Source organism: Camellia sinensis, chromosome 4, assembly GCF_055761805.1.
Source record: "Camellia sinensis isolate YWXY chromosome 4, ASM5576180v1, whole genome shotgun sequence".
In the NCBI taxonomy this organism is placed as follows: domain Eukaryota; kingdom Viridiplantae; phylum Streptophyta; class Magnoliopsida; order Ericales; family Theaceae; genus Camellia; species Camellia sinensis.
The window spans coordinates 155,308,025-155,364,761 of NC_138964.1; the positions used below are offsets into that span (position 1 = coordinate 155,308,025).

Below are 56,737 nucleotides of genomic sequence, written 5' to 3' on the forward strand. Positions count from 1 at the left end.
GGAGCACCGGCCCTCTTTGCTAAAAAGAAATATGGTGCCTTGAGACTTTGTATCGATTACCGGAAGTTGAATCGGGCTACGGTTAAGAATAAGTACCCTATGCCCCGTATAGATGACTTGTTTGACCAGTTAAAAGGGTCCCGTTGCTTCTCCAAGATAGACTTGAGATCGGGTTACCATCAGTTGAGAGTCAGGGAGGACGATATTCCTAAGACGGCATTCCGTACGCGGTATGGCCACTATGAGTTTCTGGTGATGCCATTTGGGCTCACCAATGCCCCAGCAGCCTTTATGGACTTAATGAACCGGATATTCCCGGAATTCTTAGATTGCTTTGTGGTCATTTTCGTGGACGAGATTCTCATCTATTCACCTTCAGAGGATGAGCACGAGAAACATTTGAGAGTGGTGCTTGAATTGCTTAGAGCCCATAGGCTGTATGCCAAGTTTGGGAAGTGTGAGTTCTGGCTAGGGGAAGTCAAATTCTTAGGCCATGTAGTTTCCGGGGAAGGAGTGTCTGTTGATACATCCAAGATTGAGGCAGTGCAAGATTGGGCACAGCCTAAGAGTGTTTTTGAGATCCGCAGTTTTCTGGGATTGGCTGGGTATTACAGCCGGTTTGTGAAAGATTTCTCCAGGCTAGCTTCGCCGTTGACTAGATTGACGTGGAACGGGGTCAAATTTGTATGGAGTGAGACTTGTAAAAAGTCGTACCAAAAGTTGAAGGTTAAATTGACCACCGCTCCGGTTTTGATTATTCTGGATAGAGGTTTGGGTTATGCGGTTTATTGTGATGCCTCACGAGAGGGTTTGGGTTGTGTGTTAATGCAAGAGGGGAAAGTGGTTGCCTATGGCTCACGTCAGTTGAAAATACACGAGAGAAATTACCCTACACATGACCTAGAGTTAGCTGCAGTGATCTTCGCCTTGAAGATTTGGAGGCACTACCTTTATGGTGAGAGATTCGAGGTATTCTCGGATCATAAGAGTTTGAAGTACCTATTTACACAGAGGGACTTGATTTTGAGGCAGAGGAGGTGGATGGAGTTCATTGAGGATTATGACTTTGAGTTGCACTATCACCTAGGAAAGGCCAATGTTGTGGCTGATGCCCTTAGTAGGAAATCCATTAGTGATGTTGCCTGTATAGCCATCCAGGAGTGGGAGATGTTAGGTGCACTGGGCGAGTTCGATTTGCTTCTGGGGGAATCCATTGTGGCTACAACCTTGTTTTCTGTTGTTGCACAGCCTACACTTGTGAATCGAGTGTTGTAGGCACAGAGAGGTGACCTTGAGGTAGAATCCCTTCGAGATAAGATCTTCTGGGGGAAGGCTGAGAAGGGTTTGACTATGTATCCCGACCAGAGTGTGAGATACCGAGACCGTCTGTTTGTGCCAGAGTCTTGCCGAGAGGACGTACTCCGAGAGTTTCATCATTCACGCCTTGCGGTACATCCGGGAGGTACCAAGATGTATCGTGATTTGGGTCCCCAGTTTTGGTGGCGGGGTATGAAGAAGGATGTGGCAGTTTTCGTGTCTAAGTGCCTTACTTGTTAGCAAGTGAAGGTCGAGCATCAGAGCCCAGCGGGTTTGTTGCAACCCTTGCCTATTGCCAAGTGGAAGTGGGAGCATGTTACTATAGACTTCGTCGTAGGTCTTCCGAGGACTCAGCGGGGTAGTGATGCTATTTGGGTGGTTGTAGACCGGTTGACTAAGTTAGCAACTTTATTCCTCTGCGCGTGAGAGATTCGGTAGATCATCTTGCTGACATGTGTATTTGGGACACAGTGAGGTTGCACGGAGTCCCAGTGTCGATCGTCTCTGATAGAGATCCTCGTTTTACTGCTAGGTTGTGGCAGAGTTTGCAGAGTGCCTTGGGCACTAAACTGACCTTTAGTACAGCTTACCATCCTCAGACTGACGGACAGTCCGAGTGTACTATTCAGATCCTTGAGGATATGCTTCGAGGTTGTGTCATTGACTTTAGTGGGACGTGGGAGAGGCATTTGCCCTTGATGGAGTTTGCCTACAACAACAACTTTCAGTCTAGTATCAGTATGGCGCCATTTGAGGCCTTGTTTGGCCGACCTTGTAGGTCTCCGGTTTGTTGGGCCGAGGTGGGTGATGCACCTTTGTTGGGCCCGAAGTTGGTGAGGGAAACGACGGAGAAAGTTGAGCTTATCCGTAAGAGGGTTGTTGCAGCCAAGAGTCGCCAAAAGAGTTATGCCGACCGTAGGAGGAGGCCTTTGGCATTTGAGACGGGTGATCACGTTTTCTTAAAAATATCACCTAGGCAGGGTTTGATGAGGTTTGGGAAGAGTGGGAAGTTATCCCCTCAGTTTATCGGTCCCTTTGAGATCCTTGAGAGGATTGGGGAGGTTACTTATCATTTGGCCTTGCTGCCGCAGTTACCCGGAGTACATGACGTGTTTCATGTTAGTATGCTTCGGAAGTACGAGCCGGACCCATCGCACTTGTTGGATTGGACCGACTTAGAGGTAGATGAGGATGCCTCGTATGAGAAGAGACCGGTTCGGGTCTTGGATAGGCGGGAGCATGTCTTGCGAGGCAAGACGATTCCCTTAGTAAAGGTTTTGTGGAAACATCACGGAGTGGAGGAAGCCACTTGGGAACGTGAGTTGGAGGTCCGTGACAAATATCCGGACTTATTGGTTCATGTGTAATCATGTTTTGAAAATTTTTTAATATTGATAAACTTTAAGAGCATTGATTGTGTCTTAAGTTGTAAAACATAGTGTTTGTTTTGGGTTTATGGAAGTTTAATGTAACACTGCAAATGTTGGATGCATTGTAGAAATGGAAATATATCATGAGCATTGAATATGATATATAGTTGTTGAATATGGAAAATGTTGTGGAATTTCAGGGAATGCATATTTATAATGCATGTTGTGGAAAATGTTGTAAAATGTCTCTTGAAAAGAGATGAGAAGGCCTAAATTTTGCATTGTAAAAATGTGGTAATTGAGAAAACTTGTTTTTGAAAAACTTGTATTTAATTTCGGGGACGAAATTCTTTAAGGGGTGAAGGTTATAGCGATCCCAGTTTCCCTTTCTTTATTTGTTGTATCCGGACTTAGGCTCCATGAAGTTGGTTGTTGTATGTGTCTCATTTACATCCTTTACTCTTTGTATTTGAGTCTTGGGTTGTGTTGGGCAAGTTTGAAACAGGTTGGTTGAGCTTAGAAACCAAAAGTAGTTGCCCAGAATTTAGCATTCACGCTCGAGCGGAGATTTTGACGCTCAACCTAGGCCTTCTTTGTTCCTTCTACGCTCGAGCGGGGGTTTTGGCGCTCGCGCGGAAATATCCATCTCCCAGTATTTTCCTCTGCAGTGTTGACGCTCGAGCGGGCGTTTCGACGCTTGAGCGTCAGTTTGTGTGTGACGCTCGAGCGGGGAGTTTTACGCTCGAGCGGGGACCTGGTTCTGTAAAAGTTCTGGAAACGTGTATCCGGCGCTCGAGCGCGTGTTTGGACGCTCGAGCGTAAGTCTGTGTCTAACGCTCGAGTGGGAAGACGTGTATATCACTCTGAAATTTAGCTTTTTGGATCACTTTTTCAATTCCATTTCTTTCTCTTACTTTTCAAAACAGCCATTGGAGAGCTTTTCTCACTAAAACCTCCACTTCTCTCTAGGGTTTGATCTAGTTAGAGTAATCTCTCAACCTTTGGCCTTTGTAAAAAGTGTGTTGATCGTCGAGGGCTACATTTTGATCCAAGAATTTTGGGATTTGGAGCTTCTTCGTTTTCTTCATGTCCTTCGTTGGGTTTCATCTTTTAAGGTAGGGATTCCTACTCACTTTTATGGGCTTTGACCTAGATTTTTAGTATGTTGTTTAAATGGTTTAGTTTTAGGACTTAGGGTTTCAAAAGGTATAAAATGGGGTTTTGTTATTTTGATTCTTAAAAATGCATTTTGGGTCTCAAAATGATGTTATTGTTGTTGGTTGTTGATATTTGAACCATTGGGTTAATATTGAGAGATGGGGGGGAGAAAGCACTACTTTGTGTATAAATTAATTAGTATAATTAATTTGAGAAGGTTATGTGTTTATGAAATTCAGTCGAATATAATGAAATTTGCTAATTATGAAATAGAATGGTAGAGTTGGATTTATAAATCGCTCATTTTTGAAAATGTCAATTATATATCTGTTAAGGCATTTATTATCTGTTTATAAAAAACTATTTTGGGCTATCAGTGAAGGATAGTCTTGATTGTTGTAGACACTGCATGATGATTAGGTAAATTGAAACTAATCAAGTTGTGTATTTGAATACATGGATGCCGAATCCCGCGGATGAAATTTTCGTAAAATGGCCATCTGTATTTGAGACAGACGCAGAGTTCGCAGCCAGCACAGTCTGTTCAGGCCTCGAGGGCCAATCAGGGGGCTTCATCGTCTTAGTCTGTGCATCAGTCCTTTGCTCCAAGAGGTGAGCAGGTAGATCTGGGGCCTACAGGGCACGTGTATGCTGTTACCGCGCAGGATCTTGTACCGGCTCCATCTGTTGTGAGAGGTACCTTTTTGTTTTGTAACTCGGTTGCCAATGTGTTGATTGATACGGGTGCATCTCATTCCTTTATATCTGCTACATTCGCATCTATTTTGGGATTGGAGTTAGCACAGTTAGCATCTCCTATTTGTGTCATATTGCCTGTTGGGGGCGAATTGATTTTGAAACACGGATGTAGAGGTTGTGACATAGAGGTCGCCGACCGCCAACTTCCATTTCCTTTTGTAGTTATGCCCATGTTGGGTTTTGATGTTATTTTGGGTATGGACTGATTATCGTCATACCGGGCAGTTATCGATTGCTACCACCAGAGGGTCACAGTATGTACCTTGAGCAGGGAGTGTTTCCATTTCTTGGGGGATCGGGTTGGTAGTGTGTTGCCACCGATGTATGATCCGCGAGGGCGGAGTGAGCTTAGTGGTCTACTTGCTAGCTTTATGAACAGTGAGTGTGATGAGACCCAGATTGTATTGTCGATGGTGGTTTGTGAGTATTCGGATGTTTTTTTCGAGGATCTCGTTAGTTTGCCACCTCACCGAGAGATAGAGTTCTCTATTGATTTAGTGCCCGGCACGACACCGATTTCTATGGCACCTTATCGTTTTGCTCCAGCCGAGTTGAGTGATTTGAAGATTCAGCTCCAGGAGTTGTTAGATAAGGGTTGTGTTCGCCCTAGTGTTTCACCGTGGGGAGCACCGACCCTCTTTGCTAAAAAGAAAGATGGTGCCTTGAGACTTTGTATCGATTACCAGAAGTTGAATTGGGCTACGGTTAAGAATAAGTACCCTATGCCCCGTATAGATGACTTGTTTAACCAGTTAAAAGGGTCCCGTTGTTTCTCTAAGATAGACTTGAGATCGGGTTATCATCAGTTGAGAGTCAAGGAGGAGGATATTCCTAAGACGGCATTCCGTACGCGGTATGACCACTATGAGTTTCTGGTGATGCCATTTGGGCTCACCAACGCACCGGCAGCCTTTATGGACTTGATGAACCGGATATTCCGGGAATTCTTAGATCGCTTTGTGGTCATTTTCGTGGATGACATTCTCATCTATTCACCTTCAGAGGAGGAGCACGAGGAACATTTGAGAGTGGTGCTTGAATTGCTTATAGCCCATAGGCTGTATGCCATGTTTGGGAAGTGTGAGTTCTGGCTAGGGGAAGTCAAATTCTTAGGCCATGTAGTTTCCGGGGAAGGGGTGTCTGTTGATACATCCAAGATTGAGGCAGTGCAAGATTGGGCACAGCCTAAGAGTGTTTTTGAGATCCGTAGTTTTCTGAGATTAGCTGGGTATTACAGCCGGTTTGTGAAAGATTTCTGCAGGCTACCTTCGCCATTGACTAGGTTGACGCGGAAAGGGGTCAAATTTGTATGGAGTGAGACTTGTGAAAAGTCGTTCCAAGAGTTGAAGGTTAGATTGACCACCGCTCCGGTTTTGGTTATTCTGGAGAGAGGTTTGGGTTATGCGGTTTATTGTGATGCCTCACGAGAGGGTTTGGGTTGTGTATTAATGCAAGAGGGGAAAGTGGTTGCCTATGGCTCACGTCAGTTGAAAATACACGAGAGAAATTACCCTACACATGACCTAGAGTTAGCTGCAGTGATCTTCGCCTTGAAGATTTGAAGGCACTACCTTTATGGTGAGAGATTCGAGGTATTCTCGGATCATAAGAGTTTGAAGTACCTGTTTACACAGAGGGACTTGAATTTGAGGCAGAGAAGGTGGATGGAGTTCATTGAGGATTATGACTTCGAGTTGCACTATCACCCGGGAAAGGCCAATGTTGTGGCCGATGCCCTTAGTAGGAAATCCATTAGTGATGTTGCCTGTATAGCCATCCGGGAGTGGGAGATGTTAAGTGCACTGGGCGAGTTCGATTTGCTTCTGCGCGAATCCATTGAGGCTACAACCTTGTTTTCTGTTGTTGCACAGCCTACACTTGTGAATCGAGTGTTGGAGGCACAGAGAGGTGACCTTGAGGTAGAATCCCTTCGAGATAAGATCTCCAGGGGGAAGGCTGAGAAGGGTTTGACTGTGTATCCCGACCAGAGTGTGAGATACCGAGACCGTCCGTTTGTGCCGGAGTCTTGCCGAGAGGACATACTCCGAGAGTTTCATTATTCACGCCTTGTGGTACATCCGGGAGGTACCATGATGTATCGTGATTTGGGTCCCCAGTTTTGGTGGCGGGGTATGAAGAAGGATGTGGCAGTTTTCGTGTCTAAGTGCCTTACTTGTCAGCAAGTGAAGGCCGAGCATCAGAGGCCAGCGGGTTTGTTGCAACCCTTGCCTATTGCCGAATGGAAGTGGGAGCATGTTACTATGGACTTCGTCGTAGGTCTTCCGAGGACTCAGCGGGGTAGTGATGCTATTTGGGTAGTTGTAGACCGGTTGACAGCGTACTTTATTCCTATGCGCGTGAGAGATTCGGTAGATCATCTTGCCGACTTGTATATTCGGGACATAGTGAGGTTGCACAGAGTCCTAGTGTCGACCGTCTCTGATAGAGATCCTCGTTTTACTGCTAGGTTATGACAGAGTTTGCAGAGTGCCTTGGGCACTAAACTGACCTTTAGTACAGCTTACCATCCTCAGACTGACGGACAGTCCGAGTGTACTATTCAGATCCTTGAGGATATGCTTCGAGGTTGTGTCCTTGACTTTAGTGGGACGCGGGAGAGGCACTTGCCCTTGGTGGAGTTTGCCTACAACAACAGCTTTCAGTCTAGTATCGGTATGGCGCCGTTTGAGGCCTTGTATGGCCGGCCTTGTAGGTCTCTGGTTTGTTGGGCCGAGGTGGGTGATGCACCTTTGTTGGGCCCAGAGTTGGTGAGAGAAACGACGGAGAAAGTTGAGCTTATCCGTAAGAGGCTTGTTACAGCCCAGAGTCGCCAAAAGAGCTATACCGACCATAGGAGGAGGCCTTTGGCATTTGAGACGGGTGATCACGTTTTCTTAACATTGTGCATATCAATTACTTTTCATATTTTAACATTCTATACTATCTAAAAAATATATATTTTTTAACATTTTATAAGTATTACCCCTCTCTTTGACAATATTATATATAGACTATGAAAATATGTATTATAAAATTGGATAAATTACACTTTAACTTTACTTAAAAAACATGAAACCCCTCTATAGTTTCATTTGTAACACTTAAACCCTTTGAACTTCATACCAAAATGCAATTTCGGATGGAATCGTTTGTTTCAATAGAGCATGTGTTGCGTAACCATAAAACCAAAATTTTCCCCCCTCAACCACACTGGATAATTCCTGAGCTTCTTCTTCTTTCCAATTTTTTTGAAAACTAGAAAACTTTGTTCTCTCTCTAAAATGCTTCCCTCTCTCTTCAGCTTATCTCTCTCATTTCTCTATCTTTCCTTTTTATTTCATTATTCTTTTTAAAATTTATGCCTATCATTCTCTTAACTCAAATAAACTTAATCTAGAAATTAAAGTTAAACTAGCCAAGCTCAACCTCTCCTGCTTCTACTCCTCCATCCACCATCTCACTGTTCCCTTCATTGTTTGTTTGGGTATAAAATACAGATATATATATATATATATATATAAGTGTTTGTTGCCATCACAACCAGAACCAAATATTTCACCTTTTTTTATTTAATTTTTTTCTTTTTCTTTATTCTTTTCTCCTTTCTCTTTCATTAGCTCACAGCCAGTACCTCTTCTTTCAGCTAAAAGAATCGACCCAAAAAGGTTTTTCAATTTCAAAGCACATAACTACTGCCTCTATCTTGTAGATCATAATCAAAATGTTTTTTCAAATTAAAGCCATGCACACACATACATATATATACTATGTATATGTAAATATGTATTATATATATCATATATATCATATATGTATAATTGAAACTACCCATCAATTCTTTCTTTGGCTACATTAGCAATGGTTTCTATCTTTCCCTTCCCTTCCCTTCCCTTCTTTTCTTTTCTTTTTTTTCCTCCTTTTTTTTTCCTTCTTTTTTTGGCATAGAAACTACCATGACTGTCCTAGCCAAATTAGGCAAGAAAAAGACCCCACACAGCCCACGAATATATAAATACATACATATATATTCAACAGTCATGGCAAAAAAGAAAGAAAGAAAAATAGAGAAATGAGATAGTGGGACAGTGGCAAGAAGAAAATGGGTAGTGGTGGGTATTGGTTGAATGGAGGAGATGAGATGAGCTTGGTAGGTGTTTGTAGCTATGGACAGTTTGTTTAGGTCTAAATTTGGGTGAGAGAGAGAGAGAGAGATGCATGTTTGTTTGGGTCTAAATTCTAGAGAGAGAGCTATGTATTTGATGATGGTATGATAGGGATGTGTGTTGCCATGGGATGAAAAAGAAATGAGAGAAGAAGAAGAAGAGGTTATAAATACGAAAAGATTAAAGAAAAATGAGAGAGAATGTTTTGGTTTGTAATGGCATTAAGAAGAAAATTAGAGAAAGAAATAAGTCTAATTTAGACTTTTTACAACTTCTATTACGTTTGTTCGAAATTGCACTCTAGTATGAAGTTCAGGGGTTTAAGTGTTACAAATAAAATTACAAAAGGACTCCGTGTTTTATGGGTAAATCACAAGGGGTTAAAGTGTAATTTGTCATACTCCCTCTGTCCCAAAATAATAGTCTTTTTGAAGAATCTAATTTTTTTCGATAGTACAATTATTACACTTTAAAAATATTAGTTTTCTAAAATTATCCTTTGATAGTATATTTTTTTTGAAAATATTAATTGTCATAATTATACTTTTTGTATTGTTAATGGATTTAAAAGAAGGATAAAATAGAAAATTTATATTATTTTAATTATTAATTTTAAAAAGGGTATATCAGTGTGTTTGGTTTGAGTTTTTTGAATTAAGTTTTTTGAAAATTAAGGCTCTGTTTGGTTGTGAATTCAAAATGTAATTCCACAGGTGTATTTCAGTATGATGTTTGGTTGTGTGTTTGGAATCAACTTTCCAAACTTCTGCAGAGAGCTCTGTATTACAGCCGCGTTTTTTGTGAAAATTTTGGCCAGGGAAAGACCACCCGAACGTCCTTAGGGACTACCGCCCGGATGTCCTCTGCTGTACAGGAATTTTTTTTTTTTTTTTTTTTTTTGCAATTGATTTATATAATTGGAAAAAAAAATTTCTGAAATTTTTTTAATTTTTAATGTGCTTTAAAATAATTTTGAATTGTATATTTAGTTACGAGTTGTAAATTTTTGTATCACATATCAAATATCACATCAACAATTCCCCACTCAAATCAAACCTCTTTTCCAAAACTATTTTCAAAACTCTTTACCAAACAAATTTTCTACACTCAAATCATAATTCTACAACACACAAACTCAAAATACAATTCATACTCTCAAATCACATTTACAAAACATAACCAAACGCAGCCTAAGTTTTTTGATTTTCATGTTTTTTTGTTTTTAGTGAATATTTTTTAAATTTTAAACATTTTTTTTTACTTTTTAGATGCACCTTACTTAGATATATCTAAAAAGTAAAAAATTTGTGAAAAAATGTTTTAAAAATTTAATAAATACATAAAAATGCAAAAAATGTACTGAATTCTCGTATTTTTTTTGTATTTTGGGTATTTAGTGAATTTTTAAAAGGTTTTCTTCACAAATTTTTTACTTTTTAGATACATCTAAGTTAGGTATGTCTAAAAGTTTTAAAAAATTGCTTAAAATATTTTTAAAAATTAGTAAAAACAAAAAAAATATGAAAAATAAGAAAGTAGAATTTTCTAAAAAGTGTTTTTTGAAAAGTGAAACCAAGCATAATATCTTGAAATGATTAAAAATAAAATAAAAAATTAATCATTTAAGATGGAGGGAGCATAAAATTTTGTGATCTATGCCTCTGAAGATAGATTTTTCACAAAAACCTAATTATTGCAGGCACAAAAACCACCTAGGCCCCAAACATATTTTTTATTGAGTGCCATTTTGAGAACATAGCAAAAAGTCATATTTTTAGACAAAATGTCTAAAAATGCAAGTGCCAAAAACGCCAAAAAATTGGTTTGGCAAGTGCTAAAAATGCAGGTGTAAAATTACAAATTAGGGCCTATGAAAAAAAAATAAAAAAAAATAAATTTCTTATGTTGGGTAAGGGTATTTTGGTCATTTTAATTTGATTTGACACCATAAATAAATATTAAATTAAAAAGCAAAAAGTCAATTTTTTACCAACTTTCCAAATCACTTTCTAAAAAACTAAAAAACTTGATAAAAAACTAAAAACTAGCTTTTTACCAACTCTCCAAAACACCCTGAGTACCGTGTTTTCTTATGAACCCTCCTAGGCATTCGTAAGGCTCGAATTGATTGTGAAAATTCAATTTTAATAATTTGAATTATTTATTTTTAAAATTTTTCTTTGTACAATCATTCATGAATTTTTTTTTATTTTATTAAATTTTGAAAAAAATAAACAAGTGTTCTTAAAAATAGATCATTCGTTTTTTTAAACACAAATGTAATGAAAAAAAAAAAAGTTATACATGAAGTATTTTATAAAATGAACCATTTGAATCATTAAAATAAAATTAGTAATAAGCTTCACAAGTCTGAACATAACTGTTAAATTCAAATTTAAATTTAAGAAAAATTTAAACTTTTTTAATCAATAATATTATAAAAATGTTATGATGTGCACCCCTAAAAGATGGGCATACGATATACATTCTATCACAAAAATATGTAATTTTATCACAAAATTTTATAACATTAATTACAAAATACATAATTTCGTTAGAAATTACTGTAATAAAAAATGTCATAACAAAGTTACAAACTTTTGCAATCAATCACAAAATTTATAATATTTTTATTACATTAATTTATGATGATATTACACATTTTATAATTAATATTAAAAAAATTATGATAAAATTATATATTTTGTGATAGACGTAGGCCAAGTTTGGCATCTCCCGAAAAAAATAAAAAGTCAAAAAGTTACTCAAAAAGTTAAAAAATTATCACTACTCACCAAAAAATAATTAAAAAATTAATTTTTCACACAAAAGTACAACTCACCAATCATGTATGTTCAGCGCTGTGCAGCATTTGTTAAGAAAAATTGCACAGTTTGGGTGTAATTTTCAGACACTGCTGTTCGGCCCATGGGGGCCCATCACGAGTCCCGTTTTGATAATCTGAACCATTCAATGTATAGAATTCGCCGAGTACTATATGTCTATAAAAATCATATTGATCGGATATCGATAACTACATAATCAAATCAGTTTTGTAAAAAAAAAAAAGATGGTGTTATAATTAATGATTAAAAAAAAACAAATCTAATCAGATAGCTATCGATATCCGATCAACGTGATTTTTTTATAGATATATAGCACTCGACGAGTTCTACACATTGAACGGTTCAGATTATCAAAATGAGACCCGTGATGGCCCCCACGGGCCGAACAAAACCATCTAGTGCAATGTCCAGAAAGTAGCCAATAATTTCTTACTATCAATTCTGTTGTACAGATTGTACAGTTGTACAATACACATCTCTAATCTTCTTCTACACACTTCTTTATACAATTTTTTAATACACATTTTTCTATAAGAAATTAAAAAGTTAACATAAATATCTATATTTTTTTCTCAATTTTTTAGTCTAAAAAAACAAAAAAAAATAGTTATTTAGGACACTCCAAACTAGGGGTGTGTATAATACCGCTGAAACCGTTGAAACCGCCGAAACCGCCAAAACCGCACCGAACCGCACCGCCAAGGCATATTCGTTATTATTTGCCAATCGAACCACCGGTTTTTGGTAAGAAAAATGGCAAATTCTAATGACACTTTTATCAATCCGTCGATTTTTATTTTTCTTCCAAACCGCACCGACCCACACCGCTATTAAATCATGTTTTATAAGATTCTAAAAATTCTTTTTTACTTAAGTTTGCTTGTTATTCTATACCTTAGAATATAATATTTCATTACTGCTCGAGGAGAATTCAAGATGTCAGTAATCCAAAATAAAGTTGAATTTCAATTCACTTTTCAATCTTATTTTTTTCTGGCCATGTTGCAAACTTGCATCAGCTCACTTTTCAATCTAACTATTTTTCAACAGTAAACATTTTCAAAATATTGTAAACCCTGAATGATATGTATTGTATTTGATCATTGTAACTTCCACAGATGCTTGTAATGAACTGATGGCATAGTCATTGATATTATCATGTTGTTGCTACACTTGTTGCATCAGAAAAAAGCTTCGCAAGATGCTTAATATCACAGTATCTCTCTTCTTTTTTTTACTCTTTGATTTAAGTTTTGTAATTTGAATTATATTTTTTATAAACCGCCAATTCGCCCGAACCGCCAAGGCAAATCCGTCATTATTTGCCAATCAAATCGTCGATTTTTTATAAGAAAAATGACAAATTCTAGTGACACTTTTATCAATCCGCCACCCGTCATACAATTTCCATTTTTCTCTTAAACCACACCGACATACACCACGCACACCCCTACTCCAAACAACCCGCGCCACACCATAAGATTTATACGATGTGCACACCGTAGGGTTTATATAATAATGTTTGATAGTATAGTGGAGAGGCGCTAGGTGATTTCCGAGATTTACGCGTTAAAGACATTACAGCCCTGTTTGGTAGAGCTGTGGGAAAGTGCTTATAGCTTATGCCTAAACAGCTTATAGCTTATAACTTTCAGCTTAAGCTGATTTCCAGCTTATTCTTAAAGCATCTCCTGCCCCACTCAAAGAATAAGCTGTTTTCTGACTTCCACAAAGCTATAAGCTATAAGCTATAAGCTAAACCAAACACATCAAAATAGCTTAAATTAAGCTGAAAGCTGAAATAAGCTGAAATTAAGCTGTACCAAACAGGGCCTACGTGCAAAGAGTTGTCCCCGTAGACAGCGGGATCGAACTCAAATAAACTAATATCCCTTTTAGGTATTGTTTGGTTGAATTTAGTTTTGACTTGTTTTTGTATGCATATTTTCATTCACTTCGTTTATTTGCACATAAATCAAAGCAATCCTTTTATTTTTCATGCAAGTTTAAGGTCTCATTTAGCAACTTGAAATTTTAATTAAAAAATTAAAAAATTATTATAAATTATTATATCATTTTTTTTATTTTTCTGCACATATTTTTTCAAAGAGTAAAAAATTACTAAAATAGTCTCAAACCAAGCCTAAGACATAAAAATGAAAATTTTTATGTAAAAAAATTGTAAATAATTTATGTCTTTATAGACTTTTCTATTTTTATTTTGGGATTTTAAATTTGGATGCTCGGATGATAAATCCAATTTCGAAACTCCTTTGCCTATATGTCCAAATGTTCAAACACTTTATAAATAAGGACAAACTCGTGTAAAATGACTAAATTACCCCTGTATATGTATGTTATACGATTTATCCTCATTTCAAAACTCTAATTCTCAGGCCTCTCTTCTTATTCTCTTTCTTCCCCCCTACTCTCTCTCTCTCTACCTCTCCGTTTATACGCCTTTCTTCAAACCAAACCCTACTCTCTCTCTTTGTCGACGGACTCCATCGTTGTTGTCCTCTTCGATCCGCCATCGTCAACAACCTTCCCAACTGCCGCAACTCCTCTATCCATCGCAGCCCTCTTTTTCCTCATCTCCTCTTCTCTACTGTTCACGATGGTATCCACTGTTCCTCTCGAGATCCAAAACCCTCCTTTGCCACCATTCGTTGCATTTGCCGCGTTCACATCACGATCGAGATCCAGTCTGATCACGATCTACACAGATCTTCCATCATCATCTCCAGATCTACACAAATCTCTCTCTCTCGACGAGCCACTACATCGTTGTCGTCTCTTATTTTCTCTCTCTCTCTCTCTCTCGCTCATCTCGTCTTCTCTTTCGAACTAGAGCACCGACTTCAACAGCGGCTTAGCTAATAGTAGAGGATTGAGCTCTATTAGGGTTTTCATGATGTCCACAATATCCATCTCCTTCTAGATCGACAACGATGACAGTAGTAGGATCTTCGCTATGTCGATTGTGTCACCGCTATTACGAATCTGTTGAGATCCGTTACAATATACTCTGGATCCGTTGAGATCTAAACAAATGCACTCTCACTCTCTCTCTCTCTCTCCTTTCTTTCTTTCTATCTATGTGTGTGTCAATGGCATCTCCATCAAACAGATAAAAAAAAATTTGGTGTTAATTGTTTCAGATTTGAGTTCTCTCAATAGAGATTTGTGAAGAAATGATTGAAATTGCTTTAAAAACAAATATTGTTTCTCACTTTACTCTTTTCTCTCTTTACCATTGCAGTTTTGATGGTGTCCATTGTTGAGAAATGTTAGAACATAGAGAGAGAAAGAAAGAGAGAGAAGAACAAAGATTTCAACAGATAGTGGATAATAAAAATTGAACAGATATTTTCAACAGATAAAACATGTAAAAAGAAAAAAAAAATTTGAACAAATAGAAGTAAAAAATTTGAACAAATAGGAATTTTAACAGATAAAAAATTTCAACAGATAGAAAATAATTTCAACAGATTGTCGACAAAAAGTCAAATAGATAAAAAAAAGTCAAAGGATAAAATTGAAAATAAAATGTTCTTCAGAACTTCTCGCCAAATTATTTCACAAAACGTGGACCTCTCATCAATAAAAAATATCTCTTGGACCTAATGTCTTATACCCTCCTTATATTAGATTTATCACCAACTAACCCTTTAAATTTTCCATTTTCTTTGCTTCAATAGGAGTGTTAGTTTTTTTTTACAAAATTGTAAGTACTTTTTATTTTTGTGTATTTTTTTTAGGGTAAATTGTACTGACACCCCATGAGGTTTCTATTTGATACAGATCGCCCCTCAAATTTGAAAATTTACCTTTCCCTTTCTAAGGTTTGTAATTTCATTACAAATTGCCCCTAGATTGCTAACGCCATGCCTTAAAATTTTCTAAATTACCATATTGCCATTTTTTCTTCCTATCATGATTACATTTTACGACTTCTAATAATTAAATTCTAGGGGTACTTATGTATAAGTCCTAATAAATGAACTTATTGTCTAATAGGTCCTATAAAAAAATTTGTCTTAAAAAAAAGGTCATTAATTGTAAGTTTTAGTGACAATTTATAAAAAATTATGACAAAAAAGTCACTAATTATCAATTTTTAACGACGCATGTAAAAAATTGTCACAAAAAAATTATTTTGAACGACAATTTTATCAAAAATTATTTTCAATAGGACTTGATGAGAATTAAGTCTAATTATTATGACCTATTGGTAGTTTACCCTAAATTCTACCTAAACATATTTTTATTGAGTGATGATATACAAATATAAATTTTATATAGAATTTTCAAACACAGTATTATAGCTTAATGGTGACCTTTCACTTTAAAACAAAACACTCATAAATATAATTTATATTTATAACAATATTACTATGACAACATTTTTATGATATTTTTTGTATAAATTTTTATATATAAATATAATTTTTTTTTCACCATTATATCTAGATTAGATCAATTTAATTTAAATATATTTAAAAACTATAAAATTTGTACAAAAATCTTTAAAAAAAATTTTTTGAATATAACAAAATAAGATAATGTATTGAATTTTTTTTAATTGTTTTGTATTTGGTGAATTTAAAAAAAAATACAAAATATTATACTTTTTAAGTATATCTAAATTAGGTGTATATAAAAAATAAGAAAATTGATTAAAATATTAAAAAAATAATTAAAAAAACACACATACAAAAAAAAAAAAAAAAAACTCAATATTTTGTGTGAGTTATGCCAAAGAAGATGATTATTATTTCTCTTAAAAGATAAATATGTCATTTTAATCTGATAGAAAAATTAATGTAATTTTTTAAATGTGAAAAAAAAATTATATTAAATAAAAATTTCAAGGTGGCAATGTAACTTACTTTTTTTAAAATTTTAAAAATAACTTTTCGAGATGAATAACGACATGAGAAAAAAACAATGGCGGTAGTGGAAATTGGGGAGAGGTGGGAATGCAAGGGAATGAGCTATTAGCAATAAAGTATCATTTGGCAATGACTTTTTTAATTAAATTTTCGATTTTTTTAATTTTTTTAACTTGAGATTTTTTGTTTATTTGATTTTTTTGGTTGATGTTTTGACCTTGGAACAAGTATTTTTTTGTCTTTTAGTAATTTTTGACTTTCTAATTTTTTTTTTTATTCTTTTGTAATTTTTTAACTTAGCCTCCGTTTGGGAAGTGGGTTGGCTTTTTGGCTTTTTGAATTTTTTGGCTATTTTAGCCTGGGCTAAAAAGCTTGGTTTGGGAAGGGCTTTTTGGCTTTTTGGCTTTTTTGACTTTTTTTGTGAGAGAAGAGTGTAATGATTATGGGTTGGATGTGATGTTTTGTTTTTTGTGGCTAAAATAGCCTATTTTGTCTTTTGTGGCTAAAATAGCCAAAAAAGCCCCCAACCCAACTTGCCAAACGGAGGCTTAGAAGAAAAACCAAACCGGGCCTGAATGTGGCCATAGAGGAGGTTGCCGGCGAGGATGGGTGTAGTAAGGAATACTAGAGAAGGGTGGCAGTGACGGAGGTGTGGAAGGGTATATTTGGTAATTGACAAAAATAGTTAAAAAATGAAGCAGTCAATACAAAGTTTTGTTTTTTGTTTTTTTTTTTTCTTTGACGTTTTTTTTTGTAAATTTTTCTTAAAAATGCTAAAAAAAAGTCAATTTCCATCGAAAGAGTATAAACTAGTACTATGGTGAATAGTCTTAATGTAAATTTTTGTTGATAAAAATACTAAAGAAAGTCATTATAAAAAATTTATATTAAGATTTTTTAAATTATTGAAAAATATCACTTTAACTTTTTAAATTTTAAAAATATATAAATGAATCTCTTAAATTATTGAGAAATATCACTTTGTCTCCATAAATTATAAAAAAGCGTAAAGTGAGCCCCTAAACTATTAGCGTGTTTCATTTTGACTCATTCTGTTAACAATTCAATTTGTATGTTTTTATAATTTATGAACATTTATAAGTTTTTATAATTAAAAGGATAAAATGATATTTCTCAATAATTTAAAAATTTTAATATAAATAACACAAAAAAAAAAATGGTTGTAAGCAATTTTGGTGAATAAGAATGCAAAGATGCACGGTGTTCAAAGTAAAAATAAAAAATAAAGGGTATGTTTGATTTGTATTTGGGAAATGAGTTTTAGAAAAAAATTTCTAAAAAATTGTTTGACTTGAGTTTTTCTCAAAAAAATTTCAAAATCACTTTCTCTCTCTTACACATCAATCAATCACTTTTTCTCTCTCCTCTCTCTTTCTCAATCACTTTTTCTCTTACACACATCTACTCAAATTCTCCCAAAATATTTAATCATTCTAAACTCTCAAAAAAATAACTCTCTCAAAATATACAACTAAATAAATCAAAAAAAATTTTAAACTCTCTCTTCAAAACTTTTTTAAAAAATAACTCTCCCAAACATAAACCAAACAAGTCCAAAAATTTGGGAAGTAGGACACTCATTTTAATATGATTCAAAAACAGTGGGAGTTAAATTAAGACAATCTCCTATATATACTCGTTTACAATCATCAAAATAAAAATTAAAAAAATAATTAATTAATTAATTAAGACACAGAAAATCCAGTGAGGATTAGACTGTGTTAGTCCCCCTCAAATTCGGTCGGCGCTCTTCACTCCTTTCTCCGTATCTTCCCCCCCTCTCTCTCTCTCTCTCTCTCTCTCTCTCATACATACAACTGCAACTCTCCCCCCACCACCACCATCATCAACATCCCCAGCTAGGGTTTTACACTTCCCTCATTCTGTCTCCTAACCCACTTCTAGAGAGAGAAAATAGTTAAACAGTGAGACGACAGAGTGCTTGTTTGTGTTAGAGAGAGAGAGAGAGAGAGAGAGAGAGAGATGGGTCAAGACACTGCGACCCCTCTGAAGCGCGGCGGCGGCGGAGCAACACTTCCAACCACCACCGCCAACGGCGGAGGCGGCAGAACCAGAGTCTCCTCTCTGATCCCTCCCCGCCGCCAGATCCACCGAACCTTCAACAACATCAAGATCACTATCCTCTGTGGCTTCGTCACAATCCTCGTCCTCCGCGGTTACATCGGCGTCAACCTCGGCACCTCCGACGCCGACGCCGTCAACCAACACCTCATCGAAGAGACCAATCGGATCCTCTCCGAGATCCGCTCCGACAACGACCCGGATGACCTCTCGGACCCCGAGATCAACCTTAATGTCACCTACACTCTCGGCCCTAAGATCACCAACTGGGACGAGGAGCGAAAGATCTGGCTCGATCGAAACCCTGATTTCCCCAACTATGTTAACGGTAAAGCTCGAATCTTGCTTGTTACTGGTTCGCCTCCTAACCCTTGTGATAATGCAATTGGAGATCACTACTTGTTGAAATCGATTAAGAACAAAATTGACTATTGTAGATTACATGGGATTGAAATTGTGTATAACATGGCTCATTTGGATAAAGAGCTTGCTGGGTATTGGGCTAAATTGCCTTTGATTAGGAGGTTGATGTTGTCTCACCCTGAAGTTGAGTGGATTTGGTGGATGGATAGTGATGCTTTGTTTACTGATATGGTGTTTCAACTTCCACTTTCTAAGTATGATGGCTATAATTTGGTTATTCATGGATACCCTGATTTGTTGTTCGATCAGAAATCGTGGATTGCGTTGAACACCGGGAGTTTTCTGTTTAGGAATTGTCAGTGGTCTTTGGATTTGCTTGATGTTTGGGCACCAATGGGTCCGAAGGGTCCTGTTCGTGATGAGGCTGGGAAGATTTTAACTGCTAACTTGAAGGGTAGGCCGGCTTTTGAGGCGGATGATCAGTCAGCATTGATATATTTGTTGATATCTCAGAAGGATCAGTGGATGAACAAGGTGTTTGTTGAGAATTCTTACTATTTACATGGGTATTGGGCTGGATTGGTGGATCGGTACGAAGAGATGATTGAGAAGTACCATCCGGGATTGGGCGATGAGAGGTGGCCATTCGTGACCCATTTTGTGGGCTGCAAGCCTTGTGGGAGCTATGGGGATTACCCGGTTGAGAGGTGCTTGAGCAGTATGGAGCGGGCATTCAATTTTGCAGATAATCAAGTTATTAAGCTATATGGGTTTGGGCATAGAGGCTTATTGAGCCCCAAGATCAAGCGAATCAGGAATGAAACAGTGACTCCTTTGGAATTTGTAGATCAATATGATATTCGGCATCCAGTACATGGAAGCAGTGGATCACGGAGCTAGCGAGTTTGTCATGTTTAATGGGTGATAATCTTTAGGTAATATATTTTTTCAGTTGAATTGCAGATTTAAACTTGATAACAGTTCAAAGTTAAAGTTAGTTTTGCTGTCATATTGCCTTGCCTTTTGTATTGTACTTGAGAACGCGAGCAGAATTCTTTTGTTGACTTGCAATTTGCAATGTTGAGTAATCTCAAAAAGAAAATAATATTTCTCAACCTGTTGTATTATTTTTCTTTTCCATTGTAAAGCTGTCATTAATTGCAAATCATAATTTACAACTTTTTACTTGGTAAGTCAATGATGTGCATGTTTTGAATCCAAGATCTGTTGCATTAGACAAGTAGAGCTAGTTGCTTGAACTAATAGATCTGTTTGCTGATTCATGTTGGGAAGTACATTTCGTTTTCAAGTTTATGGTGATTGGCCTTGGAATTGTCCTCATAACGCTTTCATGATAATGTAGATTTTGCAACACTTGATGCTTAATAGAAATCTGAAGGTTAGGCTGTTTTATTTCAATGAGTGTGGTGCTTTTGTATCACATGTAGTCTCCACTAAAAATAGATTCAGGAAGATCGTATATACTCATTCAAGTGAAAAAGGTCGTATTTAACTTGTGTTTGTGGTAATATGTCTCTTAAGATTGTGAAACACGAAGACACGGATTAGGACAAATTTTCTAGGTGTATTTTGATTCACATCTTAACCCTCACGGCTTAATAGTTTTCAAATTAATGTATGTTTCATTCGCAAAGTTGTCCGTATCAAGAGCTTTCAAAACATTACAATTTTAACCATATGGATGGTTCTTGTAGATTATGCCAACTGTTTCCACAAATTAAGCAAATTCTACCAGTTCTTCAGGATTTTAATGGTTGTTGGTGCTAGCAAGGACCTTGGATTACAAACCATTCTTTGTCAATCTACAAGCTTGTTGATAATAGTTCCTTTGTTTGTTTGGCAAATTTATATGAAGTGTGTTGGGTTTTACCACTTTCTACCAAATTTGCTCACCTCAAAGGAGATGACACAGAATTGTGAGCTGTACCCATAAAGGAGTAGAGGTTGGGTGGGCAAAGAAACTTACGGAATCCTAATTTTCTACCTATTTTCTTAGTAGAATATTAGACTAGTAAGCAAAATGTGCAATATAGTCAATAGTCTTGCAGCCTCAAAACCCTCCAAATGTAAACATATGGATCTGCAACAGTAATTATGTGGTTTTTTTATTCGTTTATTATTCTTAGAATTTTGGAGTGTGGACAACTGGAATTTGGCTGGAGTTCAATCTTCTAGCATTGATAATTTTTTAAGTTTGGCATGATGTGACATCATACCTTCTTCATTATTCAACATTAAACAAGGTTTGTATGAATTTCCTTTGAATATTGAATGGCTTCATTTTTATTATACAGCCTACTATGTACATATAGGTCAATTCCTCCTGGTCAGGTGGTTCTGGGTCTGGTGCCAGAGGAGGAGGGTGCGATAGAAGTATAGGTTCAGAGTTCGAGATGTCCGAGCTTCACTTGTCTAATGTTATAATAAAGTTGCCCACAGGAGTAGTGGGATTAAATATTCTCAGAGTATTGTGTGTGCGCTCTCTAACTAATCATCATTCAATAAGTCCCTCATTTTCTCCAATCACCTAACGTAATACCTCACTTACTCACCTTTCTCCACCAATCATAATACTATGGGATACTACGTGTGTATGTTTCAAGATTACTGAATAATTACTCAGTAATAGTAAACTCTGCAATGAAAGCAAGATCATTTTTCTTTTTCTTTTTCTTTTTCTTTTTTGGTGGAATTTAACGAGTAAGCGAGATCGAAGGTAAATACACGTAATTTGGGCAACTTTCTCCTGCCCGATGTGAGGAGCAGTCGGTAGGTGTGTTAAAAAAAACCCGTCAAACTGGAGTCTACCCGTGTGGTTTGAGAAGATGAGGGCTTAAGTGGGTTGGATGATAAAATTGACAGATTGGTTGGTCCGTGAATTAAAATTTGTCAACTTACCTACAAATTGATCAAACTCACTAGTATTTATATGCAAAATTACTGTCCACACATATTATCTCCCTAACCTTAATATCATTAATTGGATGATACCGGCCCTTTAATTTCATTGCATGTTTTCTCTTAATATGATTATTTTGTGAAATATGATTTTCGATAGCATCATACATTCAATTGATTTATGAGTTTTGTGTCAAAATTTGAGATAATATTAACTTTTTTATTTGCAATTGTGGGGGGAAAAAAAAAGGTTGTATGTTCACTAATGGTTTATTTATTTATTTTATTATTGTATTTCTAACTCATCCATCTTGCTTAAACCGTTAAAATATTCAACTAACTAACTGGTTTTGAGAATCGATGAATTGGCAGTGGATTAAAAAATTCTTAATTCATCAAAGGTGATTTATTACTTGTTAATTTTTCCTCAAAACCTAGGTAGACAGAACATAAGAATGCAAGTCAATGGCAAGTTAGGCACTATATTTTACTAAGAAATAAAATGAGTTGACGTCATGAAGTCATTTAGTCGACGTAAACTGATTGTCTACAAAATGATCACAATAAATTGGGCTTTTCTATGTAGAAGCTAATCATTTTAGCTGTATTTAAATCTTAAATATTTTTAGGCAATAAATTTGATTTTTTTATTAATGATTTTGATGAATTATAAGCAATCAACTCAGTAAAAATAAATCTAGGGCCTTCAATTCAATCATAATTGATCAAAAATATGAATAATATAATTTTCAATAATGTGATAGCTCTAAACTACCAAATATGGTTTTGACAACTGGACCGTCAACCGGTCTAAGGTCCAAACTGGGTTAACTCTCAAACCCGTTATGTGTTGAAAACCGACTTATTTGCATTAAACCGGTTAGAACTGTGGGTGCCGGTTTCTTTGAACTGGCCGAGCGCTCATTTTGCTAAATGCCAAGCAAATTTACAAAACTAAATTACCTAGGAGAGTTAAATGTAAAACCACATGAACCAGTATGACAAATAAATAAACACCATGTCACATTCAACTTTTATTTATATTTGGTAAATATATATATTTATTACATTTTCTTTCAAACATTATATATAATTAATATATTTTATAAATAATAAATATAAATATATTCATATAATTATAAATTTATTTTTAAATTTAAAATAATTTAAATAAATATTTTTTAATTCTCATATTATTATTAATTAATTTTTAATATATTTATAAAATAATTCTAACACCACAATTCGATTTCAATTTGATTGGACGATTAAACCAGTGATTCGTGTCACTTTGCTTGGTTTGAGTTTTTTAAAAACACTTTTTAGAAAATTTTACTTTCTTATTTTTCATATTTTTTTGTTTTTACTAATTTTTTTAATATTTTAAGCAATTTTTTTAAATTTTTAGACACACCTAACATAAGTATACTTAAAAAGTATAATTTTTGTGAAAAAAAATCTTTAAAAAATTTACTGCATACCAAAAATATGAAAAAATACAAAAAATCAGTATATTTTTCATATTTTTATATATTTATTATTTTTTTAATATTTTTTCACAAATATTTTACTTTTTAGACACATCTAAAACAGATGCATCTAAAAAAGTAAAAAAAATATTTATTAAAAAAATCACAAAAAATAAAAATCTTAATTTTTAAAAAACTTAATTCAAAAGCTCAAACCAAACAGTGATTCGCGCAAGCTTGCTTGGTTACACTTTTTAAAAAACACTTTTCAAAAAATTCTGCTTTCTTATTTTTCGTATTTTTTTGTTTTTACTGAATTTTTTTAATATTTTAAGCAATTTTTTTTACTTTTAGACATACCTAACATAAATATACCCTAAAAGTAAAAAAATTGTGGAAAAAAACTTTTTAAAAATTTGCTAAATACCAAAAATATAAAAAAAAAATGACAATTCAGTATATTTTTTATATTTTTATGTATTTATTAATTTTTTAAAATATTTGTTTACAAATTTTTTATTTTTAAGATACATCTAAGTAAGGTGCATTTAAAAATATAAAAAAAAAATGTTTAAAATTTTAATAATATTCACTAAAAACACAAAAACAAAAAAATTTAATTTTTAAAAAATTTAATCCAAAAAACTCAAACCAAAGGCATTTTGTTTTTCAAAACATTGCTACCAAATATCTTGTGCCAGCTCTGCTGGTTTCAATTGACTGATTCAACTCGTGACTCGTGGGCCAGACAAGTGGGCCCCATGATTGATTGGATGTGTTGTGTAGGCCTCATCAGGGGACCTGAGTGATCAGGTCCAATTCATCATGGGCTTTGCTGGCCTGGGCTGGGCTCCAGGGCAATTGTTGTAGGCTGTATTTCAGAACTAACTAACCTCCAAAAATGGGAGTTGGGTTCCTGCTATACCTTAGCAGGCTTCTGTGAGGTCCATTACGGGCACGTCTCTAGTTTGTTTCGATGATTCGAACTGTTTATATTACAAGGTTCGTTGAGTAGATCGTCCATGCAAAAAAATCAAATAAATTAGACACATTTAGCCTCATAATACTATCACATTTGTTTTTTAAAAAATAAATGGTTAACATAATTTTAATAATTTTTTTAAAAAATAATTAGTTCTTGATTATGGGATTACCGATGTCCGACTAACTTGATTTTTTATATGAATTATTTACTCTACAAACTTTATAATATAAACAGTTTAAACTACCAAAATAGGTTCAGGAAATACCCTTAAAAGCCCTCATGGCCGGGTGGATGTGCCATAACCCTCTATCTCCATAAATGAGGTGCACAAAATGAGAAAATGATTAATAAGCAATTAGCCATTGGTAATTAAGGGAAAATTTGGGACCTTTGATAGTAATAGGAAAAATTAGTGAAAAATCTAATTTTTTGGGTGAGTACGTGGTGGTGATATAGACAAATAAGTAAATTAGGTAAACAGATAGGTAACGTGAACAAATAAGGAATGATACGTAAACAGATAAATGATACATAAGTAGATTTGTGACATGGATAGTTAGACAGATAGGTAAAGATAATGTGATATTTTATAGTGTTATTATTCTTTTGGATGGTCTCAAAAATTTTGAAATTAAACTTATCATCCAAGCATCCTACACAAAATATAAGCTTAATTTGATTTAAGCAATTCAAGTAATATCCACTAAACTTTTATAAGATATGTTTTATTTATTTTTATTTAAAAGAGAGAGAATCAAACCTATAATCTCATAGGCTGTATTTAGTTGGGAGATGTGGAAGAGAGATTTAAAAAAGAAAATAAAAAATGTATGTGAAATTAAGTAAAAAGTATATATATTTTATTTACATTTTACTTATATTTTATCTTTCTAAATCATTTTTAAAATCTTCCAACCAAATACAGTATTACTAAAATATTGGAATTCGAATCACCAGACTATCTCGTGTAGCTAGCTTTTAAGAATGTTTTAAACCAAGAAAAATTGTACACTAAACCAATTGGCCAAATCTCCCAAAATCAAATCAAATTTTTAGAAGGTTCGTTTGAGTTGTGAGTTGGCTTTTTAATTATTTTAACTTATGACTGAAAAGTTTCGTTTGGAATAAGCTTTTTGGCTATTTTGATTTTTGTAAGAGAAAAAATATAATGATTATGACTTAGATGTGACATTTTGTCTTATTAACTTTTTACTCTATTTTATTTTTTTGTAACTATTTTAATTAAAAAGCCTCAAATGTTTTCTTTCCAAAGGAACCCAGAACTAGACAGTCAAAAAGATTGTACTACCACCAAATCCAACTTCGAAACAATCCAAATTTCTAATCTACTAATAAATATAAAATAAAAACATATTAGTGACTTTGGACTGCTCTTTTAAATACGGTTGGTTCCAAAATGTCATACACTAAAAGTTACATTATTTTTAAATGAATAAATGAGTAGTATTAGTGAGATTCTTATCCGGCAATTTGTTACTATAACGAATTCAAATACTATATTAATTAAGCCGCCAAAGATACTAATCACAATCACATTACCTTGTGTTCATAACATGTTAAGCAAAAGCATAATGGCTAATCCTAGTTAGTTGAGACAATTAATAATGGAAATTTGTTTGGCTTTGTTACATATTTTTGTAATAAATGTTACGTAACGTACTGATATAGTTACAATAATTTGTGATTTATAAATAAAAGTCATAAAAATTTTTACTACATTTTTTAACCATAAAAATTATGTAATTTCATTTTTGATTTACAATTTAAATCTCTAAATTCACTTATAATAAAGTAAAAAATGAGTCTGGTTTATATGATTGAGTTTGTGAGTTAATATGTCACGTTATTGTGAATAAAATTAAATGAAGTTTTTAGGGATCAAATTACGGGAGGCTTTAAATTCCATTCAAATTTTGTTTTATTTACTTGATGTTGTATAAGTAAACAAGACTCCTATCCAGTCCAAGTGCCCCCAAATTCTGTTTGTTTTCATGATTGAAATTTGAGTGGATAAGTGTTTGAGTAACTTGATTGTGAAACCAAAATTATTATAATTTTTTTTCACCATAATTCCTATAATTATTATTCAATACAAAAATAATAGAAATATCAAAAAAAAATTATCAAATATTCTGCACACGTGTTCAAATACAATTGATGTAATTGTCTCCAAAGATTTGTTAGGTTGAGTGAAACGGAATCCACATCTTTGTATATTTAAATATATTATTTTAAATACATAGCAATTTTAAAATGAAATATATCTTCGCATGTTTTTTTAATTAGGCCTCGTTTGGAAAGAGATTATTTTAATAATTTTTTGACTTTTTAATTAAAATATGAGGTAATAAAAATTAGTATGTTTGGGATTATTTTGTTAGTTTTTACGAAAAAATGTGCAAAAAGTAGAGAGAAAATTGAATCTTTAACTTTTTTGTATGAGTTATAAATTTTTTAATTTTTTAAATAATTTTTTGACTTTTAAACTAAAATAACTACTTGTCGAACGAGGCCAAATATAACGTATCACAGATGAACCACTTGGCCCAACAAGAAAAATCTCTTTCTCTAAAATTATTTAAACTTAGGAAAATGCATTTTACCCGGGGTGACACCCAGTGAGGTGTCAGCTGGGGATTGATCCGAAAAAAACAATTTTTTTTTTTTTTTTTAATTTTCGATCAGTGGGGGCGCGCCACGTCACTGGGTGTATGAAGCAAAACCCTTAAACTTAATAATACTATAACAAATATATGGAGTTTATAATTTGATGCTCGTACCCCGAAGATGTCATACACAAGATGACTACCCCACTAGAGATGCGGCCGCCATCGAGTTCGGATCCTCTCCTTGAGGAGGGTCCTTGAGTTCATGCGGGCAACGGCTCAGATCAGCCGTTGGTCATCCAACGGCTGAGATTATTAAAAAAAAAAAAAAAAAAATTAAATTTTTTTGAGTTCCCGCCCAAACAAAACAACAACACAGCCTTACTGTCTCACTCTCTCACTCTCTCGGTTTCAATGAGCCTTACAGTCGATCGTGGTCGTCCACCGAACCTACCCTCACCGGCGAACCGGCGACCAGTCCCAACGGCGACCCCACGACGACCACAGCTCCACCGCTTCAGCCTCTACGCTGCGTGAACTCCACCGCGACGACCACCATCAGTTCAGCATAGATCACGAACCAGGTTGGTCTTCAAACGTCTGAAATTAAGAAGTTAGGAGTCTGAAAAATGTAGGGCTTTAGAGTTGGAATTTCTGAACAAATTTAGGGATTTTCAGATTTGGAATTTCAAAATTAGGGCTTTGATTTGGGATTTTGAAACTTCTGAAAAAATTTAGGGCTTTTAGATTTGGAATTTCAAAATTAGGGCTGTCATTTGGGATTGGTACGGCTACAAATTTAGGGCTTTGATTTGGTTTCCTCTTCTTCTTCTTCTTCTTCTTCTTCTTTTTTCCATCTCTGTCCATATGCATCACATTGGTCAACTAGTGGGCTGTTTATCAAGCAAGACAGATTCATGAAATCAATTCAGCATTCCTCTTTGATCTGAAAATGCGCAAAAGAACCAACTTATCAGATCTTTTAATGTCCTAAATCTGTCTAGAATGAGGATTTGATTTTCACAGCTTGTATGAATCTTGATATTGTTTACAATCAGAAATAGGTATAACAAGAACACACAACTGGGTTTAATGCCAACCTTCCATTGTATGTTTTGTTAAGTAATAGATTGTGAGAATATACATGATTTCGAATAGATTGTGAGAAAAATTAGAAATAGGTATACCATGATTTATATACTCCAAACATTGCTAATTTTTATATACCATGGTATTGTATGATATCAATGGTAAGACCTTCCATTGTATACTATGTGATTTATATACCATGAAATAGGTATACCATGATTTATATACTCCAAACCCAGCATTGCTAATATGTCTTACTAATTTATATACCATGATATACCATGATTTCGAATAGATTGTGAGAAAAATTAGCAATGTCATATCATGGTATACCTATTTCTGATTGTAAACAATATCATAACAAAACACACAACTGGGTTTAATTCCAAATTTGAGATCATTTGTTTATATACATTTTCTACATATTTCACTACAAATATGTTGAACTAACAATCTGCAATCTGCAAGTCATGTTGAACTAACAATCTGCAAATATGTTGAACTAACAATCTGCAAGGTGCAAGTCATGTTGAGAGCTGCAAGCTGCAATTTGGATTTTTGACAATCCTTATGTCCATATTTTCTTTTATTATGTGTGGAACTAACAATCTCAAATAAGAGTATTAGAATTATGATTTTACAATAAAAAATAGGCACATGATAAATTCATTATTTCCAAATAAAGAGTACTAGAATCTAGATTTTAAAAGTATATAGAGTCAATACACTCAACTCCACTCTAGAAGGTTAGAATAAAGATTTTGTCAAGTCTCTCATAGAGCACATTTTGATTAAGGGCCAAAATTTGTTTTTAATGATAAATATATTGACAATAACCTCCAATAATCCACTAACCAATTGATTGATAAGAAATGTAGTTTGACAAATAACTAAGAGCCCAATACCAGAAAAGCATTGCATAAGACACATAATTAATGAAAAATCAAAACAAATGTGAAATTGTTTTTTTTTATTGAAATAGTGAATTTCAACTAAATATGAACATGGAGTTAGTGTCACCACTATCAACGGTGATTTATATTCACAGCCACTCACTTTGTATTGCCATTTATTTTTGGCTAATGTATCGATGGCTAAATTTTTTTGATTACTCTGCTCCATGTCTTAATGTAATTTTTTTAATCAAATTTATTTATTTATTTAAATTTAATCATCAACGTAGTAAGGATTACATTAGAAAGCTCAATGGTTGACTCAAAAACTGAAGTTCCCACTTGCTCCTAATGCACACCCATGTCTTCAAAAGTAGCAACCACCATTGATGGCAATCCTTGCAAGCGTATTTTGTTTGGCAACAATTGAAAGTAGTTTTTATTTTTTTTGGGTTCATATTTGTGTCTCTGCATAGTGCACCACAGCCTTACCAAGGTTAAAAGGTATCCATTCAAATGCCTCCCAAGAAAGTGTTAAGTTTGTGTCACAAATTTTGGTTCACTCCATATGAAAGTTAAAATTGAAACCTGGGCTGTTCTGACCCTAGAAAAGGAGGTCAGGGCAAAACCATAACAAAGCATATTTATAAGATTATGAGAGATTGTCCAAATTTTATCAATTTTGTAATTTACCTATTAGTTTGAACTTCTCTTTAATTTCATTTTTATATGTTTATTAGATCATGTAAGAATCTTAAAAGACAAAAATCTAGTTATAAAAGACAAGAATCTTAAAAGACAAAAAAAAAACACATAATTATATGTTTATTAGATCATGAGAAGGGCAGTAGCATTGTTTTCCTGAATTCAGTGCAACTAAACACTTTGAGACCTAATCAATTTGTATGTAGAACTAGAATGCTGAATAACAGATAGAATAGGTTTTTATGAGCCCACTACAATGTTGGTTTCGAAACTAAATTGGTTTCTCGAGGGCTGACTGTTTGTGTTGTATTGTCTATGTAGATTTAGAAATGGCTTCTTCTTCTAATGACAACAGCAACATAAGATTAAAACCGAGAATGTGCAATTGTGGAAGAACAGCTGCCATACATATCGTAAAAACTAATGAGAATGGAAATAAAGGGCGTTTGTTCTTTGTTTGCCCATCAAAATATGTAAGTATTGTATTGGAAATATTAAATATGTAAGTAGTTACAATTTAATTTGTTTTAATAGACTAACTAATTGTTGGTTGCATTGTAGACTGAAAATCCCAATTGCAATTACTTCAAGTTCGTGGCTGAAGATGACGAAGATGTGACTTCCACAATCCGTTCCAACACTAGAGCTTCTGATGGTGTTACAGTAGAAGACTTTAACGAGCTGAGGAGGAGGCTGTATGACGTGGAAAATGAACATGGCGACTATGGTCGAAGGCTTCGAATGGTGGAAATTATTTTGAAGGCGATGGTGTATTTGATTGTATTTGCTTTACTTTTGTACTTTATGATGTAATGTTATTATGGATTTATGGATTTAAAGTTATTATGGATTTATGGATGTAATCTACTTTATGATGTAATGTTAGTATCCGAAAAATTTGACTAATGTTATTATGGATTTATGATGTTTGTACTTTATGATGTTTTTATGAATGGAATTTGGGAAGTTGGGAATGATTTGAGATGGTTTTTATATGGTTTATTGTCCTAGTGGATTTAATGAACTTGGGAATGACTTGGATTTTATGAACTTGGGAATGTTTTCATTTACAGGACAATCTGTGACATGGTTTTTTGTAGGCTGGTTCTGCATGTATGTTGGTTGTGAAATCTGCTACTGTTTATTTTGCATAGGCACATTTCACATGTTCTGTTGCATATGAACCAAATTATAATTGTTCACTTTTAGTAATTTATCAACAGTTCTTCAGTGTTAATACCTTTGAGTGATCTAATTGTGAAGTAGCAGAAAATATTATATTAAGAAACAAATCAAAAGTGAAGACAAATTTAACACATCACAATAACCAATTTAAAGTTCAAATAAAAAATACTGTTGTTTGATGCCTCAAACAATCATCTACAATTCTCAAGCATGCATACCCATACCAAGAAATATGAAGACAAATTTAACACATCACAATAACCAATTTTTCAGCTGCAAGTCAGAACAAAAGGAGATTAATAACAAGAAGGCTAGGGATTACAAGGGCAACAGCATAAATAAGGACTAAAATAACGTGTTACCTTATGGATCAGCAAGTCTTGTGGTGTTGTCTGTTGCTGCACAAATACGTTTTTCTATTCTCTCTGAAAAAGTGACTGTGGCTAGGGGTGTTCGCGGATCGGTTTTGTGCGGTTTGCGGTTCAGTTTTGACCCGCCCGCATCTATGCGGTTTAGGAAAAAGTCAACCCGCAACCGCCCGCAGTGCGGTTTGCGGTTTGTGCGGATAGGGTTTGTAAATGTGCGGGCGGTTGCGGGCGGTTTGCGGTTTACACTTTTTTCTTTAAAAATTAATTTTTAAGTTTTTTTTTCCCACCGAATTTAGGCATTAGATTCATTTTATATATTTGTGATCAATTGATAACAATTTTCTGATGAGTTTACAAATAAAAATTGAATATCACTAGTATTTTTGTCATGAAAAAAATGTATATCAATGCATTAAAGGTTGTACTCAATTAGAATTGTCAATTCAGTAATCAATAATCAAACTAGAAGCTTCATCGATCACCAGAAGAAAATTTTTATTAGAAAAAAGTGGATGAGACATCAATGAAAATCATATAAGAAACCAAGTTTAAGACTTGATAATTCTACGACATTAAGAAAGTTGAGAAATACTTAAAAATAAGGATCCTAGTGTCATAGAGAATATAATGGTGCTCCTGTTAAAGTTACAAAGTTGGTATATAAAAAATAATATTAATAATACTAATTAAAGTGTGGGCGGTTTTTGCGGGTTGCGGTTTTAACCCGCGACCCGCCCGCAACCCGCAAATTTTTCATATTTCAAACCGCATCCGCCCGCATTATATTTGCGAAACCGCCCATTTATATGCGGGTTGGGCGGGTTGGGCGGTTTGAGCGGTTCGGATAAACCGTTGCCCACCCCTAACTGTGGCTGTTACAAAGACTAGACAAACCAAGACTTGCTGATATGAATGTCAATAAGGACTAAAACCAAGACTAATGTTTGCAATAAGGACTAAAACAGAATCAGAATCCAGAACCAGCATACATATATTGAACAGAACCAGCATACATATATTGAACAGAACCAGCATACATATATTGAACAGAATCCAGAATCCAGAACCAGCAATAAGGACTAAAACAGAATCAAGCTAGACAAACCAATAAACTCAAAATCAAACTTAAATATGAATGTCAACTATGTAATTATAATTTGATAGGTCCATGGCCACAATCCAGTAACTTATATTGAACAGAACCAGCATACATTGTTCAAAACAGAATCAGAATCCAGAACCAGCATACATGTTCAAACTAATGTTTATTTTGCATGTTATTTTGCTACTGTTTATAACTTTTTAGTGCTCAAACCAGCATACCAGAACCAGCATTCAGTGTTCAAAACATAACCTGCATAACAGGGTTAAAAAACCATTTTCTGCTACTGTTAATAACCATTTCAGAATCTGAACATGAACCATAAGAACCAGCAGAGTATACCAGCAGACCTGGTGAATTCTCCTACTGGTAATAACCATTTCAGAATCTGCATAACAGTGTTCAAGGGTCCTAAATGAACATCAACCAACACCAACCAAGTTAAATTAACATGTTCAATACAGCATGTTCAATACCAGTTTCCTGAATCTGAACATGAACATCAAGCAACCAACACATAAATTTAAAAAACAAATGCTGAATAACAGAATCAGTACAACTTTAACAATAACCAACATCAACCAACATCAACCAAGGTAAATGAACATTAACAATAACCATTTCACTTGGGTTTAACATATAAATTAAAATCAACTGTAAATGAACATCAACCAGTACAACTTTAACATCTAAATTAATTCATTGGTCCTTAAAAATTGACACATTAGTCCTTTAACATCACTTTCCAGCAACAGTTTGCTTGACAGTTTCAGAGGCCATGACTTCACGTTGCAGCCCAATTTCAGCATCAGTTTGGTTCCGTTCATGGTTGTCCATAGCCTACAAAAAAAAAGACAGATTTTTTAAGCAACTATAAATACATGATATCACAGAATTTTCAGCAACTATAAACTAAAAATACATCAACGACGAACCTGACTACACATTGGAGTAGTTGATTCTTGAGAATATCGAAACCCAATGTCATATCCACATGAACCTTGTAGTAGTGACTGGAATGTTGGTTGAGTTGGCAAATAATTTGGCACTACATACATCTCCCGCAAATTGTTCGCCTACAAGAATGTCATATATGCTTTCAGTTATGGTTTTAGTCACATATTATATCCACACAAAAAATACAATGTTAACGTAAAACTTACATGATATGTGGAATACATCAATGGCGGAGGAATGTAATTACCACCCATGGGCAAAGATCGAGGAAGAGGATGATGGGGAGGAAGAGGTTGAAGCGGAGGAACATGTTCACGAACATACATATCTCCTCCAATAGATAATGGAGAAGGTGCAACCGTTGAACTTGCAATAGATTGTGACGAAGCCAAGCTATTAGCACGGGATTTTTTTTTGGAGTTCGCTACCAACGCCGCTTCGAATCCACCTTTGACCCTCCTTTTGCCCTTACTAGTTGCCACCTTTTTCTTCAATCCTTTTGGTTGCACAACATGATTCACATCTTCGCATTCCACTTCAAAGCTTTGGGTATCATCATCATTACGTGCTTCATTTCCAACACCAAAATGAGCACTTAACTTGCCTTCAACATCTGCACCTAATGTAGCAAGCTGTGCAATACAAAAATCATATGTTTCTTCAGTTTCAGCAGCTCTACTTGCTACTGCTCTAAATGCAGTCATCAATGTCTTATACCGCGAAGCTTGTTGGAATTTCACATCTACTTGAATGTCATTTTCGTTAATGTGCTGCACAGTTTCGGCTCTTGCTTGTTTGGTCCACCTCTTCAGAATGTATTGTGGAGGAACCTCTTTCATCTTCAATACGTCTCTAATGACCTTCAACGAGTGAGAACACAAGATTCCTTCCCTTTCAAACTTTGTACAATTACAACCCAAAGAGCCATCCCTCTCCAACTTCACTTTCCTTGCATGTTTGTTACCAACATCAACAACTGTGTAAATGGTACTAGCTTCGCCATATTCAATTGCTTCTATGTCTGATTCAATGGATTGAAAGTACTCATTTTGAAATTCCTCAAAGATCTTTTTTGTGTAGACGTTACCCATTTGAATTAACATTTTTATTGTTGCTTTCACCTTTGGTAACCTTTGGCACAAAGCATAGCCCGCTTCTAACTCCTTGTATCGCTTCTCATAAAGTACCCTTTCGAAATACATGAAGAATTCATTTAAGTTGAAATCAGAACGAATGTAATCTTTCAAAAAAGCATTAAAAGATTCACTAAGTTGTGTGGTACTCATTCCCGCAGCCCATGTTGATCTAACATAAGGCCATCCCCATTTTTCTTTCACCGCAAAAGTCAATTTCAACCAATGGTTTTCATGCGCATCATATTTATCAAGCATTTCCGCCCACTCTAATTTCCATTGATTTGCATCTTCAATGTGAAAGAAGAATTTATTTAGTACACCCTTGACCCCCTTATCTTGGAACAAACAGTTAACATGTTTTAATGCATTTTGCATCAAATGCCAAGTACACAATCGGTGACTTGTGTCAGGCATAACGATGGGTATGGCTTTAGCCATTGCAGCATCTTGATCGGTGAACAAAGTTTTCGGTGCCTTCCTTGACATAGCCTGTAGAAAGTTTTCAAACAACCATACAAACGATTCGGCGGTCTCATCATACAACAATGCTGCACCAAATATAACTGTTTCCCTGTGATGGTTGAATCCCACAAAAGATGCGAAGGGTCTATGTTCTTTGTTTAACTTGTAAGTCGTATCAAATGTGACAACATCACCAAATTGGGCATAATCCATGATCATTTGTGCATCGGCCCAAAACATATTGGTTATTTGCTCCTCATTATCTAATTGAACAGCATAGAAGAATGAAGGATTTTGCAAAGATTTTTCTTTAAAGTATTGCAACACATTGCCTACTTCCCCATATGCTAAACTTTGTTGTCTTTTGGTTCTCAAATAATTTTTAGAATCTAACTTCGTAAAACCAAGACATTGCCTTCCACCAGCTTCCCTACCCATGAGTTCAAAAGATTGGCCTAAACGAAGACCAGATTGTGCCGCTAAATCTAATTGAATTGCTTGGGTAGTGGAGATCTTTCTTTGTGATGGCAACATGTGGGCACACTCAGGTGATACAAGATCGTGGTTGTGTTTTTCTTTGAAATCAGTCACAACATATTTTCCATTACCCTCATGTAATTTAATATAAAGTCGAGCCTCACACCCAGTCCTAGTTTCAGCTCTAGAGTTTTTTGACAATGGGTCTCGCTTGTCAACCTTTCGAAATCCCTCCTTGTTGCAAACCAAAAGTCTATGAATAAGTTGATTAGTGAACTTGTCCTTCTTACAATAATCTCTTCTTATGCTAAACCCCATTCTTCCTCCATATGTATTATAAAATTCATACGCACATTGTTCAGAATCAAATATCATTCCCAATTTTGGCTTCCAATCACAGTCATTCTCAGGTTCCATATCGATATCAAAATGCAACTGAAAACCCATATAAATAAAATCTTAAGTTAATGATAGTTGAGCTTCTTAATAAGATTTTTGGGTTGCAGTTAATAACACAAGCATTTTAGTTATTCATAACTAGCAGTCTAATGGGTCAAAAATTATTCATGAGATTCAATATAACATATCTACACACCAGTTAATAATTGTGGCAGTACCAGTAGTTACCGCCATAGTAGGGGTGGTAACAGTCAGCCATGTTGGACACAAGCACCCAATGGGGGTGATCAATTGTGAATACAAAGCAATGGTAGACATTATTATTGATACAGCAGCAATTAAAGCCCAAAGATAAATATATTTAATGCCATTGCACATTCAATCCCTTAAGCATGTAGTGTTGTGAGTTTGAAACTAAATACCATAGGCCAATCATGCCCAAAATCAATTACACCATATCTGTAGACCCAAGTATAGTTCCATAAGTTTCCTATTCGTTGATGAGTCATCTTAAGCTTGTCTTTTATGTTTACTTTATATTAGAATGCCAGCTTTGGTTCTTCAACCTAGTCACTTGCAGTATCTAAATTCTAAAATCTCTTGAAAATCCAAGATAAATGAAGTCTATAGTTTCCAAATAAAATAAAATAAAATAACAAAAAGGTCAATATTTTCCCTCTAGTTTACTAAAAGCGTCCAGCAACTTAGTGCATGATTACTGGTAACAAGGTCTATGATATGTCAAAGTCAATAAAAATATCCACAAACCCAACCTCAAAAGAGTTTTCATAAAATCTTGTTTTCCAGAGATGACCGAGGTAAAGACATTAGATTAATGGGATGGAAATATGACTGTCATATATCTTTCAGGCTAAAGGTCGGTATGTGATATGGAATCACGAAAAAGGCCAAGTAAAAAAAAATGGGGTTAGCCAAATCATCAGTTGCATGTTAAATTAGTGCCCTCCAGGAATCTGTTAAGTTCATACATTTTCCCCAACAGAAAGATTTCAGACATTCTGACACTGAATAATGTTCCATCATTTTAGTTCACCATATTAAGTTTGGTTTGTGCAGCAGTGGATAATTCCTATTGGAAATTTAACACTATTATCAAAAAACTCAACTCTGCCAGAAGTATCACGTTAAACAATTTATTAAAGGATTCAATTTCACGCTAAATTAAATTATAATCAACTGGACAACAATCCATTACAGTACAAAACTATAAATACAAATGGATAACAATAAAATTCATCAACTGACAGCCAAATTTCAACACAATGGACACCAATTTCATCCAAGGCCCAACTCATTCTTATTACTGCAGGATAGTATATCAATATTGGGAAACGGACAGCAAACACAGACAGAGAGAGAGAGAGCATAAGAAGAAGAACTCACTGAGGAGTGGGTCGCCGTCGGGGGTCGCCGTCGGGGGTCGCCGTTGGCCGTGGGTTCGCCGGTGAGGGTAGGGGTGAGTGAGGAGAAGGGGGCTGCGTGGAAATGGAGAAGGTCTGTGCTGGAATGGAATGGTTGGAATGGTGGGAACAGAGCTGTGTGCATATACCGTTTGGGCGGGAAGTCGAAAACATTACATTTTCAATTTTTTTTTTTTTTTATTACAGCCGTTGGATCTGTTTCCACAGATCTGAGCCGTTGCCCGCATGAACTCAAGGACCCTCCTCAAGGAGAGGATCCGAACTCGCCGCCATCGGGCTATGGTGAACCAAAAATGCTGACAAAAAGAAACATAAATTACATTCACCTCTTTTAAATTTTTTTAAAAACATAATTAATTTAACATAACTATATTAAATTCTCTCAAAATTTTAATTTATATAATTCTTAATTTTCTTTGTTACTATCATATAATTAATTTAACATAATTATATTAAATTCTCTTGAAATTTTAATTTATATAACTCTTAATTTTCTTTGTTACTATCACATGATATTCTTAAACTATGTTTGATCAGTAACATTAAAGGGGACTTATGTATAAGTTCTAATAGATAGACTTATTGTTCAATAAATCCTGTGAGAATTAATAGTATTTTTCATCAAACACTATTAAAAAATGTCACTAATTGTTAATTTTCAAATATAGTTTGAAAATTTTATCAGAAAAAATGTCACTAATTATAAGTTTTAGCGACAGTTTAAAAAATCGTCACAAAAAATGTTACAAATTTTTAACTTTTAGTGACAATTTGAAAAATTTGTCATAAAACATGTCACTAATTATAAATTTTAATGATAATATATAAAAATCGTGATTAAAAAAAGTCGTTAATTGTCAACTTTTAACAACATATACAAAAAAATTATTTTTAACGACGATTTACTATGACTTATTTTCAATAGGACTCAATGGAAATTAAGTTAAAGTATTATGACCTATGTGAGTGGATTAACAATCCATGGAATTAGTGTAAGATTTGTTATCCAGGTGGATTAGTGAAAGAAATAATTTTCTCTTATTCATGTTTATTTTGCAATAAAATTGGAAATACATAATTTTAATTATATGTTTGTCTTACATTATTAGTTGTAAAATTAAAAAATATGTCAATTATGTTAGGTCAAATATCCATTGAAATCTAATTTAGATAATAAAAAGTACAGCCAGACAATAAAATGCTAGTTCCATAAATTAATAATCCTAATCTTATATTATAATTCACACAATTAAACAAGCCCTTAACATATCTAATATTTTTTCTCAAATTTTGAACTGATAAATAGGACATGAAGAAACCAGCTTTGAAAAGTCCCACTTCAAAACAACTGCCCCATATATTGGCAGCTAATGGTGTTTTGGCAAGACTAATAATAACAATATTGGATTATATGAAGTTTGATGTGTAGTTGGATTAAAATCGGGACCAAATAAATACAAGTATGGACAAAAAAATTAGAAGAAAAAAAAAAACCCATTTTGGTAATGTATTACAGGGAATATATTTGCTTTTGAAATGGTGGATGTCATCAATGGAACGTGGCCACCTTGTAATCCCAAACAAATCCTTCCACAACTTTATATAATTCTTCATTTAAAACTAAAATAAAATAAAAGTAAATTGCCTCATTTTCTCCCTACTAGCCACCAAAAAATTGTGTGATTACCATTTTTTTTTTTCATGAAAAGGGAGATTAAAGGGCAGTGGAGTTGTGTTCTACATCTATTAATAAAAATTCTTTAATACACAAAATTAGATCTTTTATTTATTTGTACACTTTAACAAATAGTTTTTACATCTCTATTGGAGATGTTCTTAGCTTGTTATTAAGTGGTTTTGGCTTAAACATTTTGGGTCATATTGGTAGATCTACTCTATTCAAGTTAATGAACCAACATGTTATGAAGCATTATAAATTAAAATTAGTGCGGACTATATTCCTACAAAGATGCAATTGTGTGGTATTCTATTTGTGGTTACTCTCTAAAGATATGTAGTAGTGCAACATGGAAATCATTGTCGGAAGTGAGACGGTAAAAAAAACTAAAATTATGCCCTACATTAACCAATAAAAAAAATTATTATGTGAATTATCAAAAAAATAAACAATTGAACTTAACAATTTTAAAATTATATTACTAGATCCACTTTCTTCAAGTTAGTTGAGTCAACAAATTGTGAAAATTCATTAACAAAAATATCATGTATGTCAATCTTCAATAATCTTATAAAAGAAATTTGGTAAAAAAAATAATAAACTTAAAATTTTAATTAATTGACATGATAATATTAGAATAATGCACTTTAAAAATCGTTACAAAAATGTGGGCTAAAATCGTTAAAAACGCGGGGGTAGGAAAAATCGAGTGTGAACGAGGTGCATTTGATAAAGACCGAACTACATAGATACATATACATATATATATATATATATATATATATATAATATGTATGTATAGTGATATTGAGGGAGGGGAAGTGAAGAAACACGTAAACTAATAGGGTCCGTGTATGCAACTAAAGAACACGATTCTTCTTCTTCTTCCATTCACCATCGTTTTTCTTCGATTCGCAAATCGCTTCTGTTCCGATCGAGCCTCTCTTCGTCTCTGCAAATGAAGAAGGAAGCTTCATCGATTTTATTGAGCTCGGAAGGGCTCGAAGACGTCGATGAGTTCGTCGGGGTGAGCCTTTCTTTCGCTTGTTTGGTTAGTGAGAAAATGTATATGATGAAACGAAATCAAATTCTTTGAATTTTTGTTTTTTCGAGTATTCGGCAGAGTTTCGTAGAAAAGCTGTGTTTTCATTTTGTCAGACGAAGTGAGGTTTATGTATTTTTTTTTCGTGGACGAATTTGTGAATCTGTGTGTGATTTTTTTTGATTGAGAGTGTGTGGATTGAAATGCAGGCGAGCGAAGTCGGTTCATCCGTGACGTTTGAACGGTTTTGTCATGTTTCCGATCTCATGCAGATTGGGAACCTAGCTTTCCGAGAAAATCGCTTCGAAGAGGTGAAATTCTTACTCCTTTGGTTGCTTTTCCCTCATATTCCTGGCAGGTTTAGTTGTTATTTTTATTTTTGTTTTTTTTTTGTCGTTTTTTGTACTTGAAAACTGAGTGGGCAAGAGGAACTAGCTAGAGATTTACGAGTTTGATTTAGTTGTTTTAACAAGTTGGTCGTTTTAACAAGTTGTTGAATGTACTCTGTTCCCCCCCCCCCCCCCCCCCCCCCCCAAACAAAAAAAAAAAAAAAAAAAAAAAAAAAAGAAGAAAGAATCCTAATTAAGTTAAATTGGGAAGTATAATGGTCATTGTGAATTGACTGGGAAACTAGTGATAAGCATATACATAACAATTGAATTCTATATACATAATGTTCCCTGTCCAAATGGTGTAGAAAAAAGTTTAATTTGATGCATTGCTTCAATTTTTGGTTACAAACCTATCAAATGCATCCGAATAGCTAGGATTCATGGGATGTGTCAAATTAAGCCTCCTTATGCCATTTGACGACCTAGTATCCAACCGCAAATAACGTACATCAACATTGCCCTTTTCGCTACTTGCCCTTATGCAACTCAACTTTAGTATTTGCATTTTGATTTAATACCAGCAGAATTTTGATACTAATCAAGAACAGATATCATGCAGGAGCAGAGCCAAGGATAAAATAGTCAATTCCTCAATCAGTCACAAGATACTTTTGGAATATATCAAGTAATATTGAATTCTGATTAGTATAATATAGTATTTATTTAATTTTTTTTTAATTTTTTAAGGAAACAAATTAACGAGCTATAAGCACTAAAAAAAGTTACAATTTCATGGAATTTTTTAGAGGTAATGACTTGGCATGATGACAAGTGCTATCTGCCCTAGCATCGTAGGGCGTGTTCAACTCATGAGAATCAGTCTAAAAAAAATGGTGTGGTTAAGGATGCATACCTACTACTCTCCCTAGCCCTGCAATAAGGGGACCCTTTGCATTGGATATTACTTCTATAATTTTTGTTTTGTCTCATGACAAAGAGTATTGGATTTTTGCATGCATCATAACTACACTTGTAATGCATTATTTGAAATTTGTTGAGTAATTGGAGTGAATGGTATTTCTGTTACCTGTTTTCCAAGGGGATGGTCATATATAGTGGTGAGATTCATTGCAATTCTTTGAATAATGAAGTACTGTAAGGCTTGGGCTCTTTTGTATAGTGGCTTCTCTAATGGCAAAGTAAACTTGTCTCTTATGTAGTGCAGCTATTTCTTCATTGTATTGGGTGTTTATGGTCAAGAGGTAGGGTCCAAGTTTGAACTCATGATGTTCTGGAAGTTTTTGCACCTTTCAAATAGAGGCAATGTGTCAAAGAGTTTCCTTATAAGCGTTTTCCTTCTTTTGTTGTTTGGCATGACAAAAAACCACCACAAGACAAGGTCTCTTAGTGACCGAAATTCTGATAATGAACCTTTGGTTTTCTAATTTCATATCAATTTGTATTGTCTCACTGATAATTCATTGTATTTCTTGTGCAGGCTATCAATTGTTACTCAAGAGCTAACACTGTTAAACCAGGTGATCCCATCATTCTTAGCAACCGATGTGCTGCTTATCTCAGGTTAAACATTTTATCATGATTATGTTTTGATTATGCATTCTTGTTCCACAGCCCGCCATCATTCAGTTGAATTCTCAATTTTTTAACTTAACTTTTACTGTTGCAATAGATATTTGCACTGATAACAATTTTTTGGTTCTTAAACTTAAACCAGGATTTGCCAATTTCTGAAACACAGACCTCCATCAGCTTCTGAACATAAACCACTGACTGGACTGGATCCTACAATACATGCTGAAGTTTGTCTTCTTGCTTTTTGGTTGTGTGTTCAAAAGAACTGCCCTCCCCATTTCATGATTTTTGCACATATGACTAACATGCTTTTAACTGTCATTTCAGCTTGCATTGAAGGATGCTGAGAAGGTTATAAAATTCCGAAATGGCTCAGTAAAGTCATACATTTTGAAGGCCAATGCACTCATTTTGGTAAAAGCACTATGTTTTATTTAAATCTGTCATTTCTAGAGGCGGCATTCTAATATATATATGTATCATATACACAAGCATGAAAAGCTTTTGGTAGTTAAGGTTTGAAATATCAGGATGTAGTTCTTCTGAATGAAACAACCCAACCAAGTGTTTTTTCTTGATTTCCTTCCTCCCCAGTTGAATGCAATGCATGTTTGGTTTCTTAAACTCTTATGTCAAAAAGGCCCATGGCTTTATTTACACTCAGCATGTATGGGAATGTGCTTTATTTCCATGTTTCATTGCCTCGCACCCAGTTCTTGTTGAAGTCTAAAGTAAAAGCTGAATTATTGGTTGAAGAATGTGCTTGAGTTTTGCATTGATTGGAAAACTATATTATTTGAGAACACTGAAAGTAAAAGTTGACTTATTTGTTGAAGGAAGGTGCCCGAGTAATTTATGTTATACTATTGGATCAAATTTGTATTGGGTGATATATTATTACCTTTCATACATTAACACTACCTTCATATCAATTGGCAGTTAGAAAAATATGAGCTGGCTCGGGATGTCATTCTTTTAGGTCTTCAGATTGATCCTTCAAGGTAATAGTTATTACAAATTTAAAATATGACCTGGATGTTATTTATTATTTATTTGGGCGAAGCCCCCGAAAAAAGTAATACAGAATGATTGGCATGCAATGTTCCTATGTTAAAATCCTTTTTGGTGTTTGTTTGTGGTGATATGTAGCAATCCTCTTAAGGCTTTGGAGAGAACAACTGCCAGCATGATTGGCAAGAGAGACCATGGGAAACCTGAGCGTACTGATGACTTTGATTGCACTCTTTGCCTGAAGTTATTATATGAACCTATTACAACTCCTTGTGGACATTCCTTTTGCCGCTCATGCCTGTTTCAATCAATGGACCAAAGTAATTTTCTGCAGCTATATGTATATATATACACACTCTTATATTTAATTGAATCATTGTGTCAACTTTCCATTCTGACCCTTGAATAAAATGCTAGGTAACAGATGTCCATTGTGCCGAACAGTTCTGTTTATTAGTCCCAGAACATGTGCAATTAGGTGAGTTGCTTTCATTCATACTCAATTGGAACACTTGTCTCAACAATGTGAAATGAGACTGCTTTGCTTTCCTACCCATGCCTTTTGCATTCAGCATGTGTAGTTGGTCAAGGAGCTGCCATTCATTCCTCATTGTTTTAACTGTATTTTGTAGATTGTTTGTTAACATTTTAGTTTGTAGACCCAAATTCATTTATATTAATGTTGAACCATAGAAAAAAACACAAAGTAGACTTGAAAAGGAACTCAATATCTTTTGGGGAGGCTGATTGGAGAACTAGATCCATGTTGCCAACCCCAAGTAGTTGGAATTAAGTCTGTTGGAATCAGGAAATAGTGATATTATAATTATGGTAGTATTAAATTAGGAAATAGTGAATATTGTAATTATGGCAGTGTGTATAAAATCTGTGATTGTTTCAATCACAGTTTCAATGCCTTTTTTTTATCTTCGTTTCCTATTTTGTTCGTTTCCTATTTTGTAATATTGTTTCATTATAAATACAAGGCTCTACCTCATTCATAAGTAAGCCAAAACAATTCTTTTCATCCTTTTTGGTAGCAGAGCCGAAGATCAGCCACCCTAGCCCTCCTCTTCCTCTATCAACACGACCCAGTCCCACCTATCACCACCGCTAGCCTTCTTTTTTCTCTCTCAGCCACCGACAGCCCTACCCACACCTTCTAGACCACCAAACAGCCCTACCTACACCTTCTAGACCACTCAACAGCCCTACTTACACCTTCTGGACCACTTAACAGCCCTACCTACACCTTCTAGACCACCCAACAACGCTTCTTCTTCCCTGTTTTCTCCTCAATAGGTCTCTTACACTCCTATCGAGGCTCTGTTTGCTGCTAACCAGACTTTGTTTTGGTCTTGTGTGCTTCGGCTACCCCTCTAGGGTGGTCCGGGGTCCTTTTTCCTCTTCTCGGAGTGTTGTGCTGATGTTTTAGGCATCTTTTTTCTGTCCTCTTGATTCATTGGGCTACTGGATTTGTTCGGTAGCATTTATTTGGATAAGTCGTTGAGTTTTTTCTGACTTCTTGTATTATTTCAGCCATTATTGCTGTGATTTTGTGTGTTTTTCAGCCCCTATTCTTCCACCATGACTGAGCCATCTCTTATTGTCTTGTCTCTTCACATATACCCACCAAACCTATTCCTGTTGGTTCTGATTTTTCTCTCTCATCACACTCCTGTTCATCATATTATGAGTGTGGTATTGAATGGGAAAAATTTTGCTGCTTGAAGCCGTTCCCTTAAACTCTATCTTGGGGGAAAGGGAAAAGCCCATTGGCTTTTATCTACTATTACCCCGCTAGCTGCGACAGACCTTATACGTGCTCAGTGGGATATCGATAACTGCACTATATTGGGATGGATGTTCAATTCCATAGAAGATCGGATTTATCATATGTTCCTTTATTGTGATACAGTTCCGAGTTTGTGGCAGGCATTGTCACAAATGTACACTTATGCTCACAATGATGCTCGTATCCTCTAGCTTTACCAGGATATAGCCTGGGCCTCTTAGTCTTCTCTTGGCTTTTCTGTCGCTGAATTCTTTGGATATCTTTAGGCTCATTGGGAGAAACTTGCTTAATATGAGCCTTTAACTGACCTTCCACTAGCAGCCGTCTCCCTTGTATACAAGAGGCTTGCCCGACAGCACACTTATCAGTTTTTCATGGTTTTAAACTCTGAATTTGAACCTCTTCGAATTTAGATTCTAAACACATCACCCATGCCATCTTTTTATAAGGCTTTTTCCACTATTGACAGTGATGAGCGTCGCCGGCGATTGGTTCAGCCTAGTGTTCCTTCAGTCCCTCCAATTTTAGCAGATCAGATGGCTCTTGCTGCGAGTTCTGGTTCTCAAAGTTCCATCAGTTCTGTTACTTGCCATCATTGCGGTGCGCCTAGACATGTCAAAGCCCGTTGCTTCAAACTTCATCCTGCGTTGTGGCAACGCCCTTTCCGTCCTTGTGGTCCTGCTCTACGTGATTTTGGCTCTGCTCGCACTGTTGCTTTGCTGGAAGTTACTCCTGCTTCTGAGCCTCTTAATGTCCCTAATTTACAGCAATTACAGACTCGAATTGGTCAGCTCCAGGCTCAACTTGGTTCTCTTCACCACTGGTTCTCTTGGTCCATCATCCTCTACTGCCACCCTTGCTACAGGTACTTCTACTGCTTTCGGTCTGCTAGTCCTTTATGGATTCTAGATTCTGGGGCTATTGATCATATGACTGGTGAGTTTTCTTTTCTTTCCTCTCCTGAACCCACCATTGTTGCCCTATCTGTATATCTTGTTGATGGTTCTTGCTCTTCTGTCCAATATAAGGGTGTTGTGTCTTCATGCCCTGCTATCACTTTATCTTCTGTGTTGCATGTTTCCAAGTTTGCTTATAATCTTTTATCTGTTAGTCGTCTTGCCAAAACCTTTAACTGCACTGTTATCTTCTTCCCTTCTTCATGTCTTTTACAAGACCTGAGTTCGAAGAGGATTTTTGGCAGGGGATATAAGTGCGACGGGCTATACTACTTTGGGGATCCACCAGACCAGCCTTCGACTTTAGCTAGTTTTCAGGCGTTTGTTTTGCCTACTTCTATATCTTGTATTTTTTTCTATTCAAACTTTAGAGTTATGGCACGCTCAAATGGGTCATGTTAACTTTCAATATTTATGTCAACTTTTTCCTTTATTAAATAAAGCTTGCAAGGATTCTAAATTTCATTGTGTTACTTGTGAGTTGTCTAAACATATCCGTACTAGTTATATACCACATATGACACAGGCTCCTAGTACTTTTGACTTTATTCATTCTGATGTTTGAGGCCCCTCATCTGTTTCTACTTTATCGGGTCATCGTTATTATGTGACTTTTATTGATGATCACACTAGGTGCACTTGGGTCTATTTATTTCGCTGCAAGTCTGATGTGTTTCCCATATTCGTTCAGTTTTTGCAAATGGTTAAGACACAATTTCATACAGTTGTTAGGAACATCCGCTCTAATGATGGTGGGGAATACATCTCTAATGAATTTCGTTCCCACCTTAATCGAACGGGTATTCTTCAACAACTTACATGTCCTCGGACCCCTGAACAAAATGGTGTGGCTGAACGTAAAAACCGTCATGTTATGTCTGTCGTGCGTTTTCTTCTTCGTGGTATGTGTGTGCCCAAGTCTTATTGGCACATGGTTTTTCTTACTGCTATCTATCTTATTAATAAGACTCCTAGTTGTGTGTTGCATGGCCTTACCCCATTCCATATTCTTATGCCTAATCAAGGTTCTGAAAAGCAGTTGCAGTCGCCGTAACGGTAGCAGTGGCGCGGTTGCGGTTGCAGAGTGTAAAGGCCGTAGCGTAACGGTTGTGGTAACCGAAACCGTGAATTTTTTTATTTCTTACACAATTTGAAAAAAACTTACTGATACGTATATTTTTTTTCCACAATCATAGTTATTGGGTTTTAAAATAAATATTTATCAATTTTTGTAAATTTTTAAATATGATTCAATATATTTTATATTTTTAAATCACTATAAACTAAGTTTTTTACATTTTATTTTAATAATTAATGACTTTATATGTCATAAATTCATATTATGCTTGTGGCAACCAAAAAAAAATTATTGGACTTAGATGTATAAAATTATTTTTTTAATTATTATTTATTATACTTGTGGAAGTATATGTAAATTTTAACTTGAATGGTTTCAAAAAATAAATTATATATGCTAATGTAATCATATAAAAATTAAAAAAATAAATTATAAAGATTTTTTTTTTTTTTTTTGAATCACTTGAATATTCATTCTCTTTTTGGATAACATGTAAATAAAAATAAAATAAACTAATGAAAAAGAATTGACATGTATACAATATGTATTAATATATAGTTATAGGTATTATGTTTTGTAGATATTTTACAAAAAAATCAATCACTAACTATTGTATATAAGATAAACAGTGACAAAAATAAGAGAATAAATAAGAGCCTAAATATATATATATATATATATATATATATTTTTAATCAAGCTAAATAGATAATGACTACACTTATTATTATTATTATTATTATTATCATTATTATTATTGTTATTAAACAATATATAGATAGACACACACAAACAAAATAGTTGAGTAATAGCAGCTGAATAGAATAGTATAGGTCTTACAGCTTCAACAAATCAATAACATGCTCTTCATCTTCTCACTTCTCTCTCTCTATCTTACTCTTCCATCTTTCCTCTTCTCCCATTTTTAGCTTCTTCTTTTTTTTTTCTTTTTTTTTCTTTTTTTAAAGAAGCAGTTTGGAACCGTTATGTAACGGTATGTAACAGGCCGTTACGGCCATTACAGCACTGTTACGATTGCTACGGCAGCCGCTACGGCCGACACACCTGTGAATTTCAATCACACCGCAAAAGCGGCCGTAACGGGTGGCGATAACCACCACAACCATTACGTAACGGCATTACGTAATGGTTGCGGCCGCTTTTTAAAACCTTGTGCCTAATACTATCTTTTTTTCTCTTTTACCTCGTATTTTTGGGTGTACATGTTTTGTTTAGGACCGCCGTCCCACTTGCACTAAGTTGGATGACAAGTCTATTTGTTGTATCTTTTTGGGGTATTCTTCTATGTCTAAAGGGTATAAATGTTTTGATCCTGTGTCTCGTCACTTTCACCACACTCTGGATGTTATTTTTTGTAAGGATCTTCCTTTTTTTCGTCCTAACCCCCCTTTGCAGGTTTCCCCTTCAGATACTCCAAGGGTTCGCCCGGTCCCCATTTTAGACAAGGCTGCAGATGTGGTTGCCCCCCTCCCTCATCCTCCACCTTCGCCTCTTTTCCCTCCCTTGCAAGTATACTCTCGCTGCCCTCGTGCTCAACCCCCTCCTGCTACCTCTCTGGCTCTTGGGTCAGGTAATTCTTCCCCTTTACATATATCTCCTTCCCTTCCTCGTCATAATCCTCCTCGGGATCAACATCCCCCCTACCGTTGGGGTTCTCTGTGTAGTACTGATTATCCCATTTTTCAGTTTCTCTCATAAGCCAGGGTTTCAGCCTCATATCATTCTTTCCTTGGCAAGCTTGAGTCCGAGTCTATTCCTCAGTCTATGTCCGAGGCCCTTCAGAATCCAAAATGGGTGGTGGCCGTGCAGACTGAAATAGCAGCTTTAGAACAGAATCATACTTGGGATTTGGTTCCTTTACCTTCTGGCGAAAGTACCGTGGGTTGCAAATGGGTCTTTGCTATTAAGTACCTACCTGATGGTTCCATTAACCGTTATAAGGCCCGCTTAGTGGCCAAGGGCTTCACTCAAGTTGCTGGCAAGGATTTTGGTGCTACCTTTGCCCCTGTTGCCAAGTTTACATCTGTTCGTCTACTCATCTCCCTTGCTGCATCCCATTCGTGGCCCCTTCATCAACTTGATGTCAAGAATGCCTTTCGACAAGGGGACCTTCTTGAGACGATTTATATGGCCCCTCCTCCTAGTTTTCGAGCTGAGGGGGAGTATTTGGGGAAAGTATGTCGACTGCGTAAGTCTTTGTATGGCTTGAAGCAGTCTCCATGAGCTTGGTTTGGTCGTTTCAGCTCAATCATTATCTCCATGGGCTTTGTTCAGTGCCATTCAGACCATACGTGCTTCATCCGTCGTAATTTCGCAAGTCAGTGTATAGTCTTGTTGGTTTATATGGATGATATCATTCTCACCGATAATGACTCTATAGGCATTGATAAAGTAAAATGGGATTTGGGACACACCTTTGATATTAAGGATTTGGGAAATCTCAAGTATTTTTTAGGGATTGAGGTGGCTCGCTCACAGCAAGAGATCTCCTTATCTCAAAGGAAGTACACTCTTGACTTACTTAAGGATACTGGTATGTTGGGGTGTAAACCTGCTTCTACTCCTATAGATCCCAATGCCAAGCTCACATCAGAGTCTAGCGAATTACTAGAGAATCCAGGCATGTATTAGCGTCTTGTTGGGCGTCTCATCTATTTGACCAATATTAGACCTAACTTGACATTTGCGGTTAGTGTGGTTAGCCAATTCATGCATGCACCTCGTACAGAACATCTTGATGTGGTTCATCACATCTTGAGATATTTGAAGACCTCTCCTAGCTTGGGATTGTTCTTCATAGCTGATCCTCAATTTGGACTCTCCTGTTTTACTGATGCTGACTATGCAGGATCTAGAACAGATAGGCATTCTACTTCTGGCTTTTGTACCTTCTATGGTGATCATATTATATCACGGATAAGTAAGAAGCAAGCAGTTATTTTTAGGTCTTCTGCAAAAGCTGAGTATAGGGCTATGGCACAAGGCACTGGTGAGATTCTATGGCTATATTCTAATTCGGCAGAGTTGGGATTTGAGGAGACTGCTCCTGCGTCTTTGTTTTGTGACAATAAGTCTGCTATTATGTTGTCTTCTGATGCTGTCCTACATGAGCGTACTAAGCATATAGAGGTTGATATACATTTCATTCAAGAGAAGGTTCGGATTGGTATTGTGAGACCATCCTTTGTCTCTTCTTCTCAGCAGTTAGCAGATATGTTTACCAAGTCCGTAGGCCCAACAATACTCCAGTCTTCTATCGGCAAGCTGCGTTTATTGAATATCTTCACACCGGCTTTAGGAGGAGTGTTGGAATTAGGAAATAGTGATATTATAATTATGGTAGTGTTAAATTAGGAAATAGTGAATGTTGTAATTATGGTAGTGTGTATAAAATCTGTGATTGTGTCAATCACAGATTTAATGTCTTTTTATCTTCATTTCCTATTTTGTTCGTTTCCTATTTTGTAATATTGTTTCATTATAAATACAAGGCTCTACGTCATTCATAGGTAAGCCAAAACAATTCTTTTCATCCTTTTAAGTCTTCATGATTTTGATTTAAGTTTGGTTGAGTTGTGCATGCTAACCTGTCTAGTTTAGTGAGCATGTAAAACTTGTGCTACTTTTTGGTTTATGTTGTCTGTGGTATGACTTATGCTTGGTTGCAACAGTGTCACACTGAACAACATAATACAGAAGAACTTCCCTGAGGAGTACGCTGAAAGGAAGGATGATAATGATAGTTTGACAAACTTTGGTGGTGATTTGATGCCTCTTTTTGTCATGGATGTGGTCCTACCATGCCAGAAGTTTCACCTTAACATATTTGAACCCCGCTATAGACTTATGGTGAGCTGGTCAAGTGATTGCTCGTTTTTATATTTAACTGCTATATATTGGTATACTAAAATTGAGCAGCATTGGTTTTTAGCATAGCACGCACTCTTAGTGTATATGTTGGTTATAATTAAAATGGCAACATGACACAGTTTCTAACTCTAGTGAAGCATGAAACTTCTTTTTTATTCCTGTCCATTGCCTAGTACTGAGTGTAATTCACTCCTGGAATTGAAACAGGAAAAATGACTGGTTGGATATCCTGAAAGTTGATAATTGGACTATTCAGTCTCAGTCAATGAACATATATTACATAATTTTATTCTTTTTGTTTTCGTGGAATAGAAAATAATAGTGTCATTATTATTTTTTCTTAAATACTTGAATGACAGGTTAGGAGAATAATGGAAGGAAATCGCCGTATGGGAATGGTAGATTATTGTGACTGGTCCTTTCTTTCCCTTTCTTCTTTAAGGTTATATTGGACGGTCCTTTCCTTTCCTCACTATTACTGGCCGTTAATGCTGCAGGTTATCACTGACACTTCGACAGGTTCAATAGCTGATTTTGCTTGTGAAGTGGAGATTACTGAGTAGGTGTTATTGTTTTGTATGAATCACTACTAATTGTTTTGTCATATAGTCTTCATTATTTTATTCATCACAAATAATTTTCTATTTCTTTTCCTATAGGTGTGAGCCACTCCCAGATGGACGCTTCTTTCTGGAGGTGAAATATCAGTACTTTCTTATATTTCTTGTTCCCCTTTTACCTGTTTCATGCAATTTATTACCCTGCATTTGAAAAATCCTAAATCTCTTTGCTTCTGTTTGGACGTTTTTCCTTTCTTGCCTATCCTCATTTTTGTATAATCGAAGAACCCTCCAGTTTCCTGGAATGTGAGGAAAGAATTTCTTGGTGGTGGATAGCTTTGGGTTGAACATGATTATGTTCTTTACATATTTTCAATACCCATCAAGCTATTACACTTGACATTACTTGTTGAAAATCTCATGTGTACTAATGTGAGTGCAGACTTCCTGTCAAATTCTTATAAGCCTTGTATCCACAAAGCCTCCATTTTGGGGAAACTTATTATCATTCCTGATAATGGATAGCTTTCAAACCCACACTGGTAGTTGAGTCCACCGTCAGAGGATTAGGAACTAGAACTAGAAGTCTCAGGCTCTACTATTTGTGCACTTACTGAATGCATGGTCAACCCACCCAGTGTGTGTTGGGTCCCAAATCGGAGAGTGAAAGGGAAATCTTGGGTTTATAAGTGGCGAGTACAAACCCAATTAATATTATATTGACCCTGGAGGATCTGGATAGTCACCTATAGTATTAAGGCCAACCAGTGCATGTGAATTAATGGTTCTTTGGAGGTGGTGTTATTAGAGAAGTAAATTGATCATTTGTTGATATGCAAATCCTATAATTCTTCGTGGTGAAATGAAGAAGCACCATATTATTTTATATGCACATCAATCAATATCCCCATATTTAAGTCCATAAGCTCCTTCTAACATGACCATGCAGTGTGTGGGTAGACATTCAGTTGGATGTGGAATCCCCTTCACCTAGACTAACAGATAGTTTTGTAGAGGTAAATATTCAGAAGAAACACCACATCATGAAAACATTGATTTTGTTTTCAAACAATTCCAGTTACCATTCAAATCAATCATGCTATTAAATTGTTTGTTTGTTCGAGCTCTCTCATTAACAATTATTCAGGGATTCATTATCCTTGGATAATGTATTGAGTTGGCATCTGGACATTTTTAAGTTCAGATAGGAGAGATGCTTCAAGGACATTTCTTTTTGTGAAGTTAATTTCTTTTCAAGTTACTTTTTTTGTATTTTCACTAATTCTGATTGTCTAAGAAGTGCACAATTCATGCAGCTTGAAAGCCACAGGAGATTCCGCATCCTTCGGAATTGGGACCAAGATGGGTTAGTTTAATCACCTTTTCATTGTCAGATATCTATTATGGTGGCTATTCATATGATTGCCATTTTATCCAGTCATCTGGTTTTTGAAGTAGGCCTTTTTTTTGGTCCCTCATGATTTATGAAGGTATCGCGTGGCTGAAATTGAATGGGTAAAGGATATATATCCATCAGAAGGAACAAGAGAGAGAACAGATGTAAGTGTTACTGCAATTTGGCTTACATCTATCTTGCATTTGATTTAGTAATGATAATGAGAAATGCTAAGGGGTATCTGACTGCATTTAGTTGCAAGCGTTAAGGGTATATTAGACTGCATTTATTGCAAGCGTTAAGGGTATATTAGACTGCATTTAGTTGTACGCGTTAAGGGTATATTAGACTGCATTTAGTTGTAATAGGAATTTGTAAGGCTTTTCCTGAAGATAATATGTTTCTAAAATGCTGTAAAGCTTACAGAATCGAGCAGAGGAGAGTGTATACATCAAAAGCCAAGCTGGGATTTTAGATGCACCTTTTGTGCCTTTCTTTCCCTTGGTTCATGAAGCCCATGTGTCATGTAATTAAACCGTTCATGAGGCCTCTGTAATCAGAATGTACAGAAGAGGAGACAGGATTCCTTGCCTTTATCCCCTATAGGTTTGCTACAGAACTCCTTATTGTAGAGAGAGAAAATTGAATCTACCTTCTGCATGTAGCTCCAAATCTCATTCTCTCCGTCACATATAACAAAAAATTACATAGGTTTGCTAAAGATCTGCTTATTGTAGAGAGAAATTGAATCTACCTTCTTCATTTAGCTCCAAATCTAATGCTCTCCGTCACATATAACAAAAAATTACGGTTCACACAATCATAATTTGTAAGCATTTTCCATGTCAAGTTTGCACCACTCCAGGGACTCCACTTCTCAATTTCAAGTCTATACTCATTTTCCACCAAACCTACATCGAAAATTTGTCTTTTCTAGAGAAGCTTTTGAGATTCTGACACAACCCCACCCAGCACACTTCAGTCTAAGTGTCATCAATTTAGCAAGTACCTGGAGACACATGAACCATACCTGGATTGAAGTCTCACTCGCTTGTGGTCCAATAGTTCAGATAGCTGCATATGTTGTATGCATGCATCTGGAAGAGATGCACCAATGTCCCCTTATGTTTACTATGATGGTGCATCCAATTAATTTCTGGAAGGTTACAGTTACAGGAAATGACAAATAATGCAGCTGGATTTGCTCAGTCATGGATGAGGACGGCACGGGATGCAGCACAGCAACGACAAGGTAAAAGGATGATAACCTTAGGCCTCCCCTTAAGCTCAAATATAAATACTCCCAAAACCTTTCCTAAAATTTCAAATCTTAACACAGATCTTTTCCAGATATGAGTAAATAATTCACGCTCCTAATTAGGACTGTTATCTTAATTTATTATGTATCATTCTAACAATTTGACAACTATGATAGCTATGATCAATCAACAGTTCTTCTGGATGCCTTATTCATTTGAATAATTTGAAAACTGTTCTTTTGGAAAATTTGCCTACTGTTCTTAATCTTACTCACAAATATCTCTGAAGTTTCAATTTCACATCTAGAAACATTGATTTAGTTTTCGTTTGGGAACAGACTATTTTAGTAACTTTTTGGCTTTTTGGCTAAAATATGAGGTAAAAAAAACTAGTATGTTTGGAATGACTTTTTGATTTTTTACGAAAAGTTGTGCAAAAAGTAGAAAGAAAAGATTTTAGTATAGATTATAGACTTTTTGGTTTTTTTAGTAACTTTTTGACTTTTAGGCTAAAATAGACACATGCCAAACGAGGCCTTAGAAAGTAGTCTAATGTTATATACCTATATCAATTATCTACCTATGTTTGCTAGATTTGTTTCAATTTCACATTGAAATTTGGTTATTGTACTTTTAGCAATAAAGTTATTCATAATTTGAAATGTTCAATTGATTAGCTGGCTAGGTTAAAACTGTCGTGCAAGGAACGATATATTCCGTAAGTGAAACACTCTAGACACATGCCATGCCACGCCACCATATAGATTGATAGACATTAGCACACACTGCCCTTTTATTTTAGTTAATTACATTTTTATGCTATTTTATTTCTGTTCAAAGCTAAAACATAATTTTATTATTATTTTTAATTGTTGTTAATCTGGGTACATTTTTCTTCAAAAAAAAATTGAGAGAAGTTCTCATCCCTTTTAATCTACTATGAAAAGATAACCAATTGAAATCTCTTTTCTTGGACATGTTCATTTCCAATTTTACAAGCACAATGATACTTTCACCTCTCCTTTCCGTAATGCAACACTTATGTTTCATGATGAATATGCGTGCAGATAGAAGTAGACTTGTGGAACTCGATAAAGTGGAATCGATGATGCCCACGACAGGGGATCCTGAACGCTACAGTTTTTGGGTATCCATATTCACAATTTATTCTGTCTAGAACCTGAATGTGGTTTTTATAGTCTCATTGTTGATCTATGCTTTATTGTAGCTTGCTACTTTAACAAACCGGAGGCCATCAGAAAGATTGGAACTCCTTAGTTTAAGAGATACAAATGAGGTATTGGATCGTAATCCTTTTAACAAATTCTATGGTTTAGTTTCCATGCTTGGCTGATTGTGAAAATGACGATGATATTGATTTACAGGAATTCTTATGGAAATAATGTCCATAGGATGATTATATTGGTTACATTGTGCTTCTCCATATTAACTAGAATGCATATCGTTCCAGTATGTGAAACGGAAATGTGAATGTGAATGTGATGTGCCACATTCTCTAAAATGTGATACTATAGGGTTAGATTAGATTAGACTTGTTAGATTGCTATGTATGAATTTAAGATAATGCAAATTATCTTGTAAAACCACGGCTAAAACCATTATAGCCTTTTCGGATCGCTAAATTTACTATTTTGGAATGTAAGTGCACTATGTTTCAGAACGAGTTTTCCATTAACTCTGGTGCTGCTTATTTAGATTTCCTTTGTTGGGTGTGCCATAAATATGGTCCCTCTTGGAGATGTCATGGTAACATAGTTTCCTCGAATTGAAAACAATTTTTTGAATTCAACTTCATTATTATTAATTTCTCGTTTTTTTTTATTTTTTATTTTTTTCTCCTGGAATTTTACCTGCAGAGGATAAGACGGGCACTCGTCTTCATGAGAGCAGAAGAACAAGGCTGTAGACTGCAATGATCAAAATCTGTAATATATTTCACTACTTCAATTTTCTTTACATGCTATTCAATATTCTTTGATCCACATTTTTTTTTATTGTAAAAATTTATTGAACCCAAATTGAGTCAATATATATTGACCACATTTTTCATTTGCTTTCTCTTACTTTTTAAATTTTCTGTATACATTCTACTCTTGATCCCTTTTTTGAAATCAAAGGTCCAATTAATTATACTGTTTTTATTACTTTTTGATTTTTACGAAAAGATGTGTAAAAAAGAAAAGAGATAATATGACAACTTGTATTAAATAAGCAAATAAGTTGCTTATTCCCAAACTCAAGAGGCAAAGTTTAGGGCATTGGATTATTTTTTTGTTCTTTTATAATCAACAAGTGATTGGACCATTTCCATTTGATTTTTACTAGTTATTGTTGTTGCTATTATTATATGTAGATTAGCCTTATTAATTCATCACTATTCCCCCCCCCCCCCCCCCCAAAAAAAATAAAAATAAAAATAAATAACACTACAATAAAATGGCCCGAGTAAATGAGTTTGGTATAATAAGTTGGGAGGTCACCAAACATATTTGACCCTACACCAAGAGATGTAATTGGATTGCTCTTACATTCCTTCTAAGCTAATCAACCCCATATTATATTATATTATATTATATTATATTATATATATATAGGGCAAATTACATATACACCCCTCCAGGTTTGACAAAATTACAGATACCTCCTGAGGTTTGAGAAATTACGAATTCTCCCCTGAATGCTATATTTGCATAAGAAATTAGGGGGTAATTTGTTATGAAATATAAACCTCAGGGGGTAAATTGTTATGAAAATACAAACATCAGGGGGCGGGATGTAATTTCCGAAACCTCAGGGGGGTATCTGTAATTTAACCAAACCTGGAGGGGTGTGTATGTAATTTGCCCATATATATATATGAGAGAGAGAGAGAGAGAGAGAGAGAGAGAGAGAGAGAGAGAGAGAGAGAGAGAGAGAGAGAGAGAGAGAGAGAGAGA

General features: G+C 35.1%; 3 protein-coding genes and 1 long non-coding RNA gene across 5 annotated transcripts; 3 read left to right on the plus strand and 1 right to left on the minus strand.

Annotated features, from left to right (window-relative positions):
• Positions 1 to 18,190: 18,190 nt before the first annotated feature.
• Positions 18,191 to 20,089, plus strand: LOC114285603 (putative xyloglucan 6-xylosyltransferase 3). Its single transcript, XM_028228653.2, has one exon. The coding sequence runs from the start codon at positions 18,513 to 18,515 to the stop codon at positions 19,872 to 19,874; it is 1,362 nt and encodes a 453-aa protein (XP_028084454.1). The 5' UTR covers positions 18,191 to 18,512; the 3' UTR covers positions 19,875 to 20,089.
• A 7,299-nt stretch (positions 20,090 to 27,388) lies between these two features.
• On the plus strand, positions 27,389 to 30,635 carry LOC145789611 (uncharacterized). The gene is made up of 3 exons (XR_014327712.1): positions 27,389 to 27,558; positions 29,983 to 30,134; positions 30,223 to 30,635. It is a non-coding gene; the product is annotated as an uncharacterized LOC145789611 (long non-coding RNA).
• Positions 30,636 to 32,932: 2,297 nt separating this feature from the next.
• Positions 32,933 to 35,911, minus strand: LOC145789612 (protein FAR1-RELATED SEQUENCE 5-like). The gene is made up of 3 exons (XM_082866619.1): positions 33,480 to 35,911; positions 33,252 to 33,392; positions 32,933 to 33,156 (listed from the first exon to the last, which is right to left on the minus strand). The coding sequence occupies exons 1-3, from the start codon at positions 35,793 to 35,795 to the stop codon at positions 33,055 to 33,057; spliced, it is 2,559 nt and encodes an 852-aa protein (XP_082722745.1). The 5' UTR covers positions 35,796 to 35,911; the 3' UTR covers positions 32,933 to 33,054.
• A 3,647-nt stretch (positions 35,912 to 39,558) lies between these two features.
• Positions 39,559 to 55,931, plus strand: LOC114285604 (zinc finger (C3HC4-type RING finger) family protein). Of its 2 annotated transcripts, XM_028228654.2 has the most exons (18): positions 39,559 to 39,894; positions 40,119 to 40,220; positions 41,740 to 41,822; positions 41,977 to 42,061; positions 42,162 to 42,248; positions 42,774 to 42,835; positions 42,984 to 43,165; positions 43,263 to 43,323; positions 50,367 to 50,544; positions 50,925 to 50,963; positions 51,063 to 51,124; positions 51,225 to 51,261; positions 52,442 to 52,491; positions 52,616 to 52,685; positions 53,692 to 53,773; positions 54,848 to 54,927; positions 55,009 to 55,077; positions 55,658 to 55,931. In XM_028228654.2, the coding sequence occupies exons 1-18, from the start codon at positions 39,826 to 39,828 to the stop codon at positions 55,715 to 55,717; spliced, it is 1,458 nt and encodes a 485-aa protein (XP_028084455.1). In that variant the 5' UTR covers positions 39,559 to 39,825; the 3' UTR covers positions 55,718 to 55,931. The 2 variants fall into 2 exon arrangements, with proteins under 2 accessions (XP_028084455.1, XP_082722746.1); XM_082866620.1 differs by lacking the exons at positions 50,367 to 50,544; positions 50,925 to 50,963; positions 51,063 to 51,124; ... (5 more) ...; positions 55,009 to 55,077; positions 55,658 to 55,931 and adding an exon at positions 45,110 to 46,056.
• Positions 55,932 to 56,737: the final 806 nt, after the last annotated feature.

Bases quoted from the DNA above. Each gene is read 5' to 3' on its own strand.
- LOC114285603 (XM_028228653.2), top strand. From the start codon at position 18,513: ATGGGTCAAGACACTGCGACCCCTCTGAAGCGCGGCGGCGGCGGAGCA.
- LOC114285604 (XM_082866620.1), top strand. From the start codon at position 39,826: ATGAAGAAGGAAGCTTCATCGATTTTATTGAGCTCGGAAGGGCTCGAA. The intron at 41,823-41,976 runs GTTAAACATTTT...AACTTAAACCAG, and splicing joins CGATGTGCTGCTTATCTCAG to GATTTGCCAATTTCTGAAAC. The intron at 42,249-42,773 runs GTAAAAGCACTA...ATCAATTGGCAG, and splicing joins AGGCCAATGCACTCATTTTG to TTAGAAAAATATGAGCTGGC.
- LOC145789612 (XM_082866619.1), bottom strand. From the start codon at position 35,795: ATGGGTTTTCAGTTGCATTTTGATATCGATATGGAACCTGAGAATGAC. The intron at 33,393-33,479 runs GTAAGTTTTACG...ACATTCTTGTAG, and splicing joins TGATGTATTCCACATATCAT to GCGAACAATTTGCGGGAGAT. The intron at 33,157-33,251 runs GTTCGTCGTTGA...TTTTTTTTGTAG, and splicing joins CTACTCCAATGTGTAGTCAG to GCTATGGACAACCATGAACG.